Source organism: Phascolarctos cinereus, unplaced genomic scaffold (genome assembly GCF_003287225.1).
Source record: "Phascolarctos cinereus isolate Bilbo 61053 unplaced genomic scaffold, phaCin_HiC Scaffold_726;HRSCAF=1367, whole genome shotgun sequence".
Taxonomy (NCBI): Eukaryota; Metazoa; Chordata; class Mammalia; order Diprotodontia; family Phascolarctidae; genus Phascolarctos; species Phascolarctos cinereus.
The window spans coordinates 101,754,693-101,808,216 of record NW_027556098.1 but is presented as its reverse complement, the minus strand read 5'-3'; the positions used below and the strand labels follow the sequence as shown (position 1 = coordinate 101,808,216).

At 40.7% G+C, this 53,524-nt stretch overlaps 2 protein-coding genes across 2 annotated transcripts; one reads left to right on the top strand and one right to left on the bottom strand.

Annotated features, from left to right (window-relative positions):
• Positions 1 to 2,097: 2,097 nt before the first annotated feature.
• TAGLN3 (transgelin 3) lies at positions 2,098 to 34,272 on the bottom strand. The gene is made up of 5 exons (XM_021007189.2): positions 34,102 to 34,272; positions 23,816 to 23,997; positions 22,458 to 22,632; positions 3,775 to 3,877; positions 2,098 to 2,337 (listed from the first exon to the last, which is right to left on the bottom strand). The coding sequence occupies exons 1-5, from the start codon at positions 34,208 to 34,210 to the stop codon at positions 2,196 to 2,198; spliced, it is 711 nt and encodes a 236-aa protein (XP_020862848.1). The 5' UTR covers positions 34,211 to 34,272; the 3' UTR covers positions 2,098 to 2,195.
• Positions 34,273 to 40,010: 5,738 nt separating this feature from the next.
• On the top strand, positions 40,011 to 42,545 carry LOC110222258 (uncharacterized). The gene has a single exon (XM_021007176.2). It carries the CDS (start codon positions 40,487 to 40,489, stop codon positions 42,389 to 42,391), a length of 1,905 nt encoding a protein of 634 aa, XP_020862835.2. The 5' UTR covers positions 40,011 to 40,486; the 3' UTR covers positions 42,392 to 42,545.
• The last annotated feature ends 10,979 nt before the right edge of the window (positions 42,546 to 53,524 follow it).

Sequence of the window (53,524 nt, the reverse complement as noted above, 5' to 3'; positions counted from 1 at the left end):
CTATACCACCTAGCTGCCCCTGAGCCAATTTTGAAGCTAGGTTTTCTAACAAGAGCCGTTGCTTTTCCCATTGTGCCTCCATTTCATTAGTGAAAAAACTTCCTCAGCCTCAGTTCTAGATGTGGTGGATCATTTGCTACAAAAAAGAGAGGATCATAGGGTTATAGAATCCCAGGAGGGTTAATGACTTTCCTAAAGTTATAAGGATGGCAAGCAAAGGCAGAATTCTAACCCAGATTTTCTGACTTCAAATCTGGGATCCATTCCATGATAATGATGCTGTTAGTAAGTGTGAGAATTATTTGTTCATTCTGCATATTTATGGAGTGTCTTCTAAGTGCAAGTGATTTTTTGTGTGCTAAGCTATTCCTGAGCCATCTGTCAGTTGCAAAGCACCAAACCAATCATTTGGTATATATCCAGTTACTCTTATACACCCCAACACTGTTGAATGGAGAGTGGAGTATCTGTCTTTTCCTCCCCTAACTCTCCCCACAGGGAATTCTGATGTTACTTTCTCTCCTAGAAGTTCTTCTAAGTGAAGGATCACATGCCACGCTGCAGTGCTTGAGAGATGCAAGACAGAATATGAAATGTCATTCAGATTGGTCTCTCTGGTGATCCTTAATAACTTAGTCCTTAGCTGGACCATCTCAAGGCACGGGTGTGAAATAAGGATACTTCCTCATTGTTGAATTTGCAATTAGAGCTGTCCGAAATGGGAATGAGACAGTAGGGTAGTGAGTTCCCTACAACTAGAAGTCTTTGAACAGAGTTTGGGTGACCACTTGACAAGAATGTTGTAAATGAATTCTTTCTAGGGTATGGATGGAACTAGGTGGCCTTTGAAGTTTTCAAGTCTAAAGTTTTTAATTTGATCATTGTTTCTCCTTCTAGAGAGCAGTTATTGAATTTAAACCCATTTTATTCTCTCCATATCCCTACCTACAGAAATTCCTCTCTTCCTTGAAGACTTACTTGAGATTCCAGCTCTTCCACAAAGGCTTTGCTGACCTCCTTCCTCAGCTAAAAGTAACATTTCTCTCCTCAAATTTCTAATGTTTTGATGGCTAGGTGGCATAGGTGGGTAGAGCACTTGACCTGGAATCAGGATGATCTGCATTTAAATCCTGCATTAGACATTCACTAGCTATGTGACCCTGGCTAAGTCACTTAACCTTCCTGTGTCTCACTTTTCTCATGTATATGAGAGGTTTAGATTCTAAAGGTCTATTCCAGCTCTAAATCTATGATCCCATGACCTCTTCTTTGTCTTTATCAAATTCTCTGTAGTATCACATTTGTTTGTGTACTAGTCATCACTTGTGTTGGACTATAAAGTCTTAGAAAGCACGAAATGTGTTTATTTTCAGTGTTGTATCCTCAGCACCACAGAGACAGCTTTGAGTAGCAAACAGTAGGCCAACTTTGGAATTAGGTCTGGCCTCTGATACATACTGGCTGCTATCACTGTGGGTGATTGACTTAACCTCTCAGGGCCCAGGCAACTCTTTCATACTGTAAGTTCCAAAATTACTGTATTGAAAGCTTCCTATACCAATAAGACTGTAGATCTGGACCAAAGACAAAAGAGTAATCCTTAGCACCTAGCACAGGATCTGACCCATTGCAGTCACCTAATAATAGTGTTTATTTAATTCTTATCTTAGGAAAAATCCCTTCCCATCTCTGGACCTCAGTTTTCTCAAGTATAAAAGTTGGGGGCTATACAAGATGATTTCTAAGGAGTCCTTTCAGTTTTAATTCCTATGATCTTATGAAATAATCCTGGCCCAAGTAGAAGTTAAAATAAAGAAGGTGTCCACTTCTAGATGCAAGATTTCTTTTTTTTTTTTAATTAGGTGAGTATCTAAGAACAATAGGAGGATTGCTGGCAAATAAATAGACAACCAAATAAATAAAATACTGGAGAGGAAAGTAGGGGTAGGGGAGTGCTCCCAGGAGAAGCAGGGATATCTTTGCATAGTTCAGAAATGAACACCGGGTGGCAGCAATTTGAAATATGGATTCTCAGCAGAAACGCAGCATTTGCAAAAACCAATAAAAGGGTGAGAGGTTTTGAGGAAGAAGAGGAACAGGTTGGAAGGTGACTAACTACATCTTCATTTTTTTTTAACAGAGATCGTGCTGTGAACCTTTCATCCTTCTCTATGGGGGAAGAGGAACCAAGGGTTTTACATGATCTGCCTGGGCATCCCATACCCAGTCATTCCAGACTGAGATGCTCCTTTGTTGCTGCCCATCTGTAGGCCTATTACATTCTGTCCTTGGCGAAGCTGCTCTTCAGAAAACCCTCTCCGATTCTGCTGAGCTTTCCTGGACAGAGAGGAAAGAAGGTAAAATGTCATTATGACAAATTTCCATAGTAATATGAAACTTATTCTTATTACTTTGACCATCTCAAGATAATGTTGTTGGATAAGCTAAATCACGACTTCCCAGCAGGTATATCAGAATCTATTGGCAGACTCCAAAGATTTACCTGGTAGATCTCCCAGATGGCTGTCACTACCATCCTCTCTCTCCATCTCATCCCTTTCAAGATTTGCCCTGAGTTTAGTGAAGCCTGAAGCTTGTCCTAACTTTAAATATGGGGCTCTTGGGCTAGGTTGATGATGGGTAGATCAGAGCATCTTATCTAACCCACTTGCTGTACAGATGAGGAAACAGAGACCATGGGCAGCTAGGTGGTACAGTGGATAGAGCATCAGGCCTGGAGTCAGGAAGACCTAGGTTCAAATCTGAGCTCAGATACTTACTAGATGTGTGACCCTGAGCAAGTCACTTCAGCCTGTTTGCTTCAGTTCCTCATCTGTAAAATGAGCTGGAGAAGGAAATGATGAACTACTCCAATATCCAAGCCAACCCCAAATGGGATCATGAAGGGTTAGATACAACTGAACAACAATAGAGACCATGTATTTTATTAAATAGAAAATTTGAAAAAAATTCTAGAAAGAGATGCTACTTGAGTCATGATCAAAATACATTTTGGTATTCAAACCATGGCCCATATGTGCCACATTATCCCTACCAACTTTAGGACAGGAAAAGGTTGGGATAACACCTGAGGATGCAAGAGATGTGAGGGGAGAACATGAAGTTCTATCAGGAAACAAAGGTAGGGGGAAAGATCACTGGATTTGGAATCTGAGGTTGTTTAGTCATTTTTCCATCATATCCAACTCTTCATGACCCCATTTGGGATTTTCTCAGCAAAAATTCTGGAACAGTCTGCCATTTCCTTCTCTAGTTCATTTCACAGATGAGAAAACTGAGTCAAACAGAGTTAAGTGACTTGCCCTGGGTCATATAGCTAGTAAGTGACTGCGCCAGTCTTCCTGACTCCAGGCCAAGTACGCCGTCCACTGTAGCACCTTAGAATCAGAGGACTTGGGTTCAAATTTCAATTCCACTTCTTAATTACTAAATGACTTAGGGCCTGTTTCCACATCTATAAAATGAATGAAATCTCTTTCAATTCCAAGTCAATGATCCCATGATCCTACATGTCTTCCCAAATAGCCAGCTTGCATCTGATTCCTTCATTAGGTGTCATGTTGGACAAGATGAAGGTAAAGTGCCCTCCAACTATGCAATTCTATAATTCTGTGATCCTTGTGTGTTAGACAGAGGGAAGCACGCTGTTGGGACTAGGTAAATAACAGCCAAGATTGTCAGCCTCCCACGCTTCCTTCTGAACACCACTGCTGGCTTTGAGCATACTGAGTTTGGGATTTTTGGTTTTTTTACCTGTGAAACCATGATGGTTCTCCTCTGTAGCAGCCATCATCTTTTGTCACAGCTAAGCTGCCCAGTGCCATCAAGGTTCTCTGCACAGCAGCCATGTCCTTCCCTAGAAATTCATCAACAAAAGGATCAGATTAAAATACATTTCACAGGAAGAAACAAAGATTTGGGGTTGGAACTCTGATTGGGTCTGTAGAAGAAAAAAGCTTTAACTGGTCGTGGTAGATAGTCTGAGGGAAGGTAATGTCAAATATATATAGTATTTCAAAAGTCTTAATACAGTTTTAAACTATTAGGGCTGAAAACTGAAATACCCTATAATCCACTACAATTCAGTTAATCAATAAACATTTATTAAGTGCTTACTGTTTGCCAGGCACTGTGCTAATTGTGGAGAATACAAAGAAAGGTAAAAATACAGTCCTTGCTCTAGAGGAGCTCACAATCTTATGGCAGAGACAACGTACAAACTCTCTACAAACAAGCTATTTATAAGATAAATTGGAAATAACAGAGGGAAGGCACTAGAATTCAGAGGGACTGGGAAAAGCTTCATGTAGGTGTGATAAGTAGAAATGAGGGGGGAGAGCATTCCATCTATGGGGATAATCAGTAAAAAGGTAGAAAGATGGAGTCATGTCTGAGGAACAGCAAGGAGGCCAGGGTCACCTAATCACAGAATGGGGAGGGGAGGAGGCACAGGAGGTTTATAAGGTGTAAGAAGACTGGAAATGTGTGAGGGCAGCCAAGTCATGAAGGACTTTGAATGCCAGCAGATCTTATAGTTGATCCTGGAGGTGACAGGAAGACGTTACATTTTTTTTTTCTTTTTGCGGGGGAGGATCAGGGCAGGAAAGGGAACATGGTCAGATTGGCACTACAGGAAGATCATTTTAATAGCTGAGTAGAGGAGGGACAGGAGTACAGAGAGACTTGTGATAGGCAGAGCTATCAGCTGGCTCACTGTCCAAATGAGGTGATGAGAGCCTAGAGTGAAGACAGTGTCGGAGGAGAGAAGGGGGAATATTCTAGAGACATTGCAGAGGTAAAATCTGCGGGCCTTGGCAATAGCCTGGACATGGAAGGTGAGAGAGAAAGAGGAGGCAAGGATAACACCGATGTTGCAACATTGGGTGACTGGCAGACTCCCGAGTCCCAGGGATAGTTCCAACACAGAGTGTTTCTGAGGTTAAAAGCTTCACAAATTGGACGGGACTGCCTGGGTTGAGTAAATAGCACATTCCAGTAACTGAGTAAGAAATCCTAATCAGTTCACAGTCACTGGGTCATTCTAATTAGTTCACAGTCACTGATTCTAATCAGTTCACAGTTGTTGGTGGATAATACATTCCAAATAATTAGCAGGTGGCAGGGATAACACATCCCAGTTCCTTCCCTGAACACAGGGCCTCCACTCACTTTGACATGTTTTTAACACAATAGATCAGGGGTGGGGAACCTGCGGCCTTGAGGCCACATTTGGCCTTCTAGGTCCTTGGGTGCGGCCTTTTGACTGAGTCCAAGTTTTACAGAACAAATCTTTTTATTAAAGGGATTTGATCTGTGAAGTTAGGATTCAAAGGGCTGCACTGGAGGACCTAGAGGGTCCCACATGGCCTTGAGGCTCCAGGTTCCCCACCCCTGCAATAGACCATAGATTGAGAGCTACAACAGACCTCAGAGATCACCTAGGCCAACACCCTCATTTAGAGATGAGGAAATTGAGGCCCAGAGAATTTAAGTGACTTGGTCTGAGGTGGGGGAAAGTCTACCCATTTGGTGGCAGGCATAAATGCCTCTGGCTGATAATACAATAGTAATAATAGCTGCCAATTAGGTCTAAATTTACCCCAAAGAGATCGAAGAAAAAAGACTCACATGATAATAAGACTCATGTAGTAATAATAATAATAATAATAATAATAATGAGAGGAAATATGACAAGCAGCTTTTATCATGGTGGCAAGGCACTAGAAATTAAGTGAGCTACTTTCAGTAGGGGAATAGTTGAACAAATAATCACATATGAATGGAATAGAGTATATTGTGCCAAAAGAAATGAACAGGAAGGGCGTGGTTTCAAAGGAACCTGGAAAGACTTATATGAGTTGATGCAAAATGAAGTGAGCAGAAGTAGAACAGTTTATAGTACTACAACAACAACACTGTAAAAATGAACTTTGATAAGACTGAAGTACTCTGATCAATGCAGTGACCAACCATGATGCCAGAGGAGTGGTGAGAATGCTACCTCTCCTGATAGAAAGGTGATGAACTGAATAGACAGAATGAGACACATATTTTTGAATATGGTCAAAGCGAGAATTTGTTTTCCTTAATTATGCATATTTGTCTTATCTTTTCTGTTTTACCAAAGGAAGGATGGGGAGGAGGCAGGGAGGAAAAATAAATGCTCATTAATTGAAAAAAAATTCTAGAAAGAACACCTAAAATACTAACTAATAACTCATCTTTAAAAACTGTTTTAAGGTTTACAAAGCATTTTCCTCACCCTGAGTGGTAGGTAGCACAAGGCTTATTGTCACCATTTTACAGATGTGGTAATTAAGGCATAGGGTGGTGAAATGATTTGCTCATGGTTACACAGCTATGAGGGGCAGCTGGGAGACTCAGTAGATAGAGTGCCAGGCCTGGGGTCAGGAAGACTCATCTTCCTGACTTCAAATCTGGCCTCAGACACTTACTAGCTATGTGACCCTGGGCAAGTCACTCGACCCTATTCACCTCAATTTCCTCATCTGTAAAATGAACTGGAGAAGGAACAGCAAACCACTCCAATATCTTTGCCAAGAAAACCCCAAATGGGTTCACAAAGAAGAGGATGAGACTGAAATGATTGAACAAAAATGAGACATCAATTAGGTGTCAGAGGCATGATTCAAACCCAGTCTCCTGATTCCAAGTACAGCACTCTTTCTACTACAACAAGGTTTGTCTCCTCCCTTAAAGAAGGGCACTGCTCCAATGACTGATAACAGAGAGAAGAAATGTAGCTGGAGTGATCGGCTCAGCTCACATTGTATAGAGAAATCCCAGGAGGCTTCTGGGGTTGGCCTAACTCGGATTAAACTTTAAAAGGTCTATCCATCTATGTACATGAAACTGAGGATTTATTTGTTATTCTGTGAATACACTTTTGGGTTTATATAAATCCTATGTGTGTTGGTAGGTTAATTCCTAGATGTTTAAAGCATTTAGTTGTTATCTTAAATAGGCTTTTAATTTTGTTCATCTGACTCCGAAGCCAGATTGGACCAGACAGAAAGAATTCATTGAGATCCAAGGATTGACTCCTTTAGTTCATGTTGCTTCAAGAGAACTGAACAATACAGACAATAAATAACAGATGTTTGTGTGTGTGGTGGGGGTGGAGGAGGGAGGTAATTTGAGAAGCTGAGTGACCTCTAAGTGGTAGAAGATGTGGCTGGAGAGAATAGCCTGTTCTGCTCCCCTTTCCTACCCCTTCTTCTTGCCTTCCCTGGTGACAGATGGGCCCACTGTCGGAGGAGGTCTATGGTGAAGCTCATGTGATGTTTACAGCAAAGTGAGCAGCACAAAAGAGGGATGAAGGTTGTAGTGGAAAGATGAGGAGGACAAAGGTTAAAAGGAAAGGCCTGAGTCTGCTGGCCCCAGTGTTGAAAGTTTAAAAGCAGGTATTAAAATACCCTCTTTATATCCAGAGTTTCCAAATCTGGCTACTGTGACTCAGTCATGGGGGAATACAGAATTACAGCGAAAAAGCAGACAGAAAGGGAAAATAGAATTTGGAGTTTGAAATGTGGTAAAATAAACAAGATAACATATAGGAAGTCCAGTTCAAAATTCTCATTTATTTAAGGAGAGACAGGTAGTCTTCTATCCCAAATAGTGGATCCTGAGGCCCAGTAACATTAACATCTTCTTGTTGCCTTCAAAAATTAAAAGGGATATCTGAAGAGATATTGAAACTTGAGAAAGTGCTGTGGTGGCAGAGAAAGGACTGTGTGGGCAGTAATGGAAAGAAAGGAAAATCCAAGGGATAACAAGGCAACAAGGAATAGTAAATAGAGTGCTAGGCTTGGAGTCAAGAAGACCTCAGTTCAAATTAGCTTTTGATATTTACTATCTATGTGACCTTGGACAAGTCACTTACACTATATGTGCCTTAGGGACCACCCTTGGATAACTGGATGAGAGCTAACAGGGTATTTAGAGGTAGGTCATTGATTCTCTCCAGAGGAGGAAACTGAGTCTCAAAGAGATTAAATAATATGGCCCCAGACTTGTCTAAGTCATAAACTGGATGCTTTCTTCATTGGTGGAGAAAGTTTTCATACTGTGAGTTCCTCACACTACCAAAATCACAGATACTTCCTATATTTGTATGGAAATATAGGAGGAACATAGAGACAGAAATTTCCTAAAAGAATGCCCAAAGATAATAAACCTGACTGAATTTTGGGATATTTGTTGGTATAGGGACAAACAGTATTAAAAGAAGAAAGATTGAGACTGCTAAAGGCAAAGACTTATCACATGAGGATTTGACACCTGGGACAAAGACAGAATCAAGAAGATCTGAGCAGGCTTTAATGAAAGATGAGGAGGCAATTTTAATTACTGATTTGTCTGCACTTAAAGCAAGACCAAATTAGTTATATTTTAATTGAACTAGACTTTCCCATCACCAAGGCAACTGATTCAGCCTGACTATATATTTTAGTTTTCAAAAAAGTTGCCCAGCTCATCATAGCCGAGGAGGGGAACTGGCCTTCATCTCTTGCTTGAATGGAAGGTAACTATCCCTGACAAGGCTATCCTTGGCTTTATCATTTTAAATATATTTTAACAAGGAATATATAAGATCATAGGTTTAGAGCTGGGAAGGACTTTGGATGCCATCATATCCAAATTTCTCATTTACACATGAGGAAATTGAGTTTCAGAGGTGAAGGAACTTGCCTAGGGTCACCCATCTGTTAACTCTTGGAAATAGGGTTTTAACACAAATCTTTCTGGCTCTTATCCACTGCACCCACCTAACTTTGTCTTCTCATTATTATCTTTTCACTTCTGACATACCTTCTGCAATGTGTCTGTATAGTCAAGGTAATGAAAATAATGGAGAAAAAGAAAGAGAAGAAGAAGAAAGCAAATATAGATGAAATTAAAGGAAGATTTAAAAGTCTCCTGTTGCATTCAATTTTCACCTTTCATACTGGGTACCAATCCTTTCAAATAAAAACCATTAGTCTAAAATGGTATAGAGAACTCCCAGAGGGAGAAAACTCCCTCCACCAATACAGGTTGGCACCTCCTCTGCAAGTTAAAGTCTTGGAGAGTTGTCTAGAGCAGCAGTTCTCAAAGTATAGTCTTCCCACCCTGAGGTTCCCCAAGACTTTTATTTTTAAGGCAATTGGGGTTAAGTGACTTGCCCAGGGTCACACAGCTAGTGTCAAGTGTTTGGTCTGAGACTGGATTTGAACTCAGGTCCTCCTGACTTCTGGGCCGGTGCTCTATCCACTGCACCACCTAGCTGCCCTTCCCCAGGACTTTTTCAGGGTGTCTTTGGAGTCAAACATATTTTCATAACACTGACATTTTAATTTTTAATACAGTAAATGCTAATAGATATAACCTACGTAAACAAAAGCTATTGGGGTGAATCCTCAATAATTTTTAAAAGTGTAAAGGGTCCTGAGACCAAAAAGTTTGATTACTGCTAGTCCACAATACTGAGAGATGAAGTGATTTGGCCCAGATCACACAGCATGTAGATGTCAAAGGCCATACTTGAACCAAGGTCCTCCTGGCTTCAAGGATGTCTCTCTATCCACCATACCACACTGCCTCTCTGAAATAACCCTGGAATCATCCCTAAAGGTGTGGTCCAGCATATATAAAAAGACCCAGTGGAGAAGAGCAGGAGAGAGAAAGGGGTGAAATATCTCAAAATGGAGGGTTCTTCCCAGGCTGTTTAACGTTTTGGAACTTGCTTCACTGACTTTTTTGAGGAAATCCTACAAAGCAGAAAAACAACAGAGGATGTACCCAGAATATAGTTCTACTTCCCTGGAAGACTATCCAAATCATAGGAGGAATTGAAGGGGAAGAAGAATAGCAGGATAATGGACTGGAAAGCATGCTAGACTAGAGACAACAACAATAAAAATCTAGTGGGAGGGGAATAGTTCTAGCTCTGACAAAAGTCTGACAGCCAAGTGATATAGGGTATAAGCACAAATGCGTAAGACCAAGAGTCATTCCTCAATAGATTAATAAACATTGAACCAACAGTTTTCAAAAGAAAAAAATGTAAACTATCAATAATCTTATGAAAAAATGCTCCTGATCACCAATAGTAAGAGAAATGCAAATTACAAGAATGGTGAGGTTTCACCTCATGCCAATCACAGAATTTGGGAGTTGGAAGGGACCTTAGTGGCTGTTTAGTCCAACTGATAACATGAAAAGGAATCCCACCCACAACATATCTGGCAAGTGACCGAAGATCACCAAGGGGGAAGAACACACCATTTTTTGAAGCAGTCCATTCCACTTTGGGACATCTTCACTTATTAGGAATTTTTCCTCATATTGAACCTAAATTCATCTTTTTGAAAATTCTATCTATTGTTCTTGGTTCTGGCCCTCTGGAGTCAGAAGACCAAGTCCAATTGCTCCTCCACATACCAGCTCTTCAAATCAAATTGTCAAAGATGATTTAAAAAAAAGAAATAATAAGTGTTGGAGAGGTTCTAAGAAATTAGACACGTTGAACCTATGAATTGATCCAACCATCCTGGAAAAGTATTTGGAATATATGAAAAGAGAGACTAAAATGCACTTGCCCTTCATCTCAAATACTAAGCATGTACAACAAAGAAGTCAAAGAAAGAGAAAACAATCCCATACAGACAAAAATATTCATAGCAGCAATTTTTTGTGCTAACAAAAAACTGAAAAACAAAATAGATGTCCACTGAATGGGAAATGGTTGAATAAATCATAATACTGGAATGTAATGGGATTTTTGTTGTGTCACTCAAAACAATCAATATGAGTAGCTTAAAGAAACTTGGGAAGAGTTGGCTGCCATTGTTTCAAGTGATTCTGAGGGGAAAACCCGCCACAAAAACATAACCAAGAAATCAATAAATGCAAAAGATTCAATAATATAAAGGAAAACAATACCAAAAACCACCAGAAATTAGATTCATGCAATGACAAAGCTTGATCCCAGAAGACAGCTGATGATCTGTATTTCCCTCTTCTCTGTCAAGACATGATGGATTACAGATGCAGAATGTTTTATACTCTTGTCAGACATGGTGGATACAGGTTCCTTTTTGTTTCTCTTTGTTACAGAAAGAGGGGTTATTAGGAAATGACAAGGTTGCAAAAATAACTCCCAAAATATAAATAAAACTTTTTAAGGGGAAAAAAAAGGATTATGAACTTGGTGTCAGAAGAAAGCCATGTTTGAATCCTGATTTCCACTTTTTTTTTTAGCAGGGTTGACCTGTGTAAGTCACTTAGACTTCACGAGTTTCAGTTTCTCCATCCACAAATGAAAGGAAAGATTTCTGATTTCTTCATTGTGTAGCTCTAAACCTGTCTCTGATTTTAGTCTGTAAGTACAAGGGAGTTGCCAGAGGCACAAATAAATTAGATGATTTGAGCTGGGTCACATAGCCAGAAAATGTCGGTCTGAATTTGAAACCAAAGTCTTCCTGATGGCATTCTTAGCATTTTTCCCACAGCAACACATTGATCCTTCTCCACTGGTAAAAATGATAATGAACACTTGGACTACTCATCTCAAGGGAGGAAGGGTATTGAGAGCAAAGTATTAAATCATAACAGTGCTATATAAAAGTGAGCTATTGTTACAGATGCACAGGGCAGAAAGCCTTCCTCAGTCTTGCTGTTGGTCAGAAGGTTTAAAACGACTGAGCTAATTGCAATGGCTAATGTAACTCGGGAAATGTCTCCCAGGCAGAACCCTAAAATACTTCACAAACTGAAAGGTTTCCTCCTCCATGGGAACACAGCTCAGCTGTCACTGAAGTTAAGTGCTGCTCCTGCTGCCCAGGAAGGGACCATGTGGCAATGCCCACTTCCTCCCCCAGCAGCCGGAGGATAAACGTGGAAGCGTGTTTCTCTGCCACTCAAACTCCAACATAAGCCATATTTTCATATATCTAGTGAGGGTAGAAATGACAAAATGAGGGAGAGACAGAGCCATCCTTGCATATACTTAAAAGCCACATTTGAAACTCTTTTGTGAATTACAGATGAAGTCTGCCCATTTAGTTTCTTCCTCTCCCCATGCCAAAGAATTGCTTCAGCTCATCACTCTTATTTCCCCAAAACTGTCAAGGCATAGGACTCTCCATCCACTTCCCAACACCACTGCACTTTCCATCCTCTCTATTCCAAGGATTCTCAAACTTTTTCAGTCCTTTTAACTCGTGACTTTTTAGTAAAATTTTTTGGACTTCCTATTCAGTATTAAGGAAAATACATTCTACAGTTTACCATGCATATGCATATAAGAAATGTAATCAATTGATTACTTTCAATAAGATTAGTTATTAACCAAATATTCTTCATACTCTTCTTGTAGCTTCTAGGGACTTGAGCACCCTGGCTTGGAAATCCCTGTTCTACCCTTCATAAGCAGGGACTCCAGGACTACTTCAGGGATTTGGATCAGGTTTGGGGAAGGGGACAGGGATGTCAGACATGTCCCAAAGCCTCTCCTCTTAAGTCCAGGAAAGCTTTGGCATTGGGGAACCCTCTTGGAAATGGAGAGCCCTATCATATCCAGGGACAGTCCCTAGAGGATTAGTAGCTAACAAAAGCCTGGCATAGTATACAGAATACCAGACCTAGAATCAGGAAGAACTAAATTCTAATTCTTTCTCAAGCATACTTATTAACTGTGTAACCCTGGGCAGGTCACTTAATCCTGTTTGCCTCAGTTTCTTCATCTTTAATATGATTAGGAGAAAGTAATGGCAAACCACTCCAGTATCTTTGCCAAGAAAATCCCTAATGGGGTCACAAAGAGTGAGACATGACTGAAAACAACTGAACAACAACAACCTACTAATCTAGTTCACAGGGTTATCATATATAATTAGCCCATCCTGGTGACTGTCAACCATGTTATACATCCAAATAAATTCTTCTTTAACCTTTACCAGAATTTTCACCAATATAGCCAATCAATAAGCATTTATTTATTAAGCATACACTGTATGTCAGTCACTATGCTCCATGTAGGGGGGATATGACAAAGGGCAAAAGACAATGCCTGCCCTTGGGGTACTCACATTCCAACGGGGGAGACATATAAACAATTAAGTACAAGGAAGAAAGACAGAGAGTAGATGGAAGGTGAGCTAAAAGGGGCAGGTCTTAGCAGCTAGGGACCAAGAAAGACATCCTGCAGAACGTAGGACATGAGCTTAGTCTCAGTCAGCTTATATTCCACATTTATACTAACTCTTAGAAACAAAAGTCAGGACTGACTCCATGGGAACCATGAAGATGGCCCCCTGCCTCTACTACAGCTTTTGTCTAAACAGGAAGAGGGAATAGTTTTCCCTCTATAAACAGAGCCAGTGCCACTGCCATCACTGCCTTGGGGAAGCACCAGCAACAGCTGTCCAACTGGAAAGAGTACCAGATGCTACAAGTATCAGGGTGCTAGAAACAGACTACAGAGTGTCTAGGGGACCATTCCCCCCCCACCAGCTCACAATGGGATAAGGATATGGTTACAGCAATTTGTCAAGGGAAGAAGAGAGATAATAGGGAAAGGAGGAGAGGAGACACAGGGACAAAAAAGAGTGAGCTGCCCTCTCACCCTATTAGTTATGGTATGGCAGGACATAATAGATGGGGTGGGGGAGGGGAATCTCCTCAGAATAAAATATAGACCCATTAGTCTGGCATTTGACTTCCCCACCTGTCAAAATCTGATTTCAACCCATGTTTCTATTCTTATTTCAATCTACTTGGATATCCCTCTTCTTCATTCCCTTCTTCCCCTCATATGGTTGCCACTCTAATTTAGCCCTTGTCCCCTCTCACCTCAGCTATTATAAATGAAGTCCCTTTTGGACCCTCTTCAATCTCTCCCTTTTCCAATCCATTCTCTATAAAAAACAATCTTCCTGAGACACCAGTGTAACTACATTACTCTCCTGCTCAGATATTTTCTATTGCCTCTAGGATAAAACAGAGTGTTCCGTTGAACGCCCCTTACAAATCCAGTCAAACTGGATTACTAGTCATTGGCTGATCTCGTCCTGCCTTCTCCCACCTCCATACATTTGTCCCAGCTTCTCTGCATTGCCTGAAATAAAATTCTCTCCATCTCTTCCTGCTGAAATCCTCCTTTTCTTCCAAAACCCAGAGCAAATGCTGCCTCCTGCATGAATCCTTCCTTCATTATCCCTGGTTAAAAGGATGTTACACTACAACATTCGTCAGGCCACTTTGTTCCTACATATTTAATGATATTTTAATTTTACATGCAACATGCCCTCCATTCCTAATAAGAATGTAAAATATTAAAGACAAGGCCTGTCATTTTTGAACTTTCAGTCCCCAGAACCTAATATATAGCTATGGGGACCTATGATTTTATTAGTTTTACATGGGGTGACTCCCTCCAGCAACACAAGTCTGTATCTTCTTTGAAGCTTACAGTCTTAGAGGATTATCTGGGTCAATGAGAGGTTAAGTGACTTGCCCAGAGTCACACATCCAGTATGTGTCACAGACCTGAACTCAGGTCTTCCCCCCTTGAAGGTCAGTTCTCTATCTGCTAAACCACAGAGCCTATTGGAAAGGATATACTCATTTAGATGAGGGAACAGGCGCAGTCTAAGGCCTGCTCCAAAGAAGAGTGAAAGCCAGCAAGACAATTAGACATTAACTTTCATGGGATTTTACTTAAGATAAGTTATTTGTTAATAGATGCAATTTGAGAAGCTTTCTCAGTTTTTATTCTCCCTCTTTCTCCTTCCATTAGCTGCAAAAAAGGATAAGATAAATTGCTTACATATTGCTTCCTTCTATGATTTTGTACCACTCAACTCTCTCTGATCTAAGCACAGTTGATAGGGATCTCTTCCTTGGTATACCTAATGATGATGATGATGACAAGGAATATTAAACCCACCACATAGCATGCACCTTGGTCAAACAAGTGATTTGCTCTTCAAGATCCAGAGAGTCAGCAAGGACTGGGTTAGTACTGTACCCTCCCCAAAAGACAAGTAATATTATTCCATGACAAGAGCAACAGATTTGAATTTAGATGACCTGGATTCAAATCCAGCCCTTCACTTAGCATCTTGTGTGACTTTTTTATAGATGTTTTCTCATCTACAAAATAAGGTGTTGTGCTAGATGACCTCTGAGACCCTTTCTAGCTCCAAATCTACATTCCCATGATTCAGGAAACTGTTGTTCAAAGAAAATGCCCGTATAATCTACCCTTAACTATCTAAGAGGTGAGAGTCTAAATCTATGGTCTTACTTTTCCATGTCAGAACTTGGAACAAACAACCAGCCAGTTCACTTACCATGCTCCTGCTATTGCCACAAGGAAGAGATTTAACAATATTCCTGCAAAATACAAATTGTGGCGCAGGAATCTAATGAAGTACTACCACCTTATAAGAGAAGATGAATATGAAGACATAGAGGAGCATAGGAATAATTGTATGGACAGACAGTAAAGTAAGCAGAACCAGAAAAACAATATATACAATGCTTAGAACTAAGTAAACAGAGAAAACGATAAAAATCCTAAATGCAGTGCAACTGTAATGATCAAATTGACCCAAAAGAAAAAAAAGAGAGAAAATACATCCCCTCTCCCCTGGGGGGAGAGTGTTTATGGATGTGAATGATTGGATATACCATCAGATATATTGCTAAGTTTTCTAGAACTGCTTTGGGTTTTTTTTCCCCTTCTATTTTTCTTTTGTATTTTTTTGTTACAAGGGATGGCTTGCTGGGTAAAGAAGAGGAAGAGATCTATTTGGAAATTAAGGTGATAAAAAACAAAAACTAGCAATAAAAATATTTTTGAAACAATAGTGTGGCTAGCATGATCCATCATCTGTTTACATTGTTCCTGGCCCAACACTAAAAAGAAGCCTAGTTATCTTGAATGCTTAATTCCCATTGATCTAAATTCTACAAATTGATATCTTATGCTGCAGTTTGCACTATTCAGAGAACACTGGGACATTTTTTAGAAGCAGTGGGTCCTTTCTGATTGCTTTAGAGTTCATTGAAAATATAATAGAAATGATAATGCTACAATAATATAATCTCATAAATTATATAACACTTTAAACTTTACAAAGCATTTTCCTTACAATAAGCCTATGAAATCAGGCACATTTTATCTCCATTTTATAAGTCCAGAAACTGAGATCTAGAATGAGTTAAAGTCACACATCTAGCAAGTGTTATAGCCAAAACTAAAACCTACATCTTCTATTGCCTCAGTTTCTTCATCTGTAAAAAGGGGATAATAACAGCACCTACATCCTAGGGTCATTGTAAGGATTAGATCAGATAATATTTGTAAAGCACTTAGCACAATGCCTGGCACATAGTAGGCACTATAAAATGCTATCATTATCATTACCACTATTCTGACTCCAAGGCCAGTGGTCTTAAGACTATGCTTTTCCAGCTTCTCTGCCAAAAGGGGATTTCAAGTTATCAAATTCTGAATGCTTCTAGAGTCCCAACCTGCTTGAATAATTGAAAACTCGAGATAAGGATGCATTTGGCTGGTCTTTCCTCCTGAGTTTCTGTGAACGCATGGCACAAGAGCATCACCTGGGGCCATTGGATGCCTGCAGGTTTGCTGTGGGCCCCGCACCAGAGGGAGGTGAAGAGAAGCAGACAGCAAAGACAAATGTAAGTGAGGATGAAGTGTCCTGAGGATGGACACAGAGGAAAGAGGGGGGACTTGGGGTCAGAGGTGGTTGTTGCTCCGTCATTCAGTCACGGCCAACTTTTTGTGACTCCATGGTCTTGTCCATGGGGTTTTCTTGGCAAAGATACCAGAATAGTTTGCTATTTCCTACTCCCCCATGTTACAGATGAGAAAGTGAGGCAAATAGATAAATGACTTGCCCAGGGTCACACAGCTTGTAAGAATCTGAGGCCAGATTTGATCTTAGATCTTATTGACTCCAGGCTTGGTACTCTGTCTACTGTACCACCTAGCTGTCTCAAGGACTTGGGTTCAAATCCCATCTCTGATTCTTTCTATCTGTATGGCCCTGGGCAAGTCACTTAATTTCTCTATGCCTCAGTTTCATCAAATGTAAAATGAGAAGGTTGGATTGGATGACCTTTGAGGTCATCCAAGTTCTTTTCATTACAATGGTATGGGGCAGGTCAGGATGACCAAGGCAAGCTATTAGTTTGGAATGTATCTGACCTGGAGGCTCTGCAGAGGAGGAAGGAGAGGAGAAAAGGGATAGAAGGGATGGAAGAGGGAGGTACCTAGCCATGCATGCATCTGGGGATTTAAATGATCTGCAATGCTGGGCAATAGGGCTAGCCTATAGCTGGTGTTATCATTGTATGCGTACACACACACACACACACACACACACACACACACACACACCCCCTTGTAATCCTGTCCTGACATCCTCTCTCTAAGCTGAGAGCTTTTACGCCTCAGTGATTCTCCTCCACCTGTTCAGCTGTTCCTCTAAACAGATGCCTCCTCATGATGCCTGGCCCGGCTCCTGCTCCTGCTTCCTGGGCTTCATCAGTCATGGCTGTGCCAGCTCTGAGTCATCTCTCTCCCTTTACTCACTGCTCTCTGGGCATTTCACCTGAGGCTCCATCCTGTCTCCTCTGCTCTTCACCCTCCAGATTGCCCTCTCCTCTCCCCAGAGCCCTCCCTTCTTCCTGCCAATGGCATAATCAACAGCCCTGGCTTGAGCTCCAGGGGGTGACATCCATAAGCCTTCTGATTTCCATCATCTTTACCCAGGATTAAGAAGCCATAGTTCAAATACTAACAACTGATGACATTTAAATACACTTTGCAAAAGCATTTTACATAGGAACACAGATTTTGGTGCAGTGGATAGAGTGTTGGCCATGGAATCAGGAAGACATGAGTTCAAATCCAGCCTCAGACACTTATACTAGCTGTGTGACCCTGGATAAGTCACTTAACCCTGTTTTCCTTAGTTTATTCCTCTATAAAATGAGTTGGAGAAGGAAATGGCAAACCACTCCTGTATCTTTGCGAAGAAAACCCCAAATGGGGTCATGAAAAGTTGGATACAACTAATCAACCAAAAAGATCTATCTGAGGAATAGAAAGATCATCCAGTCCAACCTTTTCATTTACAGATGAGAAAATTGGGGCCCAGAGAGGTGAAATAACTTGCCCAAGAAAACACAGGGAATAAAGTAGAAAAGCCAGGATTCAAGGCTAAATCTGATTCTAAACTCAGTGCTTTCTCCAAGGTACCATGCTATCTTTCAATCTGTCATCTTCTTTGTTCTCCACAATACTATGAAGCAGGGAATACAGACATTATTTTCATGCCTACTTTTAGATGAGGAAACTGGTTCATCTCCATTTTATAGAGGGGAAAACTGAGCCCCCCAGAGATTAAATCAATTGCCCTAAGTCACAGAACTAATAAGTGGTACAACCAGATTTTGAATTTGCTTCCTCTCCCTCCAGAGTCAGTGGCCCTTCCACTATCCCTCAGTGGCCCCATGGCAGCCTCTTGTCCATTTCTCATGTAATTCAGTCCCATGGCGGATGTCTATGGCAATCATTCATTTGGACCTCGGTTGCACCCTTATACCCTCCACCATAATCAGACACACATTCTGACGCTGATTTTGCCTCCTCTTCTCCATTTCAACTCATTAACTGAGAGAACTTCTTCAGGCATAGCCCTTGAAGCAGGCTTTTACTTCTTACCTCCCACTAGTATCTTTCCACCCTCTCTTCACCTCTCCTATTACTGAGAATACATTTTAAAAGAGATGGACACCTAAAGACAAAGGCAGCAATGTTGACAAGCTGGAGTCCTTCTAGAGAAGCGTGATCAGGATGGTGAAGACAATGGAAACTACGCCTTGTAATAATCAGTAGAAGGAATTGGGGAAGGTTAGTCTGGAGCAGAGATGCCTAGGTGTAGTATAACAGCTGTCTTCAAGGATTTAAAAGGCTGTTACATGAAAGAGGAATTAGATTTGTTCAGGAAATGAAATTAGGAATGATGAATGGAAGTTATAGGAAGATTTAGGCTTAGCATAAGGGAATATCTCCTAATGATTAGAGCTAATAAAATGGAACAGGCTTCCTAGGAAGTAGTGAATTCCCTCACTGGTGGTCTTCAAACAGGCTGGGAGACTACAAACAGGCTGTCAAGAGGATTCCTGTTCAGGTACAGGATGAACAAGATGGTGTCTGAGGCCATTTCCACCTCTGAGATTCTGGGGCTCTGCAATTCTATATTCTGGATCTCTCTGGCTCCATTTTTTCTCTCTTTTGTTTAATGTTCCCTTTCTTGCTACTATCTTATTTGCTAGTCTGAGTTCTAGGTCCCATTAGCCTCACCTACCTTAAGAAAGACTTCAAAACGTATAGCAAGAGCAGTAGTAGAGAACGAGTCTACCTTTGTTGGTTCTACCCATTAAAAGGGCAGGAACAATAGTAAAATCAATCAAGGAAGCAGTATGATGCAATGGAAATCCTGGGAGATTTGGAGACAGAGAACCTGGATTGAGAACTTGATTCTCTAGGTCTCAGTGTCCTCGTCTATGAAATGAAAATGAAATAAATGGCTTCTAAGGTCCCTTCTAGCTCTAGCTCTTGCTGTCAGTCATGTCCAACTCTTTGTGACCCCATTTTGAGTTTTTTTGGCAGAGATATTGCAGTGGTTTGCCATTTCCTTCTTCAATTCATTTTACAGATGAAAAAATTGAGGCAAGCAAGATTAAGTGACTTGCCCAGGGTCATGGAACTAGTAAGTGTCTGAGACCAGATTTGAACTCAGGTCTTCCTGATTCCAGGCCTGGCCCTCTATCTACTGCACCGCCTGGTTGCTAAGGTGTTTTTTTTTTAAAAAAAGGACTTCAATAAATCTCTGATCTCATTAATATGACTATTCCCTCTATCATTGCAGATCACAGTTGCTTGATGGTCTTTTACTCTGTGTAATTCTAATCCATTTTCCCAGTAGATCTTTCAAAGGGGTGCTATCCAATGTGCTAGAAGCCTTCCTCTTGGTCTTCTCAAGTTATCAAAGCTTTAAACTGCAAGACTTTTGGATCATTCTGTATTTCTCAGGTGTCACATATAGCCCCAAGTTATCCCTTTTCCCTCTCTGATAGAATATGACTGGCCCACATCCTTTTCTGATCACACATTTTTTTTCGATGATGTCATCAAAAGGGATTGATAATAGCCATCGACAAAGATTTGTAAGGCATTTAATTTAATTAATTTAATTCCTTTTTCAGGTGCTTAAAAAAGCTATATTTCGGGCGGTAGGCAGCGCAGTGGATAGAGCACCGGTCCTGAAGTCAGAAGGACCTGAGTTCGAATCCAGCCTCAGACCAAACACTTGACACTTACTAGCTGTGTGACCCTGGGCAAGTCACTTAACCCCAAGCCTAGACAAAAAAAAAAGAAAGCTATAGAAAATAACATGCAAACATAGTCTTTACAGACCACCTGCCACCATCCGTCCTCCCTCCAAGTGCCCTCTTCTGTATTCTCTGTACCTTAATTTGTGTCAGTTTCCAGTGAAAAAAAACCAAGGCCTCTGTGCTGGCTTACTCTGTCCTGGGCAGTATCCAAACTTAGTCATGCTTTCTGCCTAAAGTAGTTAATATTAATAGCAGTTTTTAAATAGCTAAAGAAAGCTGAGCATCTGCAAAGAATGGAACACATAATGACTACTTGGTATCATCATTATCATTATATTTAATTAATGGAAGCCCATAACCTAAATCTAGGACCTGACTTTGCATGGTGACTTTGTGTTAAAATATATCATAGTCCAGAGGATTTGTATGAAGGCTAGAATGAGCACTGCCTCTGAAATCAAAGGACATGAGTTCAAATCTCACTTCTGATGCCTACTACCTATGTCATCTTGGACAAGTCACTTAACTTCCCTGGCCCTCAGTTTTCTTATCATAAAATTAGGGGATTAGAGCAGTTGGTCTTTAAGTTCCCTCTAGCTCCTCATCTATCATCCTATCATCTGTGCTTTAAAAGGTTTGGGTAATAAGGGCTTAGATATTGGGTGCCCTTAATAGCCTCAAAGATCCCTTCTTTGCCACGGTGGCACAGCAGAAGTACTCACTTTGAGATTAGGGGAGCTGATTCAAATCCTGATATTTTCACTTCTTTCCTGTGTGACCTTGGGCAAGCCACTTAATGTCTCTGGGCCTCATTTTCCTCATTGGCAAAAAAAAGGAGATAGGACTTGATGGTCTCTGACGTCCCTTCCGGCTGTCAAAGCTATCATCCCATGAATCTCTCAGTTCTATGATGATTGTGCCATACTGTGAATCTCAGCTGCTCATTTCTTTTTCAGGAAGGTAACAATGCCTCCTCTGTCTCTTTTTCATAGAGGTATTGTCAAGAATAATGGTACAAATCATTTTTCATAAGTTAGGTTTCTTAGCAGGAAGGTACTAGTACCAGTTCAATCTAAGGTGACATTAGCTGGAAGGCTGGCTCTTTTTGCCATGTAAAATACTATTATGTCTAATAGAGAGAAAACACTGTTCTCACCAGTTAGCCCCATGTGATAACAACCCATTCGGATCACTGCATCATTGATTTGCTCCAATGGGCCTTTTGAGACGGCCAATAACAATAAACAGATGAAAGAACAGTTGATTTGGTAGCCATTGTCTATCTCTTAGTGATTCAAGCAGGCTTTATAGGAAGCATAGGCAACAAAACCAGATACGTATGTGGAGGATGTAGTGAATCCTAAGTAACTATTAACTACAAGTTAGGGTTATCATCCACTTCCCAGATTTTGTGACAAAAACTAAAAAAAAAATCATTTTTGCATTAATAATGGAAAGTGTATGCTCTTCCCCACACCACTTTTCTATTAGCTGATATTTGTTTGGGGAAAGTATGTTGTGGGTGAGGCAAGTGAAATAAAATACATTTAGTGAATATTTTTTCTTCCAAACGATGCCTTTTGGTTACTTGTCAAATTGAAAATGTTCCAGGATATCCTCAATGTGAGACCTCTACCACAAAAGGGATCCAACATACCATTGACAGAGCATTATGATAACAGAAAACTGACAGGCAATTGGGATAATGGCACTAGAAGATGTCTCTGGGTAGAGAAAAGAATCAAGTGAGAAAAGGCGAGAAAGAGACAGACACAACACACAGAGACAAAGACAAGAGAGTTAAAAATGGAAGAATGGAAAGAAAAAGATGAGAGAGAAGAAAAGAGAGAAGGAAGGGTAAAGGAAGGAAGGAAGGAAGGAAGAAAAGGAAGGGAGAAAGAGAAGGAAGAAGGAAGGAAAGAAGGGGAGAGAGGAAGGAAATTTCTTTTGTTAATACACACATCAGTTGTTTGCCCACAAACACTTCATTTGTTTACCTTCCCATAGATCCACAGTCTGAAAAATATCTGTGGTCCTGACTCCATAGATTTCAGCAGCCTTTAAAAATTGAGAGATTTGCTCCATCTGCTTGAATGCCATTTTTGACTCTGAGATCTTTGGGATTGGCTCTTGTCCTGTTGGATGTAAACTATTTATCAGCTTGCACAGCACCTGAAAAAGGAAAGAGGGAGCAAAGAGTCTGTTTAATATTGTTAGTTACAGGTCACTAAAAGAAAAAGCAAGTCCTAATCCATGCAACTTGCACAATGGGCAATATTGCCTGGGCAGGGAAAGGTGTGGCACTTTACACAAGAAAATGAAATGACATTACTCCTGTTCCCAAAGCTGCAAATGATTTGCTGTGCAATCACAAACAAGCCACCTAACCTCTCTGAAAAAGGAAGTCTATTTACAACTGGGGAAACCAGGACCCAAACTTCATAAGATAGTGTTGATGAGCAATTAATTCCTGGGGATAGCTGCTGCAGGGAAGTTATTTCAGTAACATTTATCATCTACTTATTCATTTTTTAAAAATTTCTATCCAAAAAACTGATATTAAGCTTGATGATCAACCAAGCACATGCTATTGCTATGACAAAGAACTGAATTAGAAAATTTACTTAATTCTCCTCCATAGGAAAACACACACACACATACACACACACACACACACCCCTACAAAAAGTCCAAACCAAGAAAATGAAGTGAAAGCATATGCTAAATATTACGTAACAGTAAATCACAGCATGAGGGCAGGGCTGGTAGGATTGCTTGAGCCACAAGCTCATGTAGGCAGCACTCTATCTCCCTGAAAGCATCTGGTTGAAAAACAATCATTAAATAATGATCTCCTTGGGCTTCACAGAGTTTCAGCTCTGGTCTCCTTAACAAAGCAATAGGAGCACCACAACACCAGACGGAAACCAACTAGGGGGAAAACAAAAAAACAAAAACAAAACAAACAAAAAGATTCTGAAATAAATTAATAGACCATAGGTGGCTGATGGTGGTAGAGGATTTAAAAGAAACAAAAACAAAAAACAGTGAGGGTGAAAAGGAACTATTGTCTGTTTTAAGAGAGGATGAGTCGGTTTCAAATTGTCTGAAATTTCCTCCAAAGTCATCAGAAATGCCTGGGAGGCATGGAAGCCCACCAAGCTAGCTAGAAAGGGAGTTGTCCAGGCGGGACAGTGTGGAACATGGAGAGACCAGGAGATTGTTAATCCTTGAATGATAGAACCAGCCTAGCAACACAAACCAGCAGCCTGTCTATAGAGGATAGCGGAGAGATGCGTTTCTAGTATGCCAATTTACCTCGGCCACCAGAAACAAAAGCTCAATCAATACTTACCGTTCCATCCATTAACCAGTTCTGAAAATTGGTCCGGCCAGGGGGTGGGTGCTCTAAGTCCTCTCCACACTGCAGAATAATCCAGTCCACTAGTCTATTCTCCAAGTCCTGATCATACTTCTGTTCTATCTTTTCCTGCACCTCCCGGCTTAAACCATAGCTTGGTCCCCTGTTAGCCATCTCTGGAAGAGAAGAGATAACACAGCCGTCATTCAAACAATAGCAGCAGCCGCCTCCACCAGATCCCAGAAGAAATGCAGCGGTGCCTTCGGTTTAAAGGGCCAGGAAGAAAATGTAAGGAGTCTCAGCTGCAGCTGCAGGGGCAGTAACAGCAGAGCACGTAGAAACGGGGGAGGGAGGTTGGGGGGGAGGGGAAGGGGGGGTGCATTTTAAATCGAGAGAGTGAGCAGGGCTTCTCTTGATCCAGAAAAGGAAAATGTAACAATATTCGGATGGAGCTTTAATCCATTCCTCAAGAAATCCAGAAAGCTGAACAGCCCCAGTTTGTCGGGGGTGGGGGGTGGGGGGAGGAGAAGGGGGGGGGGAGAGAGAGAGAGAGAGAGAGAGAGAGATGAGGAGGAGAGAGAGAGAGAGAGAGAGAGAGAGAGAGAGGAGAGAGATACCGACCGATACCGATACCGTACATGGAAGCTCAGTGAAACTTCAGTGGAAGCCAGCTACCAGGGGAGATTTGGTGGTGTTTCCCACCCACTTCAGTCGCTCTTTGGGAAGCCTGAAACCATAGGATCTAAAGGAGCTGGTCACTAACAGGCAGAGCAGGAGACTGGCTGTATGCTGTGCTTCTGATACTGCATGGTGATCTGGAGAACGATACACTGATTTGATTTTCTCATGTATGGGGAGGGTCAGACCAGAGACGTTGCTAAGAGCCCTACTAGGGGCCAACCCACTTCTGCTAGAGGCACTCAAGCCTGCACTACCTATCTCTCCTCCTGCATAATTCTTTCCCCTCCCCTTGGGACAAGGGATGAGAATAAGAGGCAGGCTGTGGTCTAAAGAAGGACAATAGATCTGGGGCTGGGGCAGAAAGGGAGAAATGGGGGGAACGCTGAAGGGAGGAGTATATAAATCTCTAGAGAGCCTTTTGTATCTACTGCCCATCTGGTATAAAGAAACAAACCACTTTCCTCCATTGTCCACCACTGCAAGAAGCATGGGGCTGATTGCTTCTGGCTTTTGTTCCCCATCCCAGGTTTCATCTCAAAACTTTCATCCTACTTGGAAACTAGTCTGTTTCCAATAATTTTAAATTCAATTCAATTTTTTAAAAACAAGTATTAAGCTTCTATTATTGTTGTTACCTCACTATTCTTGTAATATAATGTTTAAAGAAAGGGTTCTTAACATTTTTTTTTCGTCTCACAGTCCTTTTGGCAGCCTGGTGAAACCTATGGACCCTTTCTCAGACTAATTTTTTTTTAAATGTATAAAACTAGTACATAGGAGTACAAAGAAAATCAACTTTATTAAAATACAGTTGTCAAAAGATTAAAAAGTTCATAGATCCCAAGTTAAGAACCCCTTGAACTTTAGAGGAATTACTGTCTACTGAAAATCAAGTTTTACAAATCATTCATAGCTCATAATGTGAGCTATTGGTATTGCAAATGTACTAAGACTTCTTGGCACCATAGGTTTTGATAAATAGTTTTGTTCTGTGAACTTAAAGATGCTATTGACTTATAAAAAATTAAAATTTTCAGTGGTTTTGTAATTTCTGACTTTCTTTGAAGTCTATCTCACTGATGATTTTGGAGATTTCTCAGGGGCCATGTACAAAGCTGGGGAAGAGGCACAATAGCCCATGAGAAATAATCATTCTTTGGTGTCTTGTCATCTCTAAGGTTTTCAAAGTGATGCAGGGATTTATCAGTGTTTGTTAAGTGTATTCTATCTCTGGCCAAGAATCTGTCAACTCTATATAGTGTCATCAAGTGTCACAGTGATTAGAGAGCTGGACCTGGAGTTAGGAAGACCTGAGTTCAAATCCAGCCCTAGACACTTACTAGCTATGTGGCTTTGGGCAAGTCACTTAGCTTCTGTTTGTCTCAGCTTCCTCAATTGTAAAATAGGGATAATGGTAGTACCTACTTTATTTTATTTTATTTTATTTGGTGAGGCAATGGGGTTAAGTGACTTGCCTAGGGTCACACAACTAGTGTCACATGTCTGAGGCTAGACTTGAACTCAGGTCCTCCTGACTCCAGGGCTAGTCATCTATTCACCACACCATGCAGCTGCCCAGTAGTACCTACTTCTAAAGGTTGTTATGATGATCAAATCATAAAATATTTCTGAAGCACTTAGCACAGTACTTCATAAGTGCCTGTTGGCTTCTTCCCTTCCAAAAATCCAAATCCCATCCTCAGATACCACTTTCTTAACCAGCTCTTCACTTCCCAGATTAAACTTTCTCTTCTAGATGCCTTACCTTCAATAGACAACAGTGAAGAAAACACATCCTTTGTCCCTATGGTCTTCATTTTCTTACCCTAGACTTCATAATGCTTTTGGAGCACCAGAAGTGAATAGACATCTTGAGAAGTTTTCTGTTGCATCTTGGATACATGCCTCAGGAAGATAAACTTTTCTATGGTTATCAAAGTTAACAAATAGCTGCTTCAGTACCCATCAGCAGGGAATCACCAATATTATTGTTTTTTTCTTCTTCCCTATGCCCAACGCTGGAAAATCTCTCACCCAATAAGTTCTGCAGCTCTATTGTATCTGACCTGGGAGGACAAGAGGTTTCTTTTTCCTTAGAGCATCCAGATCTCTCTTCCTCAGAAAAGGCCTCAAGACTGTTTCTTAGCTTTAATTGTACAGGTGGCCTTTTCCTCACTTTCCTCTTTTATGTCACACTTCCATTTTCCATCATCCTGACAAAACTTTTTTCCCCTCCTTAGGGTCCCCCTTTTTTCGTGTTGAAGACTTGAATCTATTTCTGAACATACTGTAATCCCTTTGCATCCTCCTTCAAGAGGGAGATTAACCTATTCTTGAAATGCAGATAAGAGTCACTCACAGGTGGCAGAAACAAAAATATCTCACGATCCAGGAAAATCACTGCATAATTTAACTCTTCATAATGGTTGAGATTTTCAGCCTTATTTCTTGAAACTACTCCTAGGTTTTTACAGTTCATTCCTAAACCTTCATAAAAGGTTTTGTTTTTTCAGCTAATTATCACTTCTAAATCATTTGACAACTCCACTCAAATTTTTTCCCTTTGTCTTCACAACCCCAAAGCCACAGCTATACCCACCTCCCTTTAAGCCTTCCAGCAGGCTTCTGTATATTACACCTATTTGACTCACTTATGAATCTACTATATCAATTTGCCTAACCTTTTAATTATTCGATGGGCAGATAGGTGGTACAGTGAATACAGTGGTGGGGCTGGAGTTAGAAAAACTCATCTTCTTGAGTTTAAATCCAGCCTCAGACACAAATCCAGCCTCAGTAGCTCTGTGACCCTGGGCAAGTCACTTAACCCTGTTTGACTCAGTTTCCTCATCTGTAAAAAAGACCTGGATAAGGAAATGACAAAACACTCCAGTATCTTTGCCAGTAAAACCCCAAATAGGGTCATGAAGAGTCAGATACAACTGAAAAATAGTTAATTGTTCTATTTACCTTTCTTTACCTTACCTTGTCTTGCCAACTACTTGCTCCTTATCCTTCATGAGTCTTCATCTTCAACTTCTACTTCTAATCTTCCTTGTTCCTCCTTATTCTTCTATTACCTCCTTATTTTTCTTGATCTGGACTGATTATCCAAATTGTTGTTTGTTAAATTTCTTCTCCTAAAACGCAATCTCTGATTTACTTCACTAATAAATCCTTCCAATTCACTGATAATTTTTTTTCCTCTTCATATTAGGCTCAAGTCTCCTGACTCTCCTGACTTGGAGATGTGCCCCATAGAAATTTTAAACTGGAGGACAGCTCTTATTTTCTCTAAGTGCTTTGCATACCTTCATCAATTAGCATCAATTTATTCATTAAACAGATATTTATTAAACATTTGCTATGGACCATACATTGTGCTAGATGCTGGAGATACAAAGACAAAAATAAATCAGGTCCTGACCTCAAGGAGCTTGCATTCAATCAAGAGACTATTTTCTGGGCTGTTTCATAGCCTACCTACATATGGACCACAAGACCAGGATGACCATGGTGGTCAGAGGATCATAGATTTAAAGGTACCTGTATGGCATAGTGGATAGAATGCTGGACTTGATCCTACCTCAAAAACTTACTAGCCAAATGAGTCTGGGAAAGTCACTTAACCTCTCTGAGCCTTACTTTCCTCATCTGTAAAATTAGGACATTAGACTCAATGGCCTCTAAGGTCCCTTTTTCACTCCAAATCTATGATCTTAGGATCTAATCCAACTTTTCCATTTTACAAATGAGGATAACAAGTGTTAGAAAATGATTTTCCCAACAGGATACAGATTGTAAATAGAAGAGGTGAAGAGCATCATTTCTGGTGAATAGCAGACATTGAACAAAATATGTATTGATGGTAGGCAGCCATGGAATGGTTTTTCTTTATCCCTATGGGAAATTCAGTATGGATTACAGCATAAAAAACATTAACAGTAACATATATCTTCTTAGAATAATATGCAGTGGCTATGCGACATAGTAGATAGCATACTGGATTTGGAGTCAGAAAGAACTGAGTTTCAGGCCTGTCTTAGACACATTGATCAAGTCATTTCATTATTTTCAGCCTCAGATCCACATCGGTAAAATGGGGATAATAGCCCCTAATTCTCAAGGTTGTTGTGATGATCAAATGAGATAATGGTTGTAAAGCACTTCATACGTCTGGCACATGGTAAGACATATAAATGTTATTATTATTATTATTATTACTCCTAACTTACAGGGTTGTTATGATGGTCAAACATGTATGAAAAGTGTTTTGCAAAACTTGAATATTTATAAAAATATTAGCTATTATTATTGAAAGTAAACCTCAGACCAGGTATGGTGACACACACCTGCAGCTCCTGGTGCTCAAGAGGCAGAAGCTGTTGGACCACTTGAATTCAGAAGTGCTGAGCTGTATTAGGTAAAACTGATCATATGTCCAGTAGTAGTACAGTGAACCATCAGGTTCAGGGAGCTACCGGGCTGCTTAAGGAGGTCAGATTGGCCCAGGTAGGAAAAACAAAGAAGGATAAAGCACCCATGCTTATCTATAGTGGTATTGGGATGTAAGTGGCTACTGCACTTCCAGCCTTGTCAAAGTAGGGAGACCCAGACAAAAGAAGGAAAGAGAGACAGACAGATAGAGAAACAGAGGGAGACAGAGAGAGAGAGAGAGAGAGAGAGAGAGAGAGAGAGAGAGAGAGAGAGAGAGAGAGAGAGAGAGAGAGAGAAGGAAAGGAAGGAAGGAAGGAAGGAAGGAAGGAAGGAAGGAAGGAAGGAAGGAAGGAAGGAAGGAAGGAAGGAAGGAAGGAAAAAGAAGGAAAGAAGAAATGAGGAAGGGAGAAAGGAAAAGAGGAAAGGAGAGAAGAGAAGAAAGGGAGGGGAAAAGGAAGGGAGGAAGAGAGAAAAGAAAGAAGGGAAGAAGATAAGGGAGGGATAGAGGGAAAGAGGAAGGGAGGGACAGAGGGAAGGGAAGAATGGAGGGAAGAAAAAGAAAACTTCAGAAAGGATGAGTGCCAGTGTAGTAAAAATTCAGTTAAACAAGGGAAACTCTAACATCAATGGAAATATACTCCATACAAATATATTCCAAACAACGAGAAAGAAAGATTGAAAGTATCAAGTTACCACAGTAACGATCACAGAAAGGATCTTGGATCTAGAATCACCTAGAAGCTTCTAATAAAAATCAGAGGTGATATTGGAATACAAAATTTCAAAAGGCAAAAGTGATGGACTTATAAGCAATAGTAACTTATCCTGTAAACTCGAGTGTGATCCTACATATAAAAAGATAAACCTTTAATGGAAAAAGAGGAGACTATCCAGTATTCTTGATGATAATATCAGAGCTGAGTAGGAATTTTGAAATGCAAACGTGAGCCCAAAGAAAGCCAGAAAGGTAAATGCATTTGAGCAGTGTTAACATTCCAATAGGAAGAGAAGCAACAAGTGTCCCTTCAGAACCTTAATGTCTTTAAAGGAGTTAAAAAAGACAAACAAAGGACCCAGGGCTTGGTTAGTCCTGCTCTGAGGATTCTAAGAGAGGAATGAAAAAGGAAGCAAGAAGAAATATATACAAAGGAAGAAGAAGGGAGTTGATCTTGATCCTCATAATTGGAGGGTATGAGAAGAGTATACAAACATGGAGGAAGTAGTTGGGGAGTGGGTATTAGAAGACCCTCATTCATTTCTGAATCAGACAAAGGAAGATTGAACACACATACACACAAGAGTTAAAAGTAGAAATACATCAAACTCATTTGGGAAATACATGGGGATAAGTAGAGGAGATGTTACAAGGGGTGATAACACAAAGGAAGAAATGATTTTAAGGAAAATGGACTTCTTTATCCTAAAGAGGAGATTAAAAGGAAAAAAAAAGAACTGGAAACTAAGGGTGTGACTATTATTTGGGGAATGGCTGAACAATGGTGGTTGTATAGATACAATAGAACATTAGTGTACCATAAGAAGTTATGGAAAAGGAAATTTGAGAGAATCCTGGGAAATAGGAACAGATGCAGTATGAAGTGAGCAGAACCAGGATAACCATTTATACAAGTATAATAGCATTGTAGAGAAAAAGAGCTTTGACAGTCTTAAAAGCTCTTATCAAAGCAATGACCGCCTCCAGACAATTAAAATGAAGCATATTATCCATCTCCTGACAGTGATGGACCCAAAAAGCAGAAAAAGACATACATTTTTGGGCATGGCTACATATGGATTGTTTTGCTTTACAATGCTTACTTGTTACAAGGTTTTGTTTTTGTTTTTTTCTCTTTTTAATGGGGAAGGGGGGTAGTTGGGAAGGGAGTAGTTACCAATAGGGAAATCAAAGGTGGAGTAGGGGAGGGTAGAAGAAAGAGGGTCATTGAAATGTTCTTAAAATGACTAGAAGAAAATAGAAGGAAATTCAGAAAGAAATACAGACAAGAAAGACAGTTTTGAAAGTTATATGCTGAATTTATTATGTATGTTTAAAAATCAAACAAACAATGAAATGGATATCCACAGTTTCATATAAAATCATCTTTTTGTGTACTGCTGTATACATATGGAAAGATTTGTTTTGGTGTTTATGTTCAGAATAAATTTTTTTTTAAAATCCATAAGATCATAGCTTTCAAGCTAGAAGGTATCTTGCAAGTTCATCATTTGAGGGATGAAGAAACTGCATCACAGAGAGGTTAAATCAGTTGCCCAGAATCACACAAGTAGTAAATGCCTGAGGAAGGATTTGAATCTAGGTCTTTCTGAGAGCGTTCAAGGCCCATCCATTATGCTATGCTACTGCTCCCAACAAAATAAATGAGAGAAGCATAGAAAGACTGTTAGTCTTTATATCATATAGTCATATAGACTGATATAAAGTAAAGCAAACAATACCAAGAAAACACCATAGCAATGACTACAAACATGTAAATGCAAACAAAAACACTACAATAATTGAAACTGAATTCCGTGACCCAACAAGCTAGAGGGCTGGATGTTTTCTCTAGTCCTCCAAAACTTGCAAAACACCCCCAAATAGGAATTATACACAAGAAGTAAAGCACTTGCTGCTGCCTCTGCAGATCAAGATATCAAGAATTCTAAAAAGGTTAACAGCCTGGTGAATTAACAGCTAGATAGCTAATCTTTTTCTTTTTTTCTTTTCTTTTTTCTTTTTTTTTTTTGGTGAGGCAATTGGGGTTAAGTGACTTGGCCAGATTTGAGCTCAGGTACTCCTGACTCCAGGGCCAGTGCGCCATCCATTGAGCCACCTAGCTGCCCCGGGTTGGCTAATTTTGTAATTGATTTCATGCTACCTCAGCACTTCCTCCCCCGCTAGCCCAGGGTGGGACAAGCCGACCCATTGACTTGTGCTGTCATCCATTAGGGCATTTCCTTGCTCCTACTGTGGTCTCCCAGATATCCTGCTCCTGGCCTCACCCCACTAATCTGTGGCAACAAGGAGCAGTCTTCAACTCTGCCTCCTCCCCTATCAGTGGAACAGGAGGTAGAGGAAAGTAGAAGCATGGTCTGTCTGTGGGGCCAGTACATTACAGGGTGCTCAGTCAGAGAACTAAAGAGCAGAAGGAAGTGAGGGAGGGCACTAGCATGTACATGGCCCTCCACCAGGCCTTAAGGAAAAAGACTGGCATTCCATCTGAAGTCAGTTCTGACTCCTCCAAAGTCACTTGTGACAGGGTTTGAGGCCAATGAAAAGTGAATTCCCCAATGAGAGAGGAGGTTGAGGCCACTTTGATGTCTTGCTCTGCTCTGGGGGATTTGACATCAAGATGGGAAGAGTCAAAAAGTTGGTGATAGGGGAATATAAGAAAGAAGGAATAGGGGCAGCTAGGTGGCACAGTAATAGAGTACCGGCCCTGAAGTCAGGAGGACCCAAGTTCAAATCCGGCCTCAGACCAAACGCTTGACACTTACTAGCTGTGTGACCCTGGCAAGTCCCTTAACCCCAATTGCATTTAAAAAAAAACAGAAAGAAAGAATAAAATTACCAAAAATCTCATAAGAAAGAAAACTCAGAAACCTCAATAAAAAGCAGATAAGTCAACAGGGAAGATATTAATAACAGAAGGAAAGGGGGCCTGTGACCCAACCTAATTTGTCCATTGTTGGTACCCCTAAGATTTTCCCAAACTGTACTTTATCGTTTTGGACCTCAGTTTGCTCACCTGTAAAACAGAAGTTATAACTAGATAATCTCTAAGGTCCCTTCAGCCTTTAGAGTAATATATTATCCTTTTTCTTCTTACTTTCAATAATTTGGCTGTTGCTCTTTGACAAAGAAGATGTAAGCTCCTCAAGGACAGGTACGATTTCATTCTTGTCTTTGTATCCCAAGCACCTAGCAAATTGTCTTGCATCTAATACATGTTTAATAAATGAACTAAATGAGTAAAATAAATGAGTAAAATAAAATAAATGAACTAAATTGAGTAAAAGGGTCTGTGCACTGTAAGCAGGTGACTTGACATGTATTAGCGTGGACATGGTAGAGGAGACTTCTGTTTGACTGAAGAAACAACATTGTTTGATTTTGATTTGTTTTGCTTTTCTCTTGAAAACAATTACAGATGCTCAGAAAAGAAAATGATAAACACAAATGCTACATTGATAGTGGAATCTCCTCTTAGAGCCTTTATTCACTCAAAGTTGTTAGTCATTTGCACCTGTTATCCCTCTCAGGGGCATCTACATCTTAATGCATAGCCTTAGCTGAAAGAATGGGTTTTTCATAATAAAATTCCAGGCATCATCTAGCCAATGAGAGATTTGTGTGGGTTAAGGAAGCATCAGTCTTGTCTGCACTTTTGAAATCACACTGAATAAGGGTAACTCTGGACTTCTGGCTAGGCTATTCAGCTCCTACCACCACCACATTCTCTTAAAAATGGGAAGCCAGGCTAAAAAAATATGGAGGCTTATGTTCTTCATAAATACCTAAAATAAGAGAGGTTTTAAGACTTGCTTATCATCACACAGCTAGTAAGTATAAGGTAGAATTGGAATCCAGATTTTCTTGACTCTAAACTCAGTGCTCCATTTACCGTTCCACATTGTCTCTGAACTATGTCACCCCTAACAACTCAACTCACACCCTAAAGCATCTTGTCAGACTTGCCCTACTTACATTAAATAGCACCCCCATTCTCCCTATCATCCAGACTTGAAATAGTTGACTGTTCCCTCTCCTTTGATTCTCAAACTCACTAAGTCTCCAAATCCTGTGATTTCAACTTACAATATCTCTCACAATTTGTCTCTTTTCCTCTGTTTTGACATGATGCTAATTCATATGCTCTCAAAGGTGCAGCTCTTGAGGTTTGGAAATAACTGGGCAAAGGTATAGAGAGGAAGAGAGAGCTCAGGATATAGCCTTAGGGCACACTCACACTTAGAAAGTGGGAGATCATGGTGGTCTACAAAATGATACTGAGAAAGGTAGGAGACAGGTAGGAGGAGATTCAGGAAAGAGTCATATCAAGCAAAATAAAGAAGAAGAGCATATTCAGGAAGAGGTGGGTGGACAACAGTGTATTTCAAAAGTGGTCCCCTGGGAGATAGATTAATGGATATTTACTTACCCAGATTTCCTGATCTGGTCTCCCTTCTCTCTTTATTCCCAGCTCCCCAGAGTTTGGAGACAGAAAAGGCTAAGACCACTGCCCTAGAATAAAGTTGGTGCTCCACCATCCCAGAACTCTGGAGAGAGACCCAGTCAACTGATGGTGTTGGATTTGATAGGAAACTGGAGAAAGACCATGGTTTATCTACTGCCAGAAAACTCCCACCTCCTCCTCCTTTGAGCTCTGCAATTCAGTTTTCATCTGTTGATAAAAACAAAACAAAACAAAAACAAAAACTTTCTCTTCACCTCCCTTTCTCCCTCCCCCAGCTCAGCCCTGTCCTCCTGAACCCATATGGTTTAAGTCAGGTCCTGCTGATTCCAGGGCCAGTGCTCTACCCACCCCACCACCTAGCTGCCCCCTTTGTTATTATTATCACTATACCACATCTCTGGTGCCCCTCTCCAGTACAGTATATTTGTTCTCTCATACTCTCCCTTGTTACCCTCCATTTTCCCTTATCTCTGGTTCTCTGAAACAAGGAAGAGAAGTAAGCACACTCTTTACTCCTCTCTGCCACTTACAGATGCTCCCTCTGTTTCCATCACTGAACCTCATCTCCTTTCAGGCTCTCTGGCTGAGTTACCTTGGACAAGTCACTTAACTTCTCTGGGCTTCAGGCAACTTTTTAAGACAGTGGTGTGAAACTCAAATAGAAATGGAGACCCCTTATCTATACATAAAGATCCTCACAGCCACGCATTGCTATATGTAATGTTATCTATGTTTGATTTATTTTGTCAAATGTCTCCCAATTATATTCTAATCTAGTTCCAACTGTACTCCACAGCATGCTTGATACCTGCTCTAAGATTAAAAGTTGCTGCAACGAGAGCTCCCTATACCAATGAAATCAAAGGCCCAGTCCAAAAAAAGAAAAGAAAAAGAAAAGAAAGTGCCAGATAGTATACTTTACTAGGAGCTTGATGTTTGTTAATATTCCTACTCATCTTCAGGTCATTCTTCTTCCTTTCTCAAGGATTTCCATACCTGGCTCACAGTCATCCAAACCTCAGCCTCCTATTGGGGGGGCTTTAATATGTATGTTGATACCTTCCTTTCTCCACTAATATCCTGGCCTCCTAATTCATTAACCTCATCACATCTCATGTCATCCACCTCAGCCACCCAGAGAAGGCTAATACTCTTTATTGTTGCTGTTGTGGGATTTCACTTGTGTCTGACTCTTCTTGACCCCATTTGGGGTTTTCTTGGCAAAGATATTGGAGTGATTTGCCATTTCCTTCTTCAGCTCATTTTATCAATGAGGAAACTGAGGCAAAACAGTGCTAAGTGACTTGCCCAAGGTCACACAGCAAGCGAGTGTCTGAGGCTGGATTTAAACTCAGGAAGATGAAGCCTTCCTGATTCCAAGCCCAGTGCTCTATCTACTGCACCACCTAGCTGGCCCTATGCTAATATGGTATATGTTGCCATTACCTACAAATGGGCTCTTTCAGACTCTTTCGGATCATAATCCAGTTTTCCTCTATATCTCTCCCTGTGTCACTCTCTTTAAGCTCACTTTTTCATGCTCAATGCAATCTCTCCACACGTCCTGGTTCTCCCAGCCCATCACTATTTTCCCATCATGCTTTTGATTCTAGAACTGACCAGTTCAACTTGACACTGTAACCCATCCACAAGCTTGCACTGAGCATGGGCCCTGTGTGCTGCCACGCTCTGGAGAAGCAAACATTCCCACTAGTCTTTCCCTTCCCCTCCCCTTTTTTTTTTTAACAGAACAAACCTTTTTATTAAGGGGATTTGTTCTGTGCAGTTTGGCTACACTTGTGGACCTCGGGAGCTACATGTGTTCTTGAGGCCGCAGGCTCCCCACCCCTACTCTAGGCCCTAGTGATCTCCCACCATTATCCTAATTGATTTGCATTTCCATGCTTTCCTCTCTCTCCAATCTTCCACACAGATGTCAAAATCACCTTCCAAGGTACACTTTTGACCAAGTTCCTCCCTTGCTTGAAAATCTTCAGGGGTCCTCTCTGACCTCTTAAACAGACTTCTTAGCCTGCATTCAACACCTTTATCCCAACCCAGCCTTTACCTGTCTTTTCAGATGTATTTAATATTATTGTCCATCACATACAGTTTTGCTATGGTTTAGATGAATTGGACTATTAATCTTTACCAGTTGGCATTTTAAGGGCAGCTAGGTGGAGCAGTAGATAGTGTACCTGCCTTGGAATCAGGAAGACTCATCTTTCTGAGTTCAAATCCAGTCTCAGGGACTCACTAGCTTATGTGACCCTAAGCAAGTCACTTTGCCCTGTTTGCCTCAGTTTCCTGATCTGTAAAATGAGCTGGAGAAGAAAATGGCAAACCACTCACTCTAGTATCTTTACCAAGAAAACCCTAAATGAGGTTACAGAGAGTTGGACATGACGGGACTACAACCTCAGAAGTCAGCATTTTATATAGACAATCTCCTCTCCACCTCTCAGAATACTTGTCTTCCCTTAAGGCTTACCTCATCTGGGAAGCCTGCCTTCACTAATTCTCTCAGATATTGCTTTTTCTTTCTTCAAGTAACCTTCTATTTATTTGTTTCTTGTTATTCATCCTTCATTTTTGAAGAGGACCAATGACATCACATAATGCACATGCTATATCCCTCCAGTAGAATACCTGTCCTTCAGAGGCAGCTAGCTGGTAACACTGGATCGGGCACTGGGCCTGGAGTCAGAGTTCAAATCTAAGCTCACATACTTAGTAGCTGTGTGACCCTGGGTAAGTCATTTAGCCTCTGTATGCCTCACTTTCCTTAATTATAAAATAGAGGTAATAATAGCACCTATTTCACAAGGTTGCTGTGAGCATTAAGTGAGATATTTGTAAAGTACACATCTGGCTCATGATAGGTCTTTAATAAATGTTTCTTCTCTTCCCCTGCCCCCTCAAGGCAGGGACTATTTCATTGTAGTTTGTATCCCACAGTCTCCCTTCTAATAGTTACTTAATAAATGTTGTGTAAGGGTAACAAGGGCTTTGCCAGAGAAAGTTGCCAGCTTGTGTTCCTCCCCGACTTCGTTTCCAATGTATTCTGGAGGCTTGTTACAAAAGTTTCAAGACAATGTATATAGTTAGGCACTAGTGACAAAGGGTCATGATGTGAATTTAAAGGGTCCATAGAAAAGGATTTGTGGGGGTCCATAGTTGGACCTATATTTATCTTCAATTTCAGAAAGACTCACTGAGAATTCTTAAGCTTGTGTGCCTATGTGTGGGGCCACTGCTTGCACCCCTAGGTAGGGAAGAAGAGAATGGAATGCAGTTACGCCAACTCTGCTGAGTCATTGAAGTCTGAAAACTTGCCTTTGAGAAGGGCAACTCCAAGTCTTAGAGCAGATGGAGCTTCTCTTTTATTTGCTAGCCAGCAAACAGCTGTGATGCTGACTGATGTGGCTGAAAATGTGTTGACTGGCCATATTGGTTTTCAGTCTGAAAGAGCAAAGAAAACAAAGTATCAGTGGTGGCTACAAGAGGAGAGAGGCAGATAAGCAGTGGATGGCCCCTTTGAAAATGGAGAACAGTAGAGAGTAAGAACGACCTTAAAGAAAAGGGAGGTGCCATGATAGACAAGGCACAGGAATCAGAAGATACTGGAATTCCCAAGGGAATTGTGGGAATCTTTTTTTCTACAACTACACTTCTAGTGACTGTACAGTTTGAAATACTGTTTTCATCAAGTTTTATAAAAGTGCTAGATTTTATTTTACTGAATTTTTGTTTGTTTGGCACTGGATTTACAAATACAAAAAAAAACCATCTCAAAGCTCAAAAAGAGCTATTTTCTACCAGACTGATGAATTTATTCATAGTCTTAATCCATAGTCTTCAATCAAGATTTGACATCTTGAATGCATTACTTACTGTGACTGCAATATTTGAGTGAAACTTAAGCATACGACAGCTGTTGAGTTAGAGGAAGCAAGGGAGCTTGGGGGCCACACTAAGAGCTAGGAAAGGCAGAATTGACATGGTGAGGCCAGCTGCTCCTCAGCAGCAATGACAGAGGCACGACAACTTGATTGGGAAAAGTGGGTCCAGCTACAGTGAAAGGCAGATGCCACTAAAACCAAAAACGTTCCTCATGTCAGAGCAAAAGATTGTCAGGGATTTCTTTCCCCCTTCCCATCAATACATGAATATGTAGGAAATTATACTCATTTGTTTATGGGGCTAAGAATGATCATGGGATGATAGATTCAGAGGATTTTATTATGATCATAGAGTTAGAGAAGGAAAGAATCTCAGATACCATCCAGTCCAACTCCTTAATTTTACAGATGAAGAAATTGAGGATCAGAGGCAGGTAGAGGCAGCTAGGCGATGTAGCGGATAGAACACTGGGCCTACAGCCAGTTCAATTCAGCCTCAGCATTTACTAGCTGTGTGACCCCGGGCAAATCATTTAACCTCTTTCTGCCTCAGTTTCTTCATTTATAAAATGGGGATAATAATAGTACCTACCTTCAAGGGCTTTTACAAGGATCAAATGAGGTAAGATTTATAAAGCACTTAGTACACAATGCTGGGCACATAGTAGGTGATAAATGCTTGTTTCCTTTCCTTTCCTTTGGAAGGGTGTAATGGTTTGTCTAAAGTCATACAGGTTATTAAGTGCCAGAGCCAGAATTTGAACTTAGGTCCTATGACTCCAAGTCCAGGGCATTTTACCACAGTGTGTTTTTCCCCGCTACTCACTTTGCTCTTCTTCAATGAAATAATTTAGTACTTGATATATGATTTCTTCCTGGCCTTTTGATGAGATGGCCATTTGATGGGCATTCAGTCCATATTTGTCCCCTGTAATGAATCCAAGTAACACGTGATTCTATAAAAGAGTGAGATGCTCATACATTTGAAGTGACTTAATAAATTAAATCTAATTAATTAAGTTAAATTATCAGGAATCCTCCTCTTCCTGAGTTCAAACCTGGCCTCAGACACTTGCTAGCTGTGTGACCCTGGGCAAGTCACTTAACCCTTCTGCTTCAGTTTCTTCATCCCTAAAATGAGCTGGAGAAGGAATGGCAAATGACTCCAGTACCTTTGCCAAGAAAACCTCAACTGGGGTCATAAAGAGTCAGACATGACTGAAATGATTAAAAACAACAATAACAACAAATTATCTCTTGACTGGATCTTTGCTTTGAATCTCTTTCCCCACTCTCATTTCACTCAGCCTTTATGGAAAAGGGGTCCACCATCACCTACCACCATCACTTATTTAACCCATCTCTGACAGGCAGGTAAGTGCAAGAGTCCTGAGAGAACAGTAGTACTCTCTCAGACCAGGAACTTTGGTTCCAGCATGGGCTTCACACCAGTTATTCAGGGAAAGAACTTCTGGGAATGCAACCAACCAAATGCCTCTGCAAGTGCTATGGGTCCTGTCTCCTCAGCAACCATACTTACTGAAGACCTGGAAAGGGAAATTTTCATCACTAAAGTACTTGTCATTGTCAAGTGGTTCAACATCAGAAATGGAGATACTTTTGTCATTGCAAATGACATTAAAGAGGAAGTATTACCATCGGCTTGGAATCACACCTTAAAAGCCATGGGATTTTTCTATCTGACTTATAGCTGAAAACTTCTACATGCCATGTTGTTGTTAAGTTGTGTCTGATTCTTTGTGAACCCTCATCACTTCAAAAGCCTTAAATGGTTCTTTGTTGCCAAGTGAAGTATCCGAACTCCTCAGGTTAGCATTCAAAAAATTCAACAATATGGCCCCAAACTACCTTTACAATCTTATCTTCCACCAATAGGTAACTGTAATGCATTAAAAATCTCAAGTCTTTCTTGCAAGAAGGTGGCATGTGGCAAGCGGCCAACATCTTGGAACAGGACATACAAAACAAAAAGAGATAAAACAGTCTCTTTGTATAATGAATTCTATCCAAATAAGATTCTTTCAAAATTTACACAGCATCTGGATAATAACCATTTTTGTCCCAAGTTATCTGACATTATACATGATGCTTGGATGACAGCCAGCATTGTTCTAGAACAGTATAAATTGAGGTAACCTCTCCATCAGAGGCTTTCTCCTGATTTTGGTGCCTGAAGTAGCAGGTATAAGGCACATGGAGAATGATGATTTGAATATTGGCATCTAGAAGTCCATCAGCCAAGGATCTTCAAGACTATCCTAATTCAAGGACATGGTGATGTACTTACATATGTATCTATATGAGAATTGCTTTCACTCTTAATGGAGGATTCCTTTTGCCAGTAAAGCAGCTTTTACTTTCAACTGTGTGTCCTGACCATCTTGCTGAAGAATACGGATGAGCCCACCCAGGAAAACTGGTGTCTGATGTGTGATTTTTCAACAAGAATGGACTTCTTCAGAAGACGATTTAAGGGAAAAGGGGAACAGGAGGTTCCTAAGAGAATTCCTGGTTGGCCATACACCAACAAGTGGTATTGTGTGGCTAAAGTGCTTTCCCAGGTCAGCAGCCCAGTGCACTGGAACAAAGGGGAATGTCCCACAGATCCTGATGGAGTGAGTCAGTGGATTATCTGCAGGCTGACGCCTAAGAGGAGGGGTGCCACAGGCAGTTTGCTCTGGTTGATGCTCACCGTCATTGAGAAATTGGCTTCACAGCTGGATGGAGCTCAGGAGGAACTCCAGAACGTGCAGAACAAGACTACTATGACAGCAGCTGCCCAGACAGTTTTACAAGAGGCCTCGAAAGTTCAGATCGCCAAGGTGGAAGCTCTGGAGGCACAGTTAGTTAAATTGGCCGTGCCTTCATCGAGACCTTTCCTCTCGATGCCTACCCCTCCCCTCTCTGAGCCTGAGCCTAAACAGGTGTCTGAGCCTTCTGCTCCTCCTCCCGCGTCCTCTTCCTTTTTCCAGTCCCCTTCTAGGGTCCTTTCCCGGACTCCTTCCCCTTCTGTTTCTGCTCCCTCATCGTCTCCAGCCATCTCCGCTGCTCATTCCCCTGATCCTTTCTCTTCTCCTTCTTCTGATGCTTCCTCTTCTGATCCTTCCTGTCCAGCTCAGATCCAGCCAACAACATCTTCTCCCCAGATGTCTTCTCCACACCAACAGGGACCTGCATTACCACTAACGCCCCTGCCCGCAACTCTCCAACAGGCACTCACATCAGCAGCTACATCTCCGCCGGGAGCTCTCCAACACTTACCACCACCAACATCCTCGTCAGCACCTCCCCAGCAAGCATCGGCGCCTCTCCTACAGACACCATCGCTTACCCAACAGGTCCCTCCACCACCAACGGTGCCTCAGCCAACCCCTTCCCAACAGTTATCTCCAGGGCCAACCTTAGCGGATGGCCAAACAGTACTTGTAAAGTGCAAACGACTACTGAGCCAGGATAGAGACAGAGACTGGAAGAGGACTTTTCGGGAGGGTAACTGTAAAGTATCTTCCCCTCCCCATTGGGAGCGCAGGATGAGGGTCGCATCTAGACCTGCAACCAAACACCGGGTGACCACAGATCTCCAAGGGCAACAGAGTACCTTTAGAAATTCTCCAAGCTTTACTACTTATGATCTGGCCTCACTTACTGAGAAATACCAGCAGAAGCCAGGAGAATCCTTGAAAGCATGGATTCTGAAGGTGCTAGACAAAGGGGCGGATTCCCTGGTGCTAGACGCTAAGGCGCTAAGATCTTTAGGGCCACTGACTCGTGACATGCTTTACAACGCAATCCTGCGCGGCGCTCCCCTAGGGGTGACCTATACCCCCCTCTTAGAATGGTGCCTTCAGTGCTGGCGGCAAAGGTGGCCCTTTTGGGTGGACCATAATGACCCTTTGCCCAATCCGTGGATGTCCTTAGATGAGGCAGTGCAGCGCCTGCGTGAGGAAGCAATGATAGAGTGGATTTATCTGGGGAAGGCTGCGGGCCTGGCAGGACCTAATGCGGTAATATTGTCAAATCACAACAGGGCCCAGTTAATTCACTCGGCTCCTTTGCAATGGAAGTCACTCATCACAATGCTCTTATCAGAGCATAGGGGAACCATTGGAGAAATGATTCCCATCCTAAGGGAGCATCTTTCCAGAGATAAGGTGGAAAACACTCTCCTTTCTATAAAAGAACAAAGGAGACCAATGCCAGATCCCTGCTCTCCAGCTAACCGTAGAGCTCCTGCTCAGCAGGAGAGAAATAACTTCCCAGGACTCTCAGAGGAAACAAGCAAAGACTCTGAGACAGAAGCCCAAGCGGCAAACATGGCAACATGGGTTTAAGATAGTTTTTAGATTTCTCCACAGTTTAGTCTAAGAGACCCGGTGGTTCTCTCCGTCTGGCGAATGACTACATGGAAGATTTTAAGGTTCAGTGGCTAATCTGCTGTTCTATTTGTTGTGCTGGGAGGGTGTATATTCATATGTGCTGTTTAAATATATGTGCTCTCTGGCGTTTTAATAATTTGGTTAAGAAATAAGAGTTTCTTTTCTTTAGCAAAGTGCAAATTTCACAAAATCTTTAAAATGTATCAATCTTTGTCTATGTTAATGAGAAATGGGAAGAAAGGTCTGGGTTAGGGAGTTCAATATTTCAGGGAAATAAAAATTTCAGATAGTCCAGCCAAATGGAACTGTGGACTCCAAAGTTCTTTGAATTTAGCACAAATGGTTGATAAAACTTGGGATCATAATTTTACAGTTGGTTTGGCCAAAGTGGGAGGGAAATGAATTTCAACATAAAATTAATTGTCAAGGATTATCTTCAAATTTTTGAAACTGTTGCATTAGTACGTGATTGTATTTTGGTGAAAGCTCAGAATCTTGCTTTCAGGCAAAAGGATTTGGACCCCTTTTCATCACATTTGTATCCTTGGCATATTGCACATGCATTGAATTTCGTGGGAAAAGAACCCAAGTTCATGAGACTCTTGGAATATGTGTAAAATAAGCAAGCCTAAAAAAGTGAACTACAGGAATTATTCTAGTCTTTAAGACAACAGTTTGAGCCTTGAGAATTTGGCAACAGGAGAATAGAGAAAAGAGCTTCACAGGCAAAAGCAGTTTTGAAGATAAGTTCCATATATATCTAATTTTAAAATACAGATTTAGCAAGTAACAATCATAGCTCACATTTACATAATATTTAAGTTTTATAAACCTTAAGGTTTATGTAATGCCCCCTTATGAAAGAGTAATGGGGGTGGGTCCTTCCCCCTCCCCTTATCAGGGGCAGGTATCTCTTATTTGCTCTTGTTGACCATGATAAATCTTTTAATAGGCTGATAAACTTTGTGGATATACTAAAAGAGCAATGTCTGGCCCTCAGGACCATTTCACTTTTACTTCAAGTTGTGAATATGACTTTCTGAACCAGAGAGTTGCTTGGAGGATGTCCCTTTTTACATCAGGTCTGAAGCCATGAGCTCACGACCTCTTAGGCAAGCTTGGGTCTGGGATGGGAGGCTGCCCCCTGTTTGCATCTTCTCCTTTGGTATAGGGTCTTATGAGATCTCTAAAAGAAGTCAGCATCTTCCTTTACTCTTCCTATCCCCCAAAGCCTCCCATAGGCATCCGTGGAACCAGTGGCAAAGGCAGACTGGCCAGATGAGTCCACTACACAGAAAGAGACATCCAGAGGAATCCCACCACTTGGCACTGATTGAGCTGTATTCGCTAGATATGTAATGTAAAATAGCTAATAAGAAGCTTTATCAATGAAGCTATGTACAAAGGTCTCAATGGCATTTGAAAACTAGCCTTTCAACTGATTTTAATCATTCTATGATTCTTTATTGCTTAGTAATTCATTTCCTATGTGGGGAAAAAATTCCCTGTTCCAAATCTGATTCATGTTTGTATTTTGCATGCCTTTTTTTTTTTTTTTGCTTCCCCTCTGCTAGGGAAGACTCCTTAAATGAGAACCAAAATTAGATTTGTTCCTCTGGAATCTGAGGTGGGGGGAGGGAAGATGGACAGAAAATAGTAAAAGTGAAGTATTAGGAGCCTTGCTCCCCTGCTGAGGCAACAGGCAACCCTACAGCAATGAACCCAGAACAAATCCTGGAGGATAGGGAAGGGTCAGGGATTGAGGAAGGTCCCCAGTCCCTGTGGCCTCAACCCAGCATTGCCTGGGCTAGCTGCAGTGCTATGCTTACAAAGCACATACGTGATTTCATGGGAGACATAACAATCCTATGATGTAGGTGCTGCAGGTATAATTATTACTGTTTTATTGAGAAGGAATCTGAGGCTCAGAGAGATTAAGTGGCTTGCCCAGGGTCTAGTGTGATATGAACCCAGGTCTTCCTGGTTTCCAATCTCTCTCTCTCTCTCTCTCTCTCTCTCTCTCTCTCTCTAGCTACTACTGCAAGCTTCCATTAAATATGCCTGAATAGCAGAATGAGAAAAAAGAAAAGAAAGAGAACAGAAATTAGTCATAATGGCATAAAGAACACAAAAAGTTAAAGAACATATTAAATTAGAAAATATGTTTAAATGTACAAAATTATTCAAGGATTGCATATTTATGACTCAAAGCAGCTTTAAGTCATAAGGTCTTGTATAGAGATCAGCTGATGTTGCTATTGTTGGTTTACTGAGGTTTTTATTGCTTTTGCTTGAATGACTATTTCTATAATCATTACTGAATTACTAGTGTTTAAGCCTAGGGGGCCTCCCATCTGACTGAGTGGATATAACAAGACACCTTCAACTAAAGTGTAGTAGTGTGCCCTGACAAGGGACTGTGACCGGAGACACAGGAAGAATGATTACACAGTACAAGCCGAAGAGAACACAAAGTATGGAAGGCACCTCTTGGAAATAAGGAATGGAAAGGATCTGGACTGTGATAAAAGTGTAAACTTGGGGTGGGTTTTGCAGTTCTGGGAGTCTAAAGGCACTAAAGCTGGATTGTGGTAGTTGATCATCGTCTGCGGCAATTTTGCATGAGAGAATCTGTACTGAGGACTTAAATGTGAATCATGACAAACTTTGTGCCTTGTTGTTTCCACTGCATAGTGAATGGGGGGCCATCTCCAGTCCTCCTGATCTATATGTCACCACTGGACCCAGATGGCTCCAGAAGAGAGAGGGAGGCTGGTGACTTTGCACAGCCCTGCCTCACTTAAATCCAATTCACTTGCACGTCATGGCGTCAGCTTCCTGATGGTCCTCTTTGAGAATGAAGGACAAACAACAAGCATAGTGGATGATAACTGGAAGTTTGAGAAACTTAGTTTGGAGAATTCAAATTTCTTTAAAGCTTGTCTCTCTGTGCATTATTAAGTATACCTTAAAATGATATTGTTGCTCGGTTTTTTGTTTTGTTCTGCTGTATTAATTTGATCCATTGATATTTGGTTTGGAATGTGGTAGGATAATTGTGGCATGTATATGAATGAGATACAAGACTGGAAACACGGAAAGAGAAGAAAAGACATAGAAGTTAAGGAGAGAGTTTAACTGGTAGAGAGGACAGATATTTCATCTACTAAATGTTTTAGCTGCAAACTAATTGGACGTTGTTAATGTTGATGGAGAAATATGATAGCTAATCAAGAAAATAATATTTATGCACATGTCTCTCAATGAGCTCAAACTGTAGAATTTACTACATGAGGGGGAACCCATTAGGACTTCTTCATATTTGCTTATGGTTCTGTTTTGATCTTGAGCTTACATGCTAGATCAGATACTTAATAAGGAGACTCACTAAATTAGAAGACCAAATTGGTGCCATAAACTACCATTGATATGGTGGGCACTGATGAATCAGCAACCTGGAAGAAGGGGCAAATATCAGCAGGCTTCTTAACACTCATTAAAAGGCATACTGAAGTTTTAATAAAGGTTCTGAGTGGTTTTGTCTATTGAATAGATCCCAGGTAGAGATATTGGAACAGTGGGAAGGATTGGGAAAGTGGCCTCATGAAGGTGGTGGCAGGACTTTTCTGAAGACCCCACTATTTCTCCTCCCTTGAACAGGGAAGCCATCATCTAGTTGACTATGGTCCTGATGACTTCACCCTTGGCTTTCATATATATTGCATGAATTGGCAATTCTTGAATCTAATTTGACAAAGACCCAAAACATGACTAAAAAAAAAAATAGGTAAGGTCAGGCTGTAATTCCCAGACCAAAACTTGGCAGGATGTAACCAACGTTTAAGAGTTCATCCATTTTCCCTCTTTCATGCTAAATTCTTCAAGTCTCTGAAGAAGATACTTAAGTGGTCTATGATGATATACTGCTTATATAATTGCACAGAAAGCCTTAAAAAGTGAGCTAGAAATAAAGACTCAAAGTCTGGTCTCAGATAAAGGAGGCTATTGGGAGAACAACCAGTGGTTAAAAAAATCTCAAACCCCTTGCACAGGAAGGTGGCACAAGGCTAACAGTCAATCTGTTGAAAAAAGAGAGACAAAACAGAAGACCCGTATGTGATAATATTATGTCCTAATAATTCTGCAACCTTTACACAGCATCCATTGACTTTTGTCCTAAGTTATCTAGTGTATTAGATGATACACAGTGATAAGCCACCATCGTTCTAAAACTTTATACATTTAGGAAACCCCTCAGCCCAGAGGGCCTGTGACTCAGGTTTGGAAAATGTAGTCATATGTGTGAGACATCGCCTTATCTTAGAGAATGATGATGGAGTACCCTGGGACCTGGACATACCAGAGTCTGCTTGAAAACCAATTCATGCTTTTAACTGTGTGTTCTCCAGATTTTCAAATCCCTTCTTTAATAAAACTGTTTTTGTTTTCAACTAAGGCTGGTTATGATCCTTTTGAAAAAATCCCAATAAACTTACCTTGAAAAACATGCTCTGTACTCCACCTAAACTATACATACCACATTTTATTATCTTGAGGATTTTGCTCATGGTGTTTCCTCTGCCTAGAACATCCTTTCTGTCCATCTTTCATGGCCCATCTTAAAAACTGACTTCTTCATGAAACTTCCACTGATCCTTCCAATCAGGTGTTATCTCTTACTTTGACCCTCATTGAAAATAATTGTTTTACTTCTTTCATAACAAATTTTATAAGTCTATCTTGAATTATCTTCACATTATATCCATATCTATCTATATCTAATATCTATCTATATAATACCTATCTATTCTATATATCTTTGTATATATGTATATATATATATATATATATACATATATATATACACACACACACGATCTTTTAGATCAAACCCCCAATTCACACAGAAGCATAGGTTTAGAGCTAGAAGGCACCCTAAGAGTCATGTATTGCAATCTCTTCATTTTATAGATGAGAAAATTGAAACAAGGTCACACAGGCAGTCAGCAAGAGAGCCAATATTTGAATATAGGTCCTCTGCCTCAAAATCTAGCACCTTTTCCCCACTGTACCAGGGGTGCAATCATCAGGATCATAGTCAACCAAGTGATAGCTTCTCTGTTCAAGGGAGGAGAAATAATAGGGTCTTCAAGCATAATATAGTGGCAATCAAGACAGTTAGGTGGGGCCAGTGGATAGAGCACGAGGCCTGGAGTTAAGAAGACCTGAGTTCAACTCCAGCCAGCCTTAGACACTTAGTGGCTGTGGGACCTTGGGCAAGTCACTTAACCTCTGTCTGCTTCAGTTTCCTCAACTGTAAAATGGGCATAATAATAGCACCTATCTCCTAGAGTTATGAGGATGAAATGAGATAATATTTGTGAAGTGCTTGGTACAGTGCCTAACACATAGTAGACCTTATATAAATGCTAGCTATTTATTATTATTATTATGCATGCTGGTCAGGAGAAAGCATGGTTCATATCTCAGTTCTCATACTTATAAGTTCCTTATAAGACCCTTGGCAAGTCACTTAACCTCTCTGGGCTTCAATTTCTTAATTTATAAAATGGGCATAATTATACTTGCATCATATATTTAATAGCATTGTGAAGTATGGACCTAACATGCATCCTGACCCTTCCCACACCTTTTGTTGTTGTTGTGGTTGTTGGGTTGTTTTTTTTTCTTTTGCCAGTGTATATAAAAGCCCATCAGCCTTTTAAGAAGCACTATGAGCTGGAGAAGGAAATGGCAAACCACTCCAGTATCTTTGCCAAGAAAACCCCAGATGGGGTCATAAGTTGGATACAATTGAAAGGACTAAACAGCAGCAACAGTATCTCTCAGTTTAATTAGCTGTTTTTGGTCTTTCTTTTTTAGCAATCTTGCTGAGTAAACAAGGAAAGTGGGGTCTCACAAAAGATAAAGAATAGCCTCAAAAGGGTATGTACCGCAGAGTATCTAACATAGTGCCTTATACATAGTGGAAAGATTCAAATAAATGCCGGTGAATTAAATTGAACAAAGCGATTTATAAAGGAGTCTTTAAAATGTATGTTATAAAAACCAGGAAACAACATGCCTAAATGACTATAACAATGTAAATGGAAAGAGCCTGTATTAAAGAATGAGACTGAATACTGAGTAATTACAATGATTAAGTCTGGCCTCTGAGAAGAGATGAGAAAAACCATTTCTGTCCCTTCTGGGCAGAGGTGGGAGGATTAAGGGTGTGGCTCATTTATATAATGTCAAACTTAGTTAATATCTTGATTAGTTTTCTGGGGTTTTTTTTATTCTTTGTTGCTGACAAGTGATAATTGGGTAGAGGATGAGATGAAATATTTTCATATATGATGGTGATATAAAAACAAAAAAAAATAATTTAAAAAGTATACCTTATTTTTCAATTCTCACTCCCCCCCCTTCACATGAATCTTGTATGTTCATCTCCCCCTCCCCCAAATATGCCCAGAAAGGGATGCCTTGGGCCACATTTCATCACTCGACCACCTAAATGAAATTTGCTCTGGGTGATTCAGTCGCCAGACAATATTCCTTTTTCTCTGAACCTTTATACTTTGACAAATCCCCATTTCAATGGGCTCTTTCCCTCCCTTCCCCCACTCTGACCTTTCCGCTGACTGCTGGGATTGCTTCATGCTCTCTCAGATTTATATATCTGGAAGCGCCCTCAGCCAAACAGATACAGCAGATGCAAAATATAATAGGTGGCCTCATTTATCCTTCCTCTCCACTGGCATTTGCCTTATCCCTTTCAGTTGCCTTCACATCCAAAAGTGTCAAGTGTTCTTGTAAATAATGCAAGGCTTCCTGAATGTGAGGTTTTCTAGGGCTGATGTTCAGGCTAGTTGATGTCATATTGCATGCATGACAGAAAATGGTTTTAGGTCAGAGAAGCAAAAAGCTTGTAATAAGAGCACTGGGGAAATGGAAAAAGCACTGCATTAACTTTAAAACATACTGATATACACTAAAATCTTACTGATTCAGTCCCCATTGATGTTGAATTCAAGGTCATGAAAACCTAGTCAAATCAGACTAAATTTCAGGTTGAACAATAGAGAATAGATTTGTTAAGTATGTTGGTTGTGTAATGATAAATAAAATTGATGGAGTATTATTAAACCTACTTCAGAGAAAAATTATTTTGTCAGGACTTTGGTACCATTGTAGGCAAATAGCGTGCTAATTATGGAATCTTTTCCATTTAATAAAATGTCTGGTAAAAACAGATGAGCCTGCCACTAACAGTTGCAGCATTGCAAATACATAGAGCAGCTTTCTTTAAAACATAGTTCATAGTTCCATAAATAAATGAATATTTTAAAAAATAGTTGTTGTTCCTCCTTCCTCTTCAAAGAGAACTAGTAACATCACGAGATGATGTCCTGACTTGTGTGTGAATTGGATTTGAGGGACGCAGAGCTGCACAAAGTCATCAGCCTCTCTCTCTCTTCCAGAGTCACCCAAATCCAGTGGAAAGACAAAAGTCAAGACGTCTGGCGATGGCTCAGGGTGCCCTGCGTGATACAGTAGTTTCTTTAAAAAAAAGAAACATTCTGCAACTCAAAGTGTTTTTCAAATTTATAGTGCTATGCTTCTGGACTCAGAATTAGAAAGATTTTTGCCATAACTAGGGGGAAAATTATATCAAGTCAACAAGCATTTATTGAACACTTAACTGGATGCTGGGCACTGTGTTCAATGATGCCCTACATTCTCCCCTAGGGAAGAATTTGCAGTCTATGAAAATCATACTGGGATCCACTAAGGTATCTATGCATATGTAGCACAACATACAGAACATATCAAATAATTAAAGAAATTAATAGAAAACAGTCAGTATAGTTAACACAGCTAGTCTCCCTAGCAGATGTTAAAACAATGCAGTCACATGTATACATTAATCTACATCTTTTATATTAGAATTTCATGTAGCTAACATACATAAAGCAACTATAATTCGTTGCACATAATCATAGCATAAATGACAATGTTGCACATATAAAACAGAAAATACAAGCCTCTTGTAACAAATGACACATAGAACATATAAAAGAGTTGTGTGTAGTCATCAAATATATAGGTCATGTGCAGAAACATGGCATATGAACTGTTCATATAACATAATAACCATCAGTCAATCAACAAATATTTCAGTGAATTCTCTACTATGTGCCAGGTGTGAGGCTCCAGAGATACAAATACAAAAAAAAAAGTTCAAAAAGTTAATAATCCTTACTGTCAAAGAGCTTTTATTCTATGACATGTATACCACATGTATTCAAAAATGACTTAAAGCTATTTACAACCTGTCCCCATCTATCTTTCCTGCCTTATGGTACATTCCTTCCCATCCTGCACCCTGAGTTCCAGCCAAATTTGCCTTCTCTCTGATTCTCACGTAGTGTACTCCACTCCTGTCTCACTGTCTTTGCCACAGCTAGTCAGTGTCTGAGGCCATATTTGCTCCTGGGGTGGAGAGGACATTGTCTCAAGCTTCAGGTTTTTCGGGTGGCTGTTTTCAGAGCTATTTCTGGGGATCTGTACGTTTTCAGTTCTTCCAAGGTGGTATGATCTAAGGGGAAGTATGTTTACAACTCTCTTGGCCTGTGCTCTGGTCTATGAGTGACCACAAGCACTCTTTTCCACCTGAGAACTGTGACCAGGGTCCCCACTCCCCTAAAGCCATGAGTTTTGATGTGCTAGTGCTCCCCCTTGCCCAGGGACAGCAACTTGGGGGTGTGACCCAGATCTGAGCGTGGGCAATGCAACAGAGTCCTGCATCTAGTGCCAACAAAGGGACCCCTTCTGACCAGTTGTCTGACATCTCTTTCCCCCAACCATCTGTGAACCGAGAGCTCCAGAAGCCACTGCTGACTCAGTTGCCCTCAAGACCTGCTGCTGACTTGCTGCAGCATTGCCTGCACTGGACTGTGCTCCGTTCTCACAGACCTTTCCTGTCGACCTTCTAAGTTGTCTTGGACTGGAAAATTGTTCACCCTGTCCTTTTGTTAGTACTGCCACTCCAGAATTTGTTTTGAGCCATTATTTTAAAGTTGTTTGGAGGGGAATTTGGGAAAGCTCAGGCAAGTCCCTGCCTTTTCTCTGCTGTCTTAGCTCTGTCCACCTCTTGCACCATTATTAATCAGTCTTGTTCCTACATCAGTCACTCAGCATGCATGGGCTTCAGATAATTTTGAACTATGTTAAACAAAAAGTACATGAAAGCCATGTGACCCCTGATAGTGGGGACTGATGGGACCCTTCATCTTGGCTTCCTTGGATCACTTCTTGTTTCAAGGCAGTGGGATTCTCTCCTGTTCTCAGATGGGTACTAACTATCCTGTGCATTAGTATTCTTTTCTGGATGTGTATTAACAATTGCTGTACTAAATATGCCTCCAAACTGACCTCAAGGTTGGTATCAAAATTTGACTATGAACACTAATTACTATTTTTCCTTCTCTCTAAGGATTCTATCTAATAGCACTAGCTTTTCTTCAGCCCACCCAAAAATTATCCCACCAAGACTTGCCTCCAGCCATGGACACCTCCCACTTTTAAGGGAACACTGGGTATTTATTCATCTCTTCAGTATCTGACACCGAGGAGCTAACCTGTATCCAGTCCCCCCAAGATATCTCCCATTCCTTCTACAGCTATTTCTTCTTTTCCCTCAAATTTGTCCTATAGTGTTTCTCTTGTGACAGCAGTAAAGTGCTTTTTTTTTTTTAGCAGAGTTATAAGAAAGAAGCATCTTCTTAAATGTACCACCTTGACTAATTGCCTTTTGATAAGAGTAGTCAGAAAAAGCGTGCAGAACGCTGGTTGCAAAAATGTTTTGGTTTCTTTTTTTTGGCAATTGGGGTTAAGTGACTTGCCTAGGGTCACACAGCTAGTAAGTGTCAAGTATTTCATCTGAGGCCAGATTTGCACTCAGGTCCTCCTGACTTCAGGGCCAGTACTCTATCCACTGTGCCACCTAGCTGCCTTTGCAAGAATGTTAACAGCTGGGTATGAGAAAGGAGAATAAGTGGACTAGGTACCCTAGTGTTTTTCTATTAGTGATCCTTCTGAAGAATTTGATTAAGTAACAGTCAGCAGGAACCTCTACATTACTCAAGACTGCAGTTCACGTATCACTAGAATTGGTTCTAGGGGAATCTAATAACTCTCTCACTAATCCAATAGATTACTTTGCACAGTGTGTACATGATTCCATTGGCTCTCTTCAAAATCAGGCATATGCTTTATCTCAATAGACAAATGCCCTAATGCAAATGGTCGCACAAACTATGGAATGATGGAAAGAGTTTGATACCTTCCTTGCTGATTCTTACTCTATCACCCTGGGTGTTCAGAGATGATAGTTAGGTTTTCTCAACATTTAAAATGTTTAACTATTTGATCCTCCTAGCATGATGGCAGCCTGCAGGCCCATGGCACTCATGGAGATTGGTTTGCCTCTACTACACCCACCTACTGTTTTCCTGAGCCTTTGCACAACATGGTCTTGTCATCCTTTATACATTTTGCTGTGATATGGACTGCCAGTATACTTTGACCTCTGATATGAGGAGAGGAGAGAGCTCATCAGGATTCCCTAACTTTTGCACCTTCTATGTTCTGATTTGAAATACACCGAAGCACCTGTGTAGAGTGCGGGGATGCTTCTGCAGTTGCCAGTATGAGGTTTTTACCTATCAGGCCTGTGCCACCTTTTTTGGCTGTCACTAAGCAAAAGTCAATTCTAATATTTGTGAAATGACTGCCCTATTACTTTCTTCACTAGAAGGCAGTGTTCAGAGTGCTGAGTAAGTGCTAGTGTTTGGGCATGAGCTTTAATTCTGGTCTTGCCAGTAAGCTTAGCTGCTCATAGATACATTGGCGGTAATAATCTTTAGATGTGCCAGAAGTCCCTAAAAGACTGACATCAAAAGGAGATCAATGAATTGGGCATGCAACTTAAAAAAAGCTAGAAAAAGAACAATTTAAAAATCCTTAATTAAATACCAAATTAGAAATACTGAAAACCAAAGGAGAGAGTAATAAAATTGA

Coding starts and splice junctions, on each gene's coding strand:
- LOC110222258 (XM_021007176.2), top strand. CDS start 40,487: ATGTGTGATTTTTCAACAAGAATGGACTTCTTCAGAAGACGATTTAAG.
- TAGLN3 (XM_021007189.2), bottom strand. CDS start 34,210: ATGGTGGAGCACCAACTTTATTCTAGGGCAGTGGTCTTAGCCTTTTCT. Junction 22,633..23,815: donor ACTGGTTAATGGATGGAACG/GTAAGTATTGAT, acceptor TTCCTTTTTCAG/GTGCTGTGCAAGCTGATAAA. Junction 3,878..22,457: donor GACTGTGGATCTATGGGAAG/GTAAACAAATGA, acceptor ATGAATTTCTAG/GGAAGGACATGGCTGCTGTG.